We start from the raw sequence: 72,089 nt of genomic DNA on the forward strand, positions 1-72,089 counted from the left end.
AATCGTCAAACAAAAATATTGGTAGTTGCTATGTTTCCCAGTCACAGTCAATGCTGAAATCCTTCCACACTAAAGTGAGGAGAATAGTAATATTTCCTTTTTCCTGTGAATAAATGTCCAAACAGTAAATATCTATATCTGCTGTCCTGGACAAAAGAATCACAGGTGAAGACAACTAGCCTACTATATCACTTCATTTGAACATCACAGTCTGAAATGTTCATGCTAATTGTTGAATTAATTTAATCAAAAGACTTTCCCTTTTTCCTGTTGCGTGGCTTTGCCCATGAGGTGTCTATGAGATACATTGTGGCATCCTGCCTGCTGAGCAACTGATCCTTCTTGTTTGTCATTTGATTAATGATATAGCCAATGAGTTCAAATTTTCTGATTGTTATTCCACTGATATTTATGGATGGAGTAATTAATAACTGAATGAGCTTTATTTCAGTTTTCTATACAAAAGGTATTTTAAAGTTGTACTTGGAAGGTATGTATGTTGAGATGTTGATTGAACCGCAACACTGTATAAGCTGATACTCAAACTTTCTCTGGAACTTTGGATCAGTGATCAGGGTGATATCAGTGATTTACCCTTTCATTATTAAAAGATGTATTAACTGGTTCTGTTTTGTCATATTGAATCATGAGGTATGGTATCCGTGGGAATTTGGCTGCGTGGATTTGGAATTGTCTTGCACACAGAAGGCAGAGGATGATGGCAGTCAAAGGTCATCCTCCCTTTATCCTATACACCCATTTCCTTCTCCCCAACTGGAAAAATAAGTTTTTCCTTTCTTTTTCGTTCTGACAAATGTACTTTGATCTGAAATATTACCTCTGTTCGTCTTTCTACAGATACTGCCAGACTGCTGTTCCCAACGTTTTTTATTTTAGTTTGACTGCATCAGCAGTTTTTGTTTAAGTTCAAGTTGAAGTTTAATTTTCATTCAACTGTACAAGAATACAGTCAAGTGAAGCAGCGTTCCTCTGGGTCAAAGTACAAAACACAGTTTCAACAGCAGAAGCACATAGCACATATAGTTATGTCAGCAGGAAACATAGAAACATAGAAAATAGGTGCAGGAGTAGGCCATTCGGCCCTTTGAGCCTGCACCGCCATTCTGTATGATCATGGCTGATCATCCAACTCAGAACCCTGTACCTGCTTTCTCTCCATACCCCCTGATCCCTTTAGCCACAAGGGCCATATTTAACTCCCTCTTAAATATAGCCAATGAACCGGCCTCAACTGTTTCCTGTGGCAGAGAATTCCACAGATTCACCACTCTCTGTGTGAAGAAGTTTTTCCTCATCTCGGTCCTAAAAGGCTTCCCCTTTATCCTTAAACTGTGACCCCTTGTTCTGGACTCCCCCAACATTGGAAACAATCTTCCTGCATCTCGCCTGTCCAATCCCTTTAGAATTTTATACGTTTCAATGATCCCCCCTCAATCTTCTAAATTCCAGCAAGTATAAGCCTAGTCAATCCAATCTTTCTTCATATGAAAGTCCTGCCATCCCAGGAATCAATCTGGTGAACCTTCTTTGTACTCCCTCTATGGCAAGAATGTCTTTCCTCAGATTAGGGGACCAAAACTGCACACAATACTCCAGCTGTGGTCTCACCAAGGCCTTGTACAACTGCAGTAGAACCTCCCTGCTCCTGTACTCGAATCCTCTTGCTATGAATGCCAACATACCATTTGCCTTTTTCACCGCCTGCTGTACCTGCATGCCCACCTTCAATGACTGGTGTACAATGACACCCAGGTCTCGTTGCACCTCCCCTTTTCCTAATCGGCCACCATTCAGATAATAATCTGTTTTCCTGTTCTTGCAACCAAAGTGGATAACCTCACATTTATTCACATTAAATTGCATCTACCATGAATTTGCCCACTCACCTAACCTATCCAAGTAACCTGCATCCTCTTAGCATCCTCTTCACAGCTAACACCCCCACCCAGCTTCATGTCATCTGTAAACTTGGAGATGCTGCATTTAATTCCCTCATCTAAATCATTAAGATATATTGTAAACAACTGGGGTCTCAGCACTGAGCCTTGCGGTACCCCACTAGTCACCGCCTGCCAATCTGAAAAGGTCCCGTTTATTCCCACTCTTTGCTTCCTGTTTGCCAACCAATTCTCCATCCACATCAATACCATACCCCCAATACCGTGTGCTTTAAGTTTGCACACTAATCTCCTGTGTGGGACCTTGTCAAAAGTTTTTTGAAAATCCAAATATACCACATCCACTGGTTCTCCCCTATCCACTCTACTAGTTACATCCTCAAAAAATTCTGTAAGATTGATCAGACATGATTTTCCTTTCACAAATCCATGCTGACTTTGTCCGATGATTTCACCTCTTTCCAAATGTGCTCTTATCACATCGTTGATAACTGACTCTAGCATCTTCCCCACCACCGATGTCAGACTAACCAGTCTCTCTCTCCGGTTTCCCGGTTTCTCTCTCCCTCCTTTTTTAAAAAGTGGGGTCACATTAGCCACCCTCCAATCCTCAGGAACTAATCCAGAATCTAAGGAGTTTTGAAAAATTATCACTAATGCATCCACTATTTCTTGGGCTACTTCCTTAAGCACTCTGGGATGCAGACCATCTGGCCCTGGGGATTTATCTGCCTTTAATCCCTTCAATTTACCTAACACCACTTCCCTACTAACATGTATTTCCCTCAGTTCCTCCATCTCACTAGACCCTCGGTCCCTTACTATTTCCGGAAGATTATTTATGTCCTCCTAAGTGAAGACAGAACCAAAGTAGTTATTCAATTGGTCTGCCATGTCCTTGTTCCCCATGGTCAATTCACCTGTTTCTGACTGTAAGGGACCTACATTTGTCTTAACCAATCTTTTTCTTTTCACATATCTATAAAAGCTTTTACAGTCAGTTTTTATGTTCCCTGCCAGTTTTCTCTCATAATCTTTTTTTCCCTTTCCTAATTAAGCCCTTTGTCCTCCTCTGCTGGTCTCTGAATTTCTTCCGGTCCTCAGGTGTGCCACTTTTTCTGGCTAATTAGTATGTTTCTTCCTTGGAATTGATACTATCCCTAATTTCCCTTGTCAGCCACAGGTGTACGACCTTCCCTGGTTTACTCTTTTGCCAAACTGGGATGAACACTTGTTGTAGTTCATCCATGCGATCTTTAAATGCTTGCCATTGCATATCCACCGTCAACCCTTTAAGTATCATTTCAGATTCAGATTCAGATTCAGTTTATTGTCATTTAGAAACCACAAATGCAATGCAGTTAAAAAATGAGACAACGTTCCTCCAGAATGATATTACAAAATGATATGACAAAATAGACTACACTAGAAAATCCGCATAACGTTTGGCAATCCCCAATCCAGAGTCCGGAGAGGCTGCTACGTATTAATATCGCGCTACCGTCTTAGCGCGTTCCCCGGAAAGGAGCTCCAAATCCACCAGACAAACAAAACCAAAAACTAAAGCTACAAGATCTGCACAAAACCACATAATTACAACATATAGTTACAACAGTGCGAACAATAGCATAATTGATTAAAAAAAACAGACTATGGGCACAGTAAAAATAATCCAAAGATGTTAAAAGACCATAAGTTCAAAAGAAATCACCACACAGTTTCCACAAGTCCCCAGGGTCCCGACAGACTCGCCATCCCACACCGGCGGCAGAAGGGAATACCCCCGGCTATGGACTTCCACGGCACCACCTGACTCAGCCTCGCAGACGCAGCACACAACGAAAGCGACCTGACCGCAGCAGACTCCGAATACGTCGAGCCTCCGAGCCGACGACCATTCCCTCCGGCACAGCTTCTCCAAGCACTATCCTCTGCCGGGCATATTAAGACGGCCCCGCCAACGGCCATCGGCAACGCGACCCCGAGGAACGGGGGCCTGTTCATCCCAGCAGAGTCCTGGACCTCACAGCAGCAGCAGCAACAAAGAAGGTCTTCCTGGAGATTTCCTGATGTTCCTCCGTGCTCTCACGTCCGTTTTCAATCAATTATGATTGCGCACGGCACCCCACTTCACAAATAACAGATAATCAGCTCCGGAGTGGCCACTGCAAACTGCGTCGCGCTGCCATCTTGGAATTTGCCAGTCTATCTTAGCTAATTCACATCTCATACCTTCAAAGTTACCCTTCTTTAAGTTCAGAACCTTTGTTTCTGAAGTAACTATGTCACTCACCATCTTAATGAAGAATTCCACCATATTATGGTCACTCTTACCCAAGGGGCCTCGCACGACAAGATTGCTAACTAACCCTTCCTCATTGCTCAATACCCAGGCTAGAATGGCCTGCTCTCTAGTTGGTTCCTCGACATGTTGGTTCAGAAAACCATCCCGCATACATTCCAAGAAATCCTCTTCCTCAGCACCCTTACCAATTTGGTTCACCCAATCTATATGTAGATTGAAATCATCCATTATAATTGCTGTTCCTTTATTGCACGCATTTCTAATTTCCTGTTTAATGCCATCCCCAACCTCACTACTACTGTTAGGTGGCCTGTACATAACTCCCACCAGCGTTTTCTGCCCCTTAGTGTTATGCAGCTCTACCCATATCGATTCCATATCCTCCAGGCTAATTTCCTTCCTTTCTATTGCGTTAATCTCCTCTCTAACCAGCAATGCTACCCCACCTCCTTTTCTTTCCTGTCTATCCGTGCTGAGTATTGAATATCCCTGGATGTTGAGCCCCCATCCTTGGTCACCCTGGAGCCATGTCTCTGTGATCCCAACTATATCATATTCATTAATAACTATCTGCACATTCAATTCATCCACCTTGTTATGAATGCTCCTCACATTGACACACAAAGCCTTCAGGTTTGTTTTTACAACACTCTTAGCCCTTATACAATTATGTTGAAAAATGGCTCTTTTTGATTTTTGCCCTGGATTTGCCTGCCTGCCACTTTTACTTTTCACCTTACTACTTTTTGTTTCTACCCTCATTTTACACCCCTCTGTCTCTCTGCACTTGTTCCCATCCCCCTGCCACATTAGTTTAAATCCTCCTGAACAGCAGTAGCAAATGCTCCCCCTAGGACATTGGTTCCAGTCCAGCCCAGGTGCAGACCCTCCTGTTTGTATCGGTCCCACCTCCCCTAGAACTGGTTCCAATGCCCCAGAAATATGAATCCCTCTCCCTTGCACCATTTTTCAAGCCACATATTCATCTGAAATATCCTCCTATTTCTACTCTGACTAGCACGTGGCACTGGTAGTAATCCAGAGATTATTACCTTTGCGGCCCTACTTTTTAGTTTATCTCCTAACTCCCTAAATTCTCCTTGTAGGACCTCGTCCCGTTTTTGACCTATATCGTTGGTACCTATGTGCATCATGACCACTGGCTGTTCACCCTCCCATTCCAGAATGTCCTGCAGCCGCTCAGAGACATCCTTGACCCTTGCACCAGGGAGGCAACGTACCATCCTGGAGTCTCGTTTGCGGCCGCAGAAACGCCTATCTATTCCCCTTACAATCGAATCCCCTATCACTATAGCTCTCCCATTCCTTTTCCTTCCCTCCTGTGCCGCAGAACCATCCATGGTGCCATGAACTTGGCTGCTGTTGCCTTCCCCTGATGAGACATCTCCCCCAACAGTATCCAAAACAGTATATCTGTTCCAAAGTACAAAGCCTTCCTACATGCACTCATTTTCCTACATAGTCATTTTCCTACATACAGGAAAACATACAGTCACAAAAAGAGTACAGCCCAGGTCTCAGAGTGGCATGGTCTGTTGATTGATGGTGCATGGGATGTTGTTCTAGTCCAGCTTCTCTTCCACTGAGCAAACACTGGAGGGCTACATTGAACAAACTCTGAAAGACAGCACCATTGGCAGGAACCAGCCCCAAGCCAGTATGGATTCCAGCTTGCCAACAGGATCTCCCAGTGGCCACACATTTTAATTCCACATCCCATTCCCATTCTGATATGCCTATCCATGGCCTCCTCTGCTGACAAGATGAAGCCAAACTCAGGTTGGAGGAACAACACCTTATATACCGGCTGGGTAGCCTCCAACCTGATGGCATGAACACTGACTTCTCTAACTTCCGTTAATGCTCCTCCTCCCCTTCTTACCCCATCCCTGATAGATTTAGTTTTTTTTCCCCCTCCCTTTTTTTTTCTCTCTCTGCCCATCACTCTGCCTGTTCTCCATCTCCCTCTGGTGATCCCCTCCCCCTTTCTTTCTCCCTAGGCCTCCCGTCCCATGATCCTTTCCTTTCTCTGGCTCTGTATCCCTTTTGCCAATCACCTGTCTGGCTCTCAGCTTCACCCCACCCCCTCTGGTCTTCTCCTATCATTTCGCATTTTCCCCTCCCCCTCCTACTTTCAATTCTCTTACTATCTTTCCTTTCAGTTAGTCCTGACGAAGGGTCTCGGCCCGAAATGTCGCCAATGCTTCTCCCTATAGATGCTACCTGGCCTGCTGCGTTCCACCAGCATTTTGTGTGTGTTGCCAACAGTCTTCTCCTCTTTCCCACGCCACCTCAGTGTCTCCTCTCATGGGAGCTGCAGCAAGTGGCACTACAGTATGAGGGCCTGGTCCACATAACAACCAGGGTAAAGCAGCTCTCCTGCCATCGGTCTTAATAAACCAAATTTGCAGTATTCAACATTACCAATGTCCAACAGGGTTTGCGATCACAATAAAAACATCCATGACAATCACTTGCACCGAGTGTTGGACTGTGCATGGCCTCAGCACATTGACTGTACACAAGAAGTCCAGACGACAACACAATACGCAGCCCCATTGCTATCAAGCAACTCACCTGCTTTACTTGATATTCTTCATATCTAGCATTGTCTTGTGATCGTAAAAAAACATAAAGGATGAAGAATTACAGCTTTGGCTGAACCCGGAAAGACTATTCGAAGATTCAAATGTTCACTTATTATCAAAGCATGCATCCATATACAACTCTGAAATTCATCTTTTCTACGCTGAAAAGAAGCCAAATTTCAGAGATCGCACTATACAGACCACCATCTTACCAGACATTTTCAGTTAAAAATATGATCAATTGAAACAAATAACTTTTATTAGGGAAATGTTTCTTATTTGTTTTGCCAGCAAGAATAAAGACAAGAAAATTGCTGTAATTGTGAGTCTCACTAAAAATAAGGTTTAACATCAGAATGGATAAAATTAAATTAAGTATACGTAAATAATCTTACATTTACTGCAGAATTTCTTTTGCCAGCTGTGAAAAAATTGCATCAAGATAAAATGCAAACACTTGATTTGTTCATCACGAACATAATTTTCAAACATCTTGCTGATATTCATTCAAAAGAGACAAAGCTCGAAGGAAGTTTGCATTAATTGTTTTATTTCATGAATCTTACTCAGTTTTCAGCAGTAATATTTTAACTAGGTTAAAGCATCTACTGTTGTGTAATGAGCTGAAATGACTTGGTATCTAACAAACTGAGAGTACAAAATAGAGCATCAGACAGGAGTGTTTTGCAATATGCCTAACTCTGATTCTTGTTCACTTCCTTTTCTCCCCAGTGAACCTCTGTCCGGGAGAAGAGCAAAAGGTGATTTTCATCACAGTCCATCATCACCCTGGGCAATATCTGCATCATTTGTATGTCAAGGTAAGTTCTCTTTTACACCTCTCAATTTGATTGCTGATTAATGGTTACCTTTGTTATAAATGGATTATTATGAACATATAAAAATAAGTTATAAAGAGTATTAATTACTATTTCATGTCATTTATATTATGGCATAACTGTATTTGAAGTTCTACTTGAAGCTACAACATACAGCTATCAAGCTTGATTTTTTCCCTTTTTTATGAGAGATAGAGAGATGGAGAGAGAAAGAGAGAGATAGAGAGAGAGAAAATCATCTGTTTAAAGGCACATATGCCCAATGCCACCTGCCCTCTTCCAACATCTAGAGAGTGCTTCTTACCACAGATTTCTCAGAGCAGATTGTATGCTCCCACCTTGGAGAGATAGGTTGAACTGCAGTATTAACTGCAGGAGATATGACCTTTGTTCAAGAGGATATGCTAGACCCTCCTGATGTTAGCAGGTTTCCAGGGAGTTCGATTCAAAGCACATTTATTTTCAGAGTGCATGTACAGAATACAGCTCTGAGATTCATCATTCCACAGGCAGCCATAAAACAAAGAAACCCATTCAAAAAAAAATCAAACATCCAACGTGCAAAAAAAATCACAATTTCATGGGTACTCAGTAGGTTTTCAGAATTGCATCTGATGATCTTCAGGAGTGGGCAGATGGCACTTGAGACTGGGTGGGAGCCAATTTCACAGAGCAGGCTGATTCCTCTGGAAGAATTAGCACACCACCTGATGGTTACTGGGCCAGGCAAATCTCGGGCACCAGAATGGAGGAAGACAGAAATCCATGAGGCATTATTATATTGCACCTTAGCATATTTTCACTCGTTGGTACAGATGTCTTTAACTTCAGGATCTGCACCTACAGCCATTCAGCATACAACCATTCTCTCTCATCCATTCATAGGACATGAAATAAACCAGCTGAAAAACTGACAACAATACACATAGCAAGAGGGCGTCATGATGATGCAGCAGTAAATCTGTACCTTCCTCGGCAATTGGAGCCTCGGGAAGACCGCTGAAAGGGCTGAAGGTAGATAAGTCACCTGCTCCAAATTCTGTACCTCCCAAGCTTTTGAAGGGTGGCTGAAGAGATTGTGATCTTTCAAGAATCACTAGATTCTGGAATGGATCCGGAGGCATGTGATAAAATAGGTCATAGTCAGCATGGTTGCCTCAAGGGAAAATCTCGCCTGACAAATCTGTTGGAAAGCTTTGATAAAATAAACAGGATAGACAAAGGAGAATCAGTTGATGTTGTGTACATGGCTCTTCAGAAGGCATTTGACAAGGTGCCACACATAAGGCTGCTTAACAAGCTAAGAGACCATGGTATTACAGGAAAGATACTAGCATGGATAAAGCAGTGGCTGATTGGCAGGAGACAAAGACTGGGAACACAGGGAGCCTCTTCTAGTTGGCTGCCGGTGAGTAATAGTGTTCCACAGGGGTCTGTGTTGGGACTGATTCATTTTATGTTCTATGTCAGTGATTTGGATGATGGAATTGATAGCTTTGTTCCAAAGTTTACAAACAATACGAAGATAGGTGGAGGGGCAGGTAGTTTTGAGGAATTAGAGAGGCTATAGAAGGACCTAGACAGATTAGGAGCATGGGCAAAGAAATTGAATACAATGTTGGAAAGAGTATGATCATGCACTTTGGTAGAAGAAATGAAAGGGCAGATTATTTTCTGAATGGAGAGAAAATTCAAAAAAATCTGAGGCGCAAAGGGACTTGGGCATTCTTGTGCAGGTTTTCCTGAAGGTTAATTTGCAGGTTGACTCAGTGGTGAGGAGGGCACATGGGCACTTGCAATGTTTGCGTTCATTTCAAGAGGACTAGAATATAAAAACAAGGATATAATGATGAGGCTTTATAAAGCACTGGTGAGGCCTCACTTGGAGTATCGTGAGCAGTTTTGGGACTCCTATCTTAGAAAGGAAGTGCTGACACTGAAGAGGGTTCAAAGGAAGCTCATGAAAATGTCTCCAGGATTGGACAGCATGTCATAGGAAGAGAGTTTGATGGTTCTGGGACTGTATTCACTAGAATTCAGAAGCAAGAGGGGTGACCTAATTGAAACCTATTGAATGGTGAATGGCCTCAATAGAGTATATGTGGTAGAATGTTTTCTGATGAAGGGTCTCAGCCCAAAACGTTGACTGCTCATTTCAACAGGTGCTGCCCAACCTGCTGAGTTCATCCAGCTTTTGTATGTGTTGATTTGACCACAGCGTCTGCAGTGTACTTTGTGTTTACTAGAATGTTTTCTATGATGGGAGAGTCTAGGACCAAAAAACACAGCCTCAGAATAGAGGGGTGTCCTTTTAGAATGAAGATGAAGAGGAATTTATTTAGCTAGAAAGTGGTGAATCTGTGGAATTCTTTGCCACAGGCAGCTGTGGAGGCTAGGTATTTAGGTATATTTAAGGCAGAGATTGATAAATACTTGATCGGTCAGGGCATAAAGGGATACGGGGAAAAAAACAGGAGATTGGGGCTGAAAGATAAAATGGATCAGTCATGATGAAATGGCAAAGCAGACTCAGTGGGCAAAATGGCCTAACTCTGCTCTTATATCTTATGATCTTCTCTTCTCTATGTTGATTCATCACCACCTTTGATTCACCCAAAGATAGTAGTATTATCAACAAAGTGAAGTATGGGATTGGAGTTGTGTTTAGCTACACAATTATAAGTATAAAGCGAGTAGAGCAGGGAGCAAAGCACCTGCACTGATGGTGATTGTAGAGGAGATGTTTTTGCCAGTCTGAACCAACCGGGTCTGCAGGTAAGGAAGTCAGTGATCCAGTTGCACCAGGAGGTATTGAGTCCTAGGTCTTAGAGCTTATTGATTAGTTTTGAGGGGGTGATGATATTGAATGCCCAGGTGTACAATGAAGAGTAATCTGATGTTTGCATCTTCACTGTTCAGATGTTCTAGCATTCAGTGAAGAACCAATGATATGGCATCTGCTGTTGGCCTGTTGTGATGGTAGGCAAACTGGAGTGGATCCAAGTGGCTTCTCAGGCAGGAATTTGTATGTTTCATCACCAACCTCTCAAAGCACTTCATCACAGTAGATGTTAGTGCTACTAGAGGATAGTCATTGAGACAGGTTACCATGTTCTTCTTAGGCACTGGTATGATTGAAGTCTGCTTGAAGCAGATTGTTACCTCAGACTGCCAAAACAAGAGGTTAATGATTTCAGTGAATATTCCAGCTAGTAGATCAGCATAGGTCATTAGTACTTGGCTATGTATCCCATCTGGGCCAGGTACTTTCCGTGGGTTCACGCTCCTGAAGGATGCTGTCATGTTGGCCTTCCAGACTGAAGTAACAGGGTTGTCAAAGGCTGTAGGACTTCAGGAAGTTGCCTCCACTTTCCAAATGAAAAAGACCCCCCTCAGATTCCCCTTAAATACGACCTGTAGTTCTAGCCTCACCAAACCTGAGGGGGAGAAAGCCTGCATTTATTAATTCTATTTATGTTCCTCATAATTCTGTATACCTCTATAAGATCACCCTCAATGTCCTGCATTCCAGGGAATAAGGTCCTAACCTATCTAAGTTATCTCTGTATATCAGGTCCTCATGTCCTGGCAACATCCATTTACAGTTTCCCCTGTACTCTGTACTCATGGTAACCTGTCTCAATGACTATCCTCTAGTAGCACTAATAGGTAGGTGGCCGGAACTGCACAAAATACTTGAAATTCGCCTTTACCAATGTTTTAAACAACTTCAATATAATATCCCAACTCCTGTACTCAGTGCCCTGATTTATGAAGGCCGATGAATCAGATTCCGAATCACTGGCATAGGTTGTGAAATTGTTGTTTTGCGGCAGCAGTACAGTGCAATACATAATTTTTTAAAAGCTATACATTACAATAAGAAATATATATAAAAAGATTAAATTAAATATGTAGTACAAAAAGAGAACAAAGTAAAGAAACAATAGTGAGGTATTGTTCATTGTCCATTCAGAAGTATGATGGCAGAAGGGAAGAAGCTATTCCTAAAATGTTGAGTGTGTGCCTTGAGGCTCCTGTACCTCCCCTTTGATGATAGCATTGAGAAGAGGGCATGTCCTGGGTGATGGGGGTCCTTAATGATGGATGCCGCCTTTTTGAGAAATCGCCATTTGAAGATGTCCTCAATCCTGGGCAGACTAGTACCCATGACGTAGCTGGCTGAGTTTGAGCCTTTCTGCAGCTTTCTTTGATCCTATGAAGTGGCATGTCCATATCTGACAGTTAGAATGCTCTCCATGATACCTCTTCCAGGATGGTGTCCGAAAGTGGCAACTCTGCATACAGCTTCAAAGGGAATCATCAAATATTCCCATTTAGGACTACTACAGTTGAAATCCACGGTCCCAACCATAGGTACTTCAGTAAGGTTCATGTGCCAAAAGCTCTCTTTACAACATTATCTATCTGTGATGTCTCTTTCAAGGAATTACGTATTTATATTGTCAGGTCCCTTTGTTGTACTGCACACATTAATACCTTACCATTCACTGTATGTCTTCCTCTGGATTGTCCTCCCAAAGTGCAAAGCTTCCATTTCTACACATTAAATTTCTTCTGTCATTTCTTAGCCCACTTTCCAAGCTGGTCCAGATTCCTTTGCAAGCTTTCACAGCCTTCTGGTATGTCCCCAAACTTGGTGTCATTGGTAAATTTGCTGACTCAGTTTACCATATTATCATATAAATTATTAATATAGATGATAAACAACAATGGATCCAGCAGCAATACCTGCTACACACCTCTAGTCACTGGCCTCAAGACAGAGAGACAACCGTCTAATACCACTCTTTGGCTTCTCCTGCTATGACAAAGTTGAATCTATTTGACTACTACATCCGGAATGCCAAGCAACTCAACTTTCTGGAACAGCCTCCCATATGGGACTTTGACAAAATCCATGTAGACAGTGTCTACCACCTTCCCTTCATCAACCTTTTTGGTAACTTCTTCAAAAAACCTTGAAAAAGATATGGTGGATGTGTCCTGCCATGCTTAAAGCCATGTTGACTATCCCTAATCAGGGCCTGTCTATCCAAATATATCTGGTCCCTTGGAATACCTTCCAATAATTTACCCACAATTAGGTTCACTGACATATAATTTCTCATCTTATTCTTAGAACCTTTCTTAAACAACGGAACAACATTAGGTATCCGCTAGTCCTCCTGCACCTCAGCTGTGGTTAATGATATTGTAAATATCTTTGCCAGAAATCTCTGCAATTTCTGCACTAGCTTCCTCCAAGGTTTGAGAAAACTCCTTGTCAGGCCCTGGACATTTATCCATCCTAATTCACCTCAAGACAGCAAGTACCTCCTCCTCTATAATCTGGATGTGATCCATGCCCTCATTACTGTTGTTACAGAGGTCTATAGTTTCTGTGTCTGTCTCCTGATAAATACTGACGCAAAAATTCCATTTAAGATCTCCCCCATCTCTTTTGGCTCCATTCATAGATGTCCACTCAGATCTTTAAGAGGACCAATTTTGTCCCTTGCTATCCTTTTGTTCTTAATACAGACAGGGAATCCTTTGGGATTCTCTTTTACCTTGTCTGCCTCAGCAACCTTGCATCCTATTTTAGCCCTCCTGATCTCTCTCTTGCATTTCTTATACTCCTCAAGTACCTTATTTGATCATAACTGCCTGTACCCAATATGTGCCTCTTCCTTTTTCTTTAGCAGGGCTTCAATAATCCTTGATACTCAAGGTTCCTTAAACCTGTTAGCCTAGCCTTTTATTCAATAGTTCAACAGCGCCATTTAATGTAGAGATGTTCCTAATATACAACATGAAACTCTTGTCCTTTGCCGACATCCATGAAAACTGAAGAGTGCCCCAAAGACTGTGACAGTAAAACCGTTAGAACCCCACAGCACCCCCCCACTCCTCCCTCCCATGTATAAGCAGCAGCAAAGCATCGGCCCTTCCCCTCCCCCACTTACTTTGGCCACATCGGCACCCTCTGCCCTCTAAGCAAGCAATAGCAAAGCCTCCAAAAAAGACCATGATTCGCAGTTCAACAAAAACTAATCATTCGCACAACAATGTGACATACCATAGGCTTTCTCTCTCCATAATAGAGGGACAGACTGGTATCACTCAGTGGGAACATACAGATTCAATACTCTGAATATTTTACTTTTGAAGGCCTTCCACTTACCAAGCATCTCTTTGAAACAAAAACAACCTGTCCCCATCCGTGCCCTCTAGATTCCTTCTGATGCTATCTAAATTAGAATCTAAACCTGAACGACCAGACCTATCTTGCTCCATAATTATCTTGGAACTTCTGGAAATAAGATCTCTAGATCCAAAGTGTTCCTGTACACTCACTTCAGTCACCTGCCCCATTTCATTCTTCATTAGGAGCTCCAGTATTGTACCGTCTCTCGTCAACCCTAATGTAAGTAACTGCAACTTGCATCATATCTATCACAAGGTACATGAGCATCAAGTATCATTCTTGTATTATGGATATCTTTAGGTAACCTTCATACTTTCCATCAATGGATAAAGCAGTAGAAGGGCAATTTAGAGTGCCATGTCATCCATCCATATGGAGCTACCCAGTCTATTCTGTGGAGTCAAGCATTAATGATCATTCAGCACTGCTAGTGGCAGGCTGCTGCTGTCTGACTCCCTAATGGTATGATGAGTTAATATCATCCATAATAGTGGATTCATGCAGATAGTTCAAAGGCTTATAATGATGACTAACAAAGAGGCAGTCTTCTCAGAAATAATACATAGATACAGAGACACCATGATGAGCTTATACTCAAAAGGAGAGCCAATTGCCAGTGATTTGAAGTGCCTTTGAAAATATGAAGCCATCTCGAATAGGGTTGAGGAGGAGAAAAAAGGATCGGCCATGAATGAACGGTGGAGCAGATTTGATGGGTTAAATGGCCTAATTCTGTTCCTATGACTGATGGTCTTATGGTTGCCAAACATGTAAAGGGCATTCTGTGCTTTACACCTTGCTGTTTGAACTGCTGTATGTCTGTTTCAAACAGTCAATACTTAAGAAGCTCAGATAAGTAGAGGCAGATAACTAGTTGAAAATTTTAGTGTTTCCTACACAAAAATCTAATGGAAACAGTAACATCTCAGCGTGGTTGTCAAATTTGTTAGCTCTGTAAATGTTCTGTTTGATATGCCAAATGGGCTCCAATTTTAAAGGACCAGCTACAATTTCAAATGTCACCATTAGAGAGTATTTCATAAGCAAGTGCAATAATGACCATTATGTAGCAGAAGTAATCTATTGGTTTAGGAGGAAATTATTAAGTGGTCTTATGTCTTACTAAGCAGTACTGCTATTTTTTATTGTCATGATATCACATATCTATTGGTCAACTTGATCTCAGAAATGTGGTGAGACTTGTAAATTTGTAAAGGGTTTTCAGAAGGGCTTCCTGCATGAGCCATCAGCGGGATTAAATCCAGATGTAGTAGGGAAATTTTTGTAAGTCTTCAAAAGGATGACAGCTGAACTTATCAAATTAATTTTTTTTCATTGTAACAATTTGATAACTGATTTAGGAATTTCAGCTTGCTGTTTATGATGCAAATAGTTTGAATCAAATTTAATTCATTAAATAAACATGAACAATGTTTATTTGTTGCAACCTGTTTACATTGTAAAAATTGCAGACTACTCCTGTAATAATGTAATGTTTTAAGTGACCCTGTGGGTGTTTAAGAATGAATGTGCAGAGAGGACTAGATATTATGAGCGTAATGCGAATCTTTTCAGGATCAAATATCTCATCACAGCACAGACTTCCCTTGCTGGATGTTGATAGACAGTGTTTGACATTATCTGATGGTCAAATTTGGCAGCAGATAGCAGGCCTGTAAAAGACAGGCAATCTTGATGCTAAATACTGGAAAGCATTGGCAGAGACACTGAGATCTAATTTTTAGTGAAGCAGCTGCACCTGGCTAAGCAAGAATGATGAATAATGTGAGCTACCAGCTTTCGCTGAACTGTGTCGTGCAATGGTCCTCAGTTGCTTTAGCACCAGGTACAAATTGAGACGATGTAATTCCTTTCAGTTACTGAATGTATTCTGTATTGATGTTGGCTACATGAGAGTAATCTATCGCAACACAAATGCCCTTGATCCTTCTGTCTGCTCCTACGGGGACAATGAAGTTGATCAAGTTTTGTCTTGAAGAACTTCAGTGATCTCCCTGATGTAGTAGCAAGCAGCTATGTTGTAATGAGTGCAAACATGGAAGTTGTTATTGAGAATGACCTTGAAGTTAATCGTGACCAAACTACAGGTATGTAAATAAAACTCTATTTGAGAATTTATTAAGTTGCAGGTATGAATGAGAATTACTTTCCAGCCCCATAGGCTGCAAGGACGTTACTTTGCAAGGATGGAAACACCTTGTGAAGACTGACTAGATGAAGTGTTGAGAGCTGAGCATTTAAATGGATCATTGTCCACTTGTATGTTTCTGGGTAATGTTTCTGACATGACCATGCCATCTTTGAAGTGGAGGGTTGGAAATAAGGTGAATAGGGCAATTTTATTTGTATCAAAGTGTTTGATCATGTTGGGAAAGATCAGCCTTCAGTAAGAACGGTGTGCAGCTTAAGCTCTTTGTTTGTAGAGCAGTATACAGCAGTTTGGATAGTAGTATCACTGACTGTTTAAATATCATTTCCAAAGCCTTCAGAATTAGTAAAGATTGCACTGATTTTGACATCATTAGGGCAAATTTAATGCCAGAAAATGGTACTGGAAAATACAAATGCAAATGTTTTAAAATGTGTGTGTTATTTAGTGACTGGTAGTGAGACACTCACAGTGTCCTGAGGAAGGGTCTCAGCTCGAATATTCACTCTTTATTTCCTCCTTAGATGCTGCCTGACTTGCTGAGTTCCTCCCTTATTTTATGTATCTTGCTCAAGGTTTCTATATCTGCAGAATCTCTTGTGTTTATGTGTCTGAGTGATTTTCAATGCTGGACTGTTGATGCATTATGCACTTAATGAATAAGTAATTTGGGAATGTGCATGCATATACTGTAATACATCTGATTTAGACCATAAGACAAAGACGCAGATTTAGGCCATTTGGCCTATTGAGTCTGCTCCATCATTCCATCATGGCTTATTTATTATCCCTCTCAACCCCTCTTCTGCCTTCTCCCCATAACCTTTAATGCCTTGACTAATCAAGAACCTATCAATTTCCACTTGAAATATACCCAATGACTTGGCCTCCACAGCCATCTATGGGAATGAATTCCACAGATTTACTACCCACTGGCTAAATTAATTCCTCCTAATCTCTGTTCTAAATGGATGTCCCTCTATTCTGACATTGTGCCCATTGATCCTAGACTCCCCCTCTATAGGAAACATACTTTCCACATCCACTCTATCTAAGCCTTTCAATATTTAATATGTTTTAATGAGATTCCTCCTCATTCTTATAAACTCCATTAAGTACAGTACCAGATCTCCTTTCATTCCAAAAATCATTCTTGTGAACCTCCTCTTGACTCTCTCCAAAACCAGCACATCTATTCTGAGAGAAAGGGCCCAAAACTGCTCATAATATTCAAAGTGTGGTCTGACTAATGCATTATAAAGCCTCAGCATTACATCTTTGTTCTTATATTCTAGTCCTCTTGAAATGAATGCTGCTGAAGGGTCTCGGCCCGAAACTTTAACTACACTCCTTTCCGCAGATGCTGCCTGGACTGCTGAGTTCCTCCAGCATTTTGTGGGTGTTACTTGGATTTCCAGCATCTGCAGATTTTCTCTTGTTTGTGATTGAATTACCTTTTTAATTGCTTTCTGTTGGTTTTTAAAAGCTTCCCAATCCTCTAACTTCTCACTACTTTTTATTCTAATATATGCTCTCTCTTTGGCTTTTATGTTGGCTTTGACTTCTCTTGTTAGCCACGGTTGTGTCATCTTTTCTTCTTCCTGTTTGGGATGTATATATCTTGTGCCTTTTGAGTTGCTTCCAAAAATTCCAGTCATTGCTGCTCTGGTGTCATCCCTGCCGGTGTTCTTTTCCAATCAATTCTGGCCAACTCCTCCCTCATGCCTCTGTAATTTCCTTTACTCCTCTGTAATACTGATATATCTGACTTTAGGTTCTCCTTCTCAAATTTCAAGGTGAATTCTGTCATATTATGATCACTTGCCACTTAGGGTTCTTTTATCTTAAGCTCTCTAATCAATTCTGTTTCAGTACACAACACCCAGTCCAGAATAGCTCATCCCCTACTGGGCTCAACCACGAGTTGCTCTAAAACACCAATATGCAAGCACTCTAGAAACTTCCCCTCCTCGAATCCAGTACCAACCTGATTTTACCAATCTACCTGCATATTGAAAGCCCCCATGACTATTGTAACATTTCCCTTTAGGCATGCATTTTCTATATTACATTGTAATAAGTCTTCATCATTACCACTGCTTGGAAATCTGTATACAAATCACATCAAGGTCGTTTTACTGTTGTAGTTCCTTAGCTCTACCCACAATGATTCAACACCTTCTGACCCTTTGTCACCTCTTTCTAATGATTTGATATGTAATATTGTGGCATAAAAGATTATCAACGTTTGCACTGCAGTATTACTCAGTACCCTGATGAATGCAGCATGCCAAACACTTTCTTCACCGTGTTTTTAACCTGTGATGCTACTTTGAGTGAATGATGCACTTGCACTTCTACTACCACCTAGTCCATAATACTTTTTTTTAGGGCCCAACCATTCACTGTGCATATCCTAACTTGATTTGATCTCCCAAAATGCGATGCCTCACATTTGTCTGAATTGAAAGCCGTTTGCCAATCCTTAGCCCACAGCTAGCTATCCCTGTCTTCCAATTATCTTCTGAATGGCTTCTGATTTCATGTTCTTTGACAATGCTCTCAGTTCTGCCAGGTGTCCGTGACTGCAGCCATTCCTCCTGGAAGGCAGTAATCAGAAGCCTGCACTTTCCAAGCAATTGTGGACATCCAGAATGCACTTTTGTTTCCCCTGCTTTGGAGAGAAAGAAGCCCTTGCACAGCCTTTGACTTTGTAGTTGAATATTGAAGGCCATGTAGTGGGTGTGCACAATGGGGTCTGCTACATAAGATGTCTTATATAGCTGTTAGCAGCTTATTGATTTGGGTCAAAGGAAAATACGATTTATGTGGAGATCTTTATAAGTTTTACTTCATTTCATACTGCAAAAATCACTTGATTAAGCTTGAAATTCCTTATCAGACTGGGAAGTTGTGCATTGCAATGAGTAGCTATGCTCAGTATTAGTGGCTCAAAACACACAAAACGCTGGAGAACTCAGCAGATCAGGCAGCAACTAGGGAGAGAAATAAACTGTTAACTTTCAGGCTGAGTCCTGATGTATGTGTTGATCAAGGTTTTCAGCTTCTGCAGAATCTCTTGTGTCTCAGTATGTGTGGTTATTGTACTTTTCAGCATAAAGAAGAAACAAATTGCTATGAAACATAAGTATCAAAGCATTTGCATTCATCATGAGAAAAGATAAGATGGTCACATCTTCGAATGTGGCTCTGTAGTTTGTGAAGCCACGATGCAAGCCATGGAGGGGAGGTGAGCACAATTATTTCCCATAATGCTAAGGTGTGTATTTTCTACATTGACAAATGGTTATCAAACCTTCAGAACCATTGGTCCGTGCATCTTCTAACAGCTTCTCTTCCGCTGCTGAAAGACTTTCTAATCCTTCTCTTTAGAGAATTTTCTGGCACTGTGATGTAAGAGACAGTCATGTCTCTACTCTAACAGATCAATTAATAGATCCCCCTAACATCCAAAATTTTTGAGCACAAGGATCTGACATTTTGGAGGATAATATTTTCTGTGTCTTGCACTAAGATGCAAGCAGGTAAAAAAGTCTACAAAGATAGACCAGTCTTGGAATAAGCTGCTGTAATTAACCAGTCCTCCGAAGACTTAGATAATATGTAGTTTCATATTGACAGTATCAACATTTTGCCATAAATACTCAGCAACAGTATTACTTCTAGCAGAGAACTCGGAGTCAAGTTTTAATAGATCACTATTAGCTGTAGAGTTGACGTTGCCATACATCTTTGAGTCATTTGATTCCAAGGTTCTTTAGTTATCACAGCTGAATGAAATCTGCAGGATGTTTAATGGAAGGAGTTGTTTATAGGACATTTAACCTTGAGATTTGAATAATCCAACTGATGTTAATCTATCTAGTTTTTTTTTGCACAGCCATCACAGTGGATCCATAAATGATTGACTTAATTATTTAAGAAACATTTTCTTACTTTCTTTTTGCTATTTTATGCAATTGTGATATCTTGGAAGAAGTTATGTAATCTTCCTGAATGCTGTACACTGACCATGAGTAGGATTGTCTGATCAAAACCTGAACTCTGAGAGAGAGTAGCGGTCATTGAGATACATAAAGAGCTTCGTGTTCTGAGGGTAACCCAAATTGGACATGTACTGTCACGAGGGCCAGAATTTTAGGGAAGTCCACATTGTTGTTATACCTACACACTGTATCTGGTCTGCTTATCTTCAGCACACATTGAAAAATAAAGGAAGTCAATTCAAGTACCAAGGACAATCCCGAGGCCAGTACATTAAGTGGGACAGAGAAGTTCACCGCAGAAGGTTATGAATTAACATCTCTGTTATGAATTATCTTGGTAAACCTCTGTTTCTGTAAATTGCTCCTCAGAGAGTTTGAGAAGGTTTCAGGATCCTTGCAGATCTCGGAGAGAAGATATATATTTAGCAGACCCATCTATTCCTTGTTTCTTTGTTCCCATGCTTAGCTGTAAAAACTTCAATATGTAATTCAAGTTCTAATTCTTCTATCAAAACTTGTGGAAGACTAGATATGCACTGCTCAAGGTGTTTTAAGTACTGAGATGGTTTAGTAGAGGTCTTGCTTAGAATTAGTTTTGGAATGAATTAGTAAAGTCTTTAGTGTGTTTCAGCAGAGTATAGAAGTTGCAGCAAGAGTAAAGGCCAATTTATACTTCTGCGTCGAATCTACGCCGTAGGTACCGTGTACCCTATGCCATAGGGTGATGTGCACCTCCCCAAAAAAGTAACTCACGGGTCGCGGCAACGTAGACCGCAACAAATGTGATTGATCCGCTTGGTAGCATCGCATTTCCTCCTACGCATTTCTGATTGCTTCTTCTCCGCCATGTCTGTACACCGAAGCGAAATAGATGAACCAAATCATCAAACCTACCTGCCGACATGAGAAAATGTTTGAAATGCATTTCTTTGTCCATGTCTCTCATGAAGAAACTCAACACAGTGGCATAGAAACCCCGATGCCAACTAGCATTTTGGAGCACACCAACACATGCTTGCTACGGCGTAGAGCCTATACATAAGTATAAATCAGGCCAACGGCATAGGCTACGGTGTAGCCCATACACAGAAATATAAATCAGCCTTAAGTAGCCAATTGAATCACAATTGTAGAAATGCAATGATGAAGGGAGACAATACACAAGAATTGCCTCATTTGGTATAGACTTGGGCTTGCCTTATACCTGCAAACAGAACACAGATACATGGAAAAACACACACACCACATTTCCCGAGTGACATGAAACAACTTGAAAATAGTTGTTATCAGGTTTCACTGTGGAATAAAAACTGATTTTCATTTGCATAGGAAGTGGGCTCTCTGATTATGTTGACTGCTTTACCAAGGCAAAAAATGTGGACAGGAGCGGCAGCTGGTTTCTGTGATGTGCTGAGCTGTGTCTAAAAATCTCTACTGTTTCTTGTGGTCACAGGAAGAGCAGTTTTCATACCAGACTATGATGCATCCAGATTGGATTCTTTCTATGGTGCGTCAATAAAAATTGGTGAGATTCAAATGGGACATGTCAAATTTCTTTAGCCTCCTGAGAAAGTAAAGGCATTGCTGTGCTTTCTTGTCTTTGATGTCAATTGGTTGGACCAGGGCAGGCTATTATTGATGTTCACTCCTAGAAACTTGAAGTTCCCATCTCTCTCTACCTTAGCATTGTTGACGTAAATAGGAGATATGTGACTCTCCACAGCAAAAAAGCTAGCAGATTATTTCTGGTGAGGAGTGGACTACTATCAGAAAGAAAATATATATTTTTTTGTCTGGAAACTGTCTTCTCTGATTGAAATAAAATTTTCCCATTGAATATAGAATAAGTCATGTAGCTTTTTAGTCCAAACTGGGTTAGGTACAGTTGAACAAAACATTTCACTCTATGTTTTGATGTACCTGTGACAAATAAAGCTAATCTTTGCAATATCTTAGAAGAACATAAGAAATAGGAGCAGGAGTTGGCAATCTGGCCCATCGAGCCTGCCCCGCCATTCAATAAGATCATGGCTGATCTGTCCGTAAACTCAGCTGCATCTACCTGCCTTTTCCCCATAACCTTTAATTTCCCTACTATGTAAAAATCTATCTAACTGTATCTTAAATATATTTAGTGAAGAAGCCTCAACTGCTTCCCTGGGCAGAGAATTCCACAGATTCACAACTCTCAGGGAAAAACAGTTCCTCCTCATCTCCATCCTAAATCTTCTCCCCTGAACCTTGAGGCAATGTCCCCTAGTTCTAGTTTCAGATCTTTAGCATATGCATTGCCTCCTTCCTGAATCAATGACCAGCTCTTTTGTTTTCCTGACATTGAGAGAAATGTTGTCATGACACCATGTCATAGGCTCTATTTCCTTCCTGTACTCTAATTAATTAATTATTCTCCCATGCCTCACTGGTGCATCGGGAGGCAACCTTGCCATTTCTTTAGTGCTTGTCTATTTTACAAGGCCAAGTTGCCAGCTCAATGCTCAACCCAGCATAGATTGAAAGTGTGCAAGGAGCCGACCAGATTCGAACCGGGGACCACTCACCTCTCGTTCTGGTGCAGATGCCACAACACCCTTGGCTGGCTGGCTTATCCTGTACTCTGACTAATCATTATTTGAGATATGGACCACTACAGTGGTAGCAACTGCAAACTTGCAGATGGAGTTAGAGTAGAATCTCACCATGCAGTTAAAGTCAAAGTAAATGTATTATCAATGTACATATACGTCTCTCTTGAGATCCATTGATAAGTGCGTAGGGAGTGGAGTAGGTGGCTGAAGATGCAGCTGTGTGGTACACCAGCATTGAGAATAATCACAGTGGAGGTATTGCTGCCCATCCTTACTGACTGTCGTCTCTTTTCAGGAAGTCAAAAATCCAGTTGCAAAGGGGGCATTGAGTTCCAGGTTGATTGTGCAAATGTAGGTTCTGAATAAGGTGCTAATTTTTTTTTTTGCATAGGTAACTCTCAGATTAGTTTTATTAATGATCCATTTAAAACATTCAGTTTACATATGATACATAGCATGTTGATTTACACAAAATGTATGCTTTCCAAAACACAATATTTGAATGAAAAATTATAGTGATATTGAATACTCAGGAATATTTATATTTTTTCTTGCTTTACTCTTCCTGCACAGTTGAGGGGTGGGGTTGTAACTTAATGAATGTCTAAAAAAATTAAGCATTTAGAAATGAAGAAAATACGAAATATTCAGAGAAGTACTATGCATGAGATCAAACTATTGATTATTTGCAAATTTTCATCAACTACACCAAAAAATTTGAATGTTTTTGTCAAAGATGTTTCTTTTTCAGATAGTGAGATTGTTGAAAACACTTAATGTTTCTCCCTCTGTAGAAGGAAACGCAGAATAAACTGTTTAGGTTGATGCCCTTTCATCAGAATGAGGAAAAAAATCCAAAAGTTTAAGTTGAAGACTTGAGAGGAGAGAAGTGGAGTTAATAAAAGGGATGTCTGCGATAGGCTCGAGACCATGAGAGACTGAATGACACATGGGGTGATAACAGTGGAACCAACTGAGAGAGGGTTCTGAAGGCTTGTTAATCTCATCTGATTTATGTGGAGGAAATGTAAGTAGATGAGTACAGAGGAGAGAGAGGGGAAGAGAGAGAGGGAGAAACAACGATTCTGGAACTGTCATTTACCAAACACTTTTTTGAACAATAACATGATAAAGAAAGACAATAAATGCAATACCTACAAATTCTCTCCTAATAGGGCTAATAATGAGGAGTGACAGGTAAATGTGCAGATGAAAGGTTGTGACAGAATCTTTTCAGTGCTATAATTTCCCTTCAGAACTAATTAAGTACTCAGACAGCACAGCTTCCTGGATTGATTTAATTGAAATTGCCCTTTAGTCTCATAAGGCAAATTGAAGGAAATTGCAATTGCTTTGTGGCCTTTCCAAGGGCAGGTGTTTATCATATCACATTAGTAGTACAACAACAAGGTTAAAATGCTGCCTCCAGATCAAAAGATTTGAGTGTCAGACTTTACTTAGCATTAGAAGATTCAAGAAGCTTGATTTTGCCGGGGTATGAGCATCAATGTACCTATTTTACATTGGTTTTGTTTTAATCCAGTACATTTTATTCTCATGGTGAAAGCTAAGATACTGTGAAATTTCATTAATTTGGATTATATATTTTATAGAGTAGATTTATAACTATATGCCTGGAACCAAACAATATGACTAGAGTACATTTGGGAATTGAATTGTGCTTCAATTATTTACCATACTGATGCACTTGGTGTTAAACAAAGAGTTATGAAGAAATAAATAGACCAGTTCTTCATTGTGTGTAGTGAGCTCTACAGATTACAGCAGTAAATAGTAAGGAAAAGAATAGAGATCTAATTTGCTTGTCTTCCCCTGTCTTGAGTTGTATGAGAATTTCCCCAAATCTTTGAGACAAAGAATACTGCCTGTGAACCAAGAGTCTGGACAAGAAAAATGGAGAAAGTTAGGGCACAGACTCTAATAATCACTTAAAACATAATTAAAATGAAGTTAAGTCACTTCTTCATCTAAAAGATATGTGCATTCCCCTTCAAAAACCAGCAGATCTTCCTCTCCAGAGGTATTGCATGATCTGTTTGAGTATATTCCACTATTGCTATATTGCTTTTTGTTTTTGCTTTTTTTCTCTCTTGCTTATCTATTGCCTTCTCGTTATGGGATTGGTTCCTGGGATATGGACAACAGGCACAAGATTTAAGGGTGGGTTATATTTAAGAGGAAAAGCTGAGGGGACCTTTGACGAAAAGATGAGGAGTGGATAATGGGTAGTTAATCTCTTTAGAGGGGTCAAGGATTAAGTTGTAAAGTGTGTCATTGTAGCATAGAAGAAAAATTTCTTAGTGCAGCACATGATGAAAATCCAAATGCATTTACTTCTAGATGTGGTGGAGGCAAGTTCTATTGTGGACTTTGAGAGACTTGGACTAATGTATATTAAATAAAAATGTGTAATACTACAGAGAAGTGGCTGATGGAGTTGTAGCTGATAATTTGTTCCACCAAAGAGTCAGCATAGACAATATGGACCTTTGGGCTACTTCTCTGTTGTAAATATTCTACAGTTTTATTGACTCTTCCTCCCCCTCCAGAAAGATCAGTTACAAGAAGCCTTTACCACTCTCCCATCTGAGTCTGTTATCATTTAATTAGTCTCTCTTTGCCTCTACTCTATTGCAGACATTTTTGTTGTTCTCCTCACCAAACCACTTCTAAGATTTAAAACATGTTGGATTTCTCCTTTTTCATGGTTCTAATGCTAGATCATATTGTGGGACAGCATTGTCAGAGTGCTATCACAAGAAGGACTGCAGACTCACTCCCACCTTATATGCTTTTGGAAATAAGTTTTAAGTGCTAATCTTGCCAATGATAATTTATCTGGCAGCAGGGCCTTCCAAAAAGAATTGGATAAATGCTTGAGAAGACACTATTTGAGGAAGAATGAAGGAATAGCTGAGGTATTGGATGAATTGAGCCAGTGTATAAAAACCCATTTGAGCTAAATTGGCCAAATGATTTCCTTGGTGTCATCCTTGATGATTCTATTACTACTTTATCAGCAGAACTGTACAATGTAGGAACAGACTCTTCGCTCAGGCTCGCTCAGCTCATTCTCGTCTAGGGGGAGCAGCCTTCGGCCCCGCCAAACTGGGTAATCAGCTGGTGTGGATGCTGTGTGATGTCCCCGCCTCGCCCAAAAACAGACAGTACACCATATGCGATTAAATGAGTACAATTTATAAAGGTTACTATAACTAAGTGATTATTAACGATACAGTATATATGAAGGAAAAACAATAAAGGCGCCAAACTTATCAAAGTCCAAACCACTTCGTGCACAACCGTTGGAGCTCAAATACTGAAGTCTTCTGGCCACCATTCAATCCCCTCCGAACTCCTCGACTCGCAGCTTAGGACCACCCGAAGTGGTCAACCAAGCACATCTAGCTTTATCTCCTCTCCTCAGAGTACCTCCTGGCCTTGGACCCCCGCTTGGGGTCCATTCCTGGCCCAGCTTACAGCATCGCGTCCTCTCTCTCTCAACCCCTCGCGCCGATCTCCCCAAAAGTCCGCCAACAATAGCTTACAGACTCAGAAGAAAGAACAACATTAATCCCAATTGGTTTACAAAGGAATACAATTCTCGTTATCAGTAAATTTTAACCCAAACAAGCTTCCAGCACTCTCTCGCAACAAAGAAGCATTCCTGCTTTTAACAAAACAAAGAAGCCATTTTGATTACATACACAGTAACAAAGAAAAAAGAAGAAACCCCCTTTACAGTTTCAATAAGATCCCCCCCTCAGTCTTCTAAATTCCAGTGAGTATAAGCCTAGTCAATCCAGTCTTTCTTCATATGAAAGTCCTGCCATCCCAGGAATCAATCTGGTGAACCTTCTTTGTACTTCCTCTATGGCAAGAATGTCTTTCCTCAGATTAGGGGACCAAAACTGCTCACAATATTCTAGATGCGGTCTCACCAAGGCCTTGTACAACTGCAGTAGAACCTCCCTGCTCCTGTACTCAAATCCTTTTGCTATGAATGCCAACATACCATTTGCCCTTTTCACCGCCTGCTGTACCTACATGCCCACCTTCAATGACTGGTGTACAATGACACCCAGGTCTCATTGCACCTCCCCTTTTCCTAATCAGCCACCATTCAGATAATCTGTTTTCCTGTTCTTGCAACCAAAGTGGATAACCTCACATTTATCCACATTAAATTGCATCTGCTATGAATTTGCCCACTCAACTAACCTATCCAAGTCACCCTGCATCCTCTTAGCATCCTCCACACAGCTAACACCGCCGCCCAGCTTTGTGTCATCCACAATCTTGGAGATGCTGCAGTTAATTCCCTCGTCTAAATCATTAATATATATTGTAAACAACTGGGGTCCCAGCACTGAGCCTTGCGGTACCCCACTAGTCACTGCTGGCCGTTCTGAAAAGGTCCCGTTTATTCCCACTCTTTGCTTCCAGTCTGCCAATCAATTCTCTATCCACATCAATACCATACCCCCAATACCGTGTGCTTTAAGTTTGCACACTAATCTCCTGTATGGGACCTTGTCAAAAGCCTTTTGAAAATCTAAATATACCATATCCACTGGCTCTCCCCTATCCACTCTACTAGTTATCTCTTCAAAAAATTCTATAAGATTCGTCACACATGATTTTCCTTTCACAAATCCATGCTGACTTTGTCTGATGATTTCACCTCTTTCCAAATGTGTTGCTATCACATCTTTGATAACCGACTCTAGCATTTTCCCCACCACAGATGTCAGACTAACCGGTCTATAATTCCCCAGTTTCTCTCTCCCTCCTTTTTTAAAAAGTGGGGTTACATTAGCCACCCTCCAATCCTCAGGAACTAATCCAGAATCTAAGGAGTTTTGAAAAATTATCACTAATGCATCCACTATTTCTTGGGCTACTTCCTTAAGCACTCTGGGATGCAGACCATCTGGCCCTAGGGATTTATCTGCCTTTAATCCCTTCAATTTACCTAACACCACTTCCCTACTAACATGTATTTCCCTCAGTTCCTCTATCTCACTAGACCCTCGGTCCCTTACTATTTCTGGAAGATTATTTATGTCCTCCTAAGTGAAGACAGAACCAAAGTAGTTATTCAATTGGTCTGCCATGTCTTTGTTCCTTATGATCAATTCACTAGTTTCTGACTGTAAAGGACCTACATTTGTCTTGACCAATCTTTTTCTTTTCACATATCTATAAAAGCTTTTACAGTCAGTTTTAATGTTCCCTGCCAGCTTTCTCTCATAATCTTTTTTCCCTTTTCTAATTAAGCCCTTTGTCCTCCTCTGCTGGTCTCTTAATTTCTCCCAGTCCTCAGGTGTGCTGCTTTTTTTTGCTAATTTATATGTTTCTTCTTTGGACTTGAAACTATCCCTAATTTCCCTTGTCAGCCACAGGTGCACTAACTTCCCTGGTTTATTCTTTTGCCAAACTAGGATGAACAATTGTTGTAGTTCATCCATGCGATCTTTAAATGCTTGCCATTGCATATCCACCGTCAACCCTTTAAGTATCATTTGCCAGTCTATCTTGGCTAATTCACGTCTCATACCTTCAAAGTTACCCTTCTTTAAGTTCAGAACCTTGGTTTCTGAATTAACTATGTCACTCTTCATCTTAATGAAGAATTCCACCATATTATGGTCACTCTTACCCAAGGGACCTCGCACGACAAGATTGCTAACTAACCCTTCCTCATTGCTCAATACCCAATCTAGAATGGCCTGCTCTCTAGTTGGTTCCTCGACATGTTGGTTCAGAAAACCATCCCGCATACATTCTAAGAAATCCTCTTCCTCAGCACCCTTACCAATTTGGTTCACCCAATCTATATGTAGATTGAAGTCACTCATTATAACTACTGTTCCTTTATTGCACGCATTTCTAATTTCCTGTTTAATGCCATCCCCAACCTCACTACTACTGTTAGGTGGCCTGTACACAACTTCCACCAGCGTTTTCTGCCCCTTAGTGTTATGCAGCTCTACCCATATCCTCCAGGCTAATGTCCTTCCTTTCTATTGTGTTAATCTCCTCTCTAACCAGCAATGCTACCCCACCTCCTTTTCTTTCCTGTCTATCCCTCCTGAATATTGAATATCCCTGGATGTTGAGCTCCCACCCTTGGTCACCCTGGAGCCATGTCTCTGTGATCCCAACTATATCATATTCATTAATAACTATCTGCACATTCAATTCATCCACCTTGTTATGAATGCTCCTTGCATTGACACACAAAGCCTTCAGGCTCGTTTTTGCAACACTCTTAGCCCTTACACAATTATGTTGAAAAGTGGCTTTTTATGCTTTTTGCCCTGGATTTGCCTGCCTGCCACTTTTACTTTTCACCTTACTACTTTTTGCTTCTACCCTCATTTTACATCCCTCTGTCTCTCTGCACTTGTTCTCATTCCCCTGCCACATTAGTTTAAATCCTCCTGAACAGCAGTAGCAAACACTCCCCCTAGGACATTGGTTCCAGTCCAGCCCAGGTGCAGACCATTCTGTTTATATCGGTCCCACCTCCCCTAGAACTGGTTCCAATGCCCCAGAAATTTGAATCCCTCCCCCTTGCACCATTTTTCAAGCCACATATTCATCTGAAATATCCTCCTATTTCTACTCTGACTAGCACGTGGCACTGGTAGTAATCTAGAGATTATTACCTTTGTGGCCCTACTTTTTAGTTTATCTCCTAACTCCCTAAATTCTCCTTGTAGGACCTCGTCCCGTTTTCGACCTATATCGTTAGTACCTATGTGCACCATGACCACTGGCTGTTCACCCTCCCATTCCAGAATGTCCTGCAGCCGCTCAGAAACATCCTTGACCCTTGCACCAGGGAGGCAACATACCATCCTGGAGTCTCGTTTGCAGCCGCAGAAACGCCTATCTATTCCCCTTACAATCGAATCCCCTATCACTATAGCTCTCCCACTCCTTGTCCTTCCCTCCTGTGCCGCAGAGCCACCCATGGTGCAATGAACTCGGCTGCTGCTGCCTTTCCCTGATGAGACATCTCCCCCAACAGTATCCAAAACAGTATATCTGTTTAGGAGGGAGATGACCTCAGGGGACTCCTGCACTACCTGCCTACTGCTACGCTGTCTAGTGGCCACCCCTTCCCTTTCTGCCTGTGTAGCCTTTACCTGCGGTGTGGCCAACTCACTGAACGTGCCATTCACGACTTTCTCAGCATCGCGGATGCTCCAGTATGAATCCAATCGCAGCTCCAGATGCTCAATGCGGTCTGCCAGAAGCTACAGTTGGACACACTTCCTGCACACATAGTTGTCAGGGACACTGGAAGTATCCCTGATTTCCCACATGCTGCAGGATGAACAAACCACGGGGCTGATCTCAGCTGCCATGACCTACCCAATACTTGCCTCAACTTTTGAAACTTTCTCCTTTGAAAGGAACTTACAGGCCGCTCTGCTTGAGGTAACCCTCTATTTATTTGTTTGAGCTTTTCAAACTGTTTGGTCACCTGACCTCGATTGCCCAATCAGCTGCTTTCTGCTGAGTCTGAGCTATTCAAATCTTGATTGTCTAATGAAACAGCTTTCTGCTGAGCTATTCAAATCTTGATTGACTTGATTGCACAGTCCAGCTGCCAAAACTGCCAGAATCTCTCGAGTCAAAGCCTCAAATCTCCACTCCTTCACTGGCCCACTCACTCACTGGCCGCTTAGATAGATAGATAGATAGATACTTTATTCATCCCCATGGGGAAATTCAACATTTTTTTTCCAATGTCCCATACACTTGTTGTAGCAAAAACTCATTACATACAATACTTAACTCAGTAATAATATGATATGCATCTAAATCACTAACTCAAAAAGCATTAATAATAGCTTTAAAAAAAGTTCTTAAGTCCTGGCAGTTGAATTGTAAAGCCTAATGGCATTGGGGAGTATTGACCTCTTCATCCTGTCTGAGGAGCATTGCATCGACAGTAACCTGTCGCTGAAACTGCTTCTCTGTCTCTGGATGGTGCTATGTAGAGGATGTTCAGGGTTTTCCATAATTGACCGTAGCCTACTCAGCGCCCTTCGCTCAGCTACCGATGTTAAACTCTCCAGTACTTTGCCCACGACAGAGCCCGCCTTCCTTACCAGCTTATTAAGACGTGAGGCGTCCTTCTTCTTAATGTTTCCTCCCCAACACGCCACCACAAAGAAGAGGGCGCTCTCAACAACTGACCTATAGAACATCTTCAGCATCTCACTGCAGACATTGAATGACGCCAACCTTCTAAGGAAGTACAGTCAACTCTGTGCCTTCCTGCACAAGGCATCTGTGTTGGCAGTCCAGTCTAGCTTCTCGTCTAACTGTACTCCCAGATACTTGTAGGTCTTAACCTGCTCCACACATTCTCCATTAATGATCACTGGCTCCATATGAGGCCTAGATCTCCTAAAGTCCACCACCATCTCCTTGGTCTTGGTGACATTGAGACGCAGGTAGTTTGAGTTGCACCATATCACAAAGTCCTGTATCAGTTTCCTATACTCCTCCTCCTGTCCATTCCTGACACACCCCACTATGGCCGTGTCATCAGCGAACTTCTGCACATGGCAGGACTCCGAGTTATATTGGAAGTCTGATGTGTACAGGGTGAACAGGACCGGAGAGAGTACGGTTCCCTGTGGCGCTCCTGTGCTGCTGACCACCGTGTCAGACCTACAGTCTCCCAACCGCACATACTGAGGTCTATCTGTCAAGTAGTCCACTATCCAATCCACCATGTGAGAGTCTACTCCCATCTCCGTTAGTTTGTGCTTTAAGATCTTGGGCTGGATGGTGTTAAAGGCACTAGAGAAGTCAAGGAATGTAATCCTCACAGCACAACTGACCCCATCTAGGTGAGAGAGTGATTTGTGCAGCAAATACGTGATAGCATCCTCCACTCCCACCTTCTCCTTATACGCAAACTGAAGCGGATCCCGGGCGTGCCTGGTTTGTGGCCTCAGATTCTGTATTATCAGCCGCTCCATGGTCTTCATCACGTGCGACGTCAAGGCAACAGGTCTGAAGTAATTCAACTCCTTTGGTTTCCACCTTTCATAAAATGGTCGCTCCATTTCTTTTGCAGTTGATGTACAGAGATCTCTTTCTGCTGTTCCCAAATTCATGAAAAGGGTTTGTGAATCTGTGTCTAAAGCACTGCCAAGATTTAGAACTTTAGCAGAGATTTCTCCTGAGGCCTGTTTTCAATTGATAATCTCCATCACTCCCCTCAACCAATAATTTTATGAAGCATAGGATATATAAAAATTCTAATATGAATACTTCAGCAAATTTAATTCGAGGGGAGAAAAAGATGCCTGCAGGTTTAATTAGAAGACAGAAAATAGACATGAAAAAATTAATGTTTTTGTTTATGTTATTTTAAAATGTCTGCTTTCTCTGCTCCTGATTCCATAATTGCCAGCAGCCGCAAGTGACAATTAGCCATCTGTAATCTTTCTGAAGGATCATGGGTGCATCACAGCTTAGCCCACTGAATCTTTGCTGATGCTCTGCGACCTGAGCAGAGATGACAGTAGAGCAGCAATGGCAGGAGTTTCTGAGAGAAACTTGGAAGGCATAGAATCAGTTTATCTCAAAGAAAAAGCATTCTAATAGGAGGATGAGGCATCCTTGACTGTCAAGAGAAGTCAATGAGTATAAACACAAGGGCAGACAACAGAAGGTAACTGAGAAAGCAGTAAGGAGAGAAAAGATGAAATAAAGGTTAGCTAGTCAATATCTAAAGAGGCAATTAAAAGATTTTCAGATATAGAAGGAGTAAATAAAGGCAAGAGTGAATATTGTAATTCCAGAAAATGACACTGGAGAAGCAGTAGTAGTAATAGGGAGCAACTAAATGGCAGATGAACTGATTATGTATTTTATATCAGTCTTCCATATGGAAGACAGCAGCAACATGGCAGAATTTCTGGAGTATCAGGGGGCAGAGTTGAATGCAGTTGCTATTACTAAGGAGAAGGTAATTGTGAAGCTGAATGGTCCTAAAGGTGAACCAGTCATCCTGACTGGGTGAATTACAGCTCAGGATTCTGAAACAAAGTAACTCAAGAGATTGTGGATGCATTGGTAGAGTTCAAAGTAAACTTATTATCCAAGTACATATATGTCACCACATACACCCCTGAGATTCATTTTCATGTAGGTATACTCAATAAATCCATAATAGAATAATAACCATAATAGAATCAATGAAAAACCACATCAACTTGAGTGTTCAACCAGTGTACAAAAGAGAACAAACTACAAATACAAAAAGAAACTGTTTGGTTTAAGAGCCTGATGGTTGAGGGGTAGTAACTATTCCTGAACCTGGTGGTTTAAGTCCTGAGGCTCCTGTACCACTTTCCTGATAACAGCAGTGAGAAGGGAACATGAGCTGGGTGGTGGAGGTCCCTGATAGTGGATGCTGTTTTCCTGCGACAACAGTTTGTGTAGATGTGCTCGATAGTGGGGAGGGCTTTACTCATGATGGACTGAGCTACATCGACTACTTTTTGTAGGATTTTCTGTTCATTTCTAGGCAGTGATGCATCTAGTCAATATATTCTTCACCACTCATCTTTAGAAGTTTGCCAAAGTTTTAGCTGTCATGCCAAATCTTTGCTAACTCCTAAGGAAGTAGATGTGCTGCTGTGCTTTCTTTGTAATTGTACTTGTGTGCTGGGCCCAGGACAGGTCCTCCAAAGTGATAACACCGAGGAATGTAAAGTTGCTGACCCTCTCCTCATCCGATCCTCTGAGTTCTGGCTCCTAGTCCTCTGGTTTCCTCCTGAAGTTAATTTTGGCAGAGGCTAAAGAGCCTTGGTCTTGCAGACATTAAGTAAGAGGTTGTTGTTATGGCACCACTGCTGGATTTTCAGTCTCCCTCCTATATGCTGATCTGTCACCACATTTGATTCTGCCTACAACAGTGGTTTAGCAAACTTGAACATGGTATTGGAGCTGTGCTTAGCCACATTGTCGTAAGTGTAAAGTGAGTAGAGCAGGGGCTAAGCGCACAGCCTTGTGGTGCATCTGTGCTGATGGGGATTGTGGAGGAGGTGTTGCCAATCTGAACAGACTGTGGTCTACAAGTGAGGAAATCGAGGATCCAGTTGCACAAGGAGGTATTAAGTCCTCAGTATTGAAGCTTATTGATTAGTTTTGAGGGGATGGTAGTATTGAATGCCAAGCTGTAGTCAATGGAGAGCACTCATATATGCATATTTACTGTCCTTGTGTTCCAGGGTTGAGTGAAGAGCCAAAGAGATGGCATCTGCTGTGGACCTGTTGTGCAGATTGGCGTATTGGAGTGGATCCAAGTCACTTCTCAGGCAGGAGTTGTGTTTCATCACCAAAACATTTCATTGCTCTGGATGATGGTTATTGAGGCAGGTTACCATGTTCTTCTTAGGCACTGGTATAAGAAGTCACTTCGAGTCCACTGACTTGAAGCAATCCCTTTGCCTCTCCTCTGGCTCCAGCGCCCAGCTCTTTGTTGCCCTCATCTCTGGACCTTTACTCTTTAGCCTCTGGCTTTATGCTGGTAGAAGAACAGCCAAGTGATCAGATTTACCGAAATGCAGTCTGGGCTTGGAATTTCTTATCTTAATATGAATGTGGTCTTGTGTGTTGCTACACATTATATGCTGATGGAAAGTGCACAGGGATTTCTTCAGACAAGCCTGGTTGAAGTCTCTGACTGAATTGAAATACCTTGGGATGGCAGTGATCTTTCAAGAATCATCATAGCCAGGTATAGTTCCAGATGACTGGAGTGACTTCTGCAATTTTCCACTCTTTAAGAAGGGAATGAGGCAAAAGTCAGAAAATTATAAGCTGGTTAGCCTGACTTCAGTGATTGGTAAGATTTTGGAGACCATTATTAAGGATGAGGTTATAGTGTTCTTGGAAGCATATGATAAAATAGCTGGAAGGAATCTAACATGGCTTCCATAAAAGATATTTCCTGATAAACCTGTCAGAATTCCTTGAGGAAGTAACAAGCAGGATGAACAATGGAGGGTCAGTAATTTGATGTTTATTTGGATTTTCAGAAGGCCTTTGGCAAATGTTGCATATGAGCCTGCTAAACAAGATGGGAGCCCACAGTATTACAGGAAAGGTAGCATGTATAGATTGGCAGAAGGCAGTGGGAATAAAGAACCTTTGTTTGGCTTCTGGTGACTAGTTGTGTTCATTGGGGATTGGAGTTGGGTCCACTACTTTTCATGTTATATGTTAATGATCTGGATGATGGAATTGATGACTTTGTGGCCAAGTAGACGGTATAGGTGGGTACTCAAAGTGTATGTACATTATACAACCTTGAGATTCATCTCGTAACAGGCAGCCACAAAAGAAAGAAGCCCAAAAAAGAACTTTTTTTAAAAAAAAAAGACCATAAGACACCCAATGAACAGGGGGAAAAAAATCCTGTAACCAATAAAGACATTCAAATAGCATTCTGAACTAAAATCTACAAAGACAGTTCTATCTGTAGACCTGAGCAGCAAACTGAGCCAGCCTGACCTTCGCCTCAGGCCACGACACCCTGACCTTTCCAATCTGGCCTTGCACCTAAATCAGCGTTGAAACATTGAGTTTAGTTGCTTTGATATGCTCTGGGCTTTGGACCCCACCACCTCTTTTCAGCCTGTACCCAACCTTTCCAATTCTGCCCAGCACTTAGGACTGATTACCATGCTATTAGGCAGAAACCACACAGTTCTTGGGTCTGCACATGGCACCAGCTTTCTTTGGGGACTTTCTTCTTAACCTCTTTCTGGTTCCTTAAACTCTGCTTGAAGGACTTCATCTTTTTATTTCTGTCATTGGTACCAAAATGTACCACATCTTCTGACTTGCTGCTATCTTGCTTCAAAACGATAGTCGTTAGGTGACGTTGTTGACCTTGGAGGCAAAATGCCATCCTGTCTCTGTTGAATTTCTATCACATTTCCTCTTCCACTCTTTTGCATCTGAGCCTCTTGTGAATTCGTGCTCCTAGTCCTGAATGAGTGAGTTAAATGATTGAGGGGACTTCCTGACTACACTATTTTGCTGTTTCACACTCAGACACCCTAGACATGATACTTGCAATGTCTTCAGCTTCAAAAGTGCTTCAGTGGGGGAGGGCTTTCCCCATGATGGACTGAGCCAGCACTGCCCCAGCAATAAAACCAGGAGTTCAAACTGCTACAGCAGGAGACACTTCCTGCATACTTCCCTAAGAATGTACGTGACCTCACACTTTGTATATTGCTTTGGCACACTTCAACTTTTGCAGTAAACTGTGTCAGAAAATACTCACCAATCAAATACCTGACGTGCACCTACCTCACTTTTGAATTTTGGCTTTGTACTTTCAAACAGATCCCAGTATTGAACTTCCCCTACTGACCCTGCTGTTGTCCCTTTATCCCCTTACTCATCAAAGCCCATTCACTGAGGATTATACAGCACAGGATCATGGTGCCTACACCACACTATAATCTTGGCAAGTGTGTGGTTAAATACGAGTAGTTAAGTCACCTGACTTGAATTACATTCCCTTCCTCCCACTGCCCGAAAGATGTATTGTTTATCAGAATCAGGATTACCCCACTGGCCTATGTCATGAAGATTGTTATTTTAGCAGCAGGAGTACAATACAATTTGATAATATTGGGGAAAAATAGGTAAATCAAATACAGTAAGTATATATTTGCATATTAAACAGTTAATATGTTTAATAAAACAGTTAATATGTTAATAAAAGTGAAGTAGTGTTCATGGGTTCAATGTCCATTCAGAAATTGGATGGCAGAAGGGAAGAAGCTGTTCCTGAATTGTTGAGTGTGTACCTCCTTCCTACTGGTAACAATGAGAAGAGGGTATGTCCTAGGTGATGGGTGCCCTTAATGATGGATGCCGCCTTTCTGAGACACTACTTCTTGAAGATGTCTTGGATACTACAGAGGCTAGTACCCAAGATGGAGCTGATTAATTTTACAAACTTTCTGTAGCTTTTCTCAATCCTGTCCAGTAACCACCCACCAGACAGTGATGCAGCCTGACAGAATTCTCTCCATGGTACGTGTGTAGAAGTTTGAGTGTCCGAGGTGACAAACCAAATCTCCACAAACTCCCAATGAAATATAACTGCAATCTTGCCTTCTTTATAGCTGCATCATTTATGACCTCACTTGAAGACTACATCTAGAACTAGAAAACTAAAATCTAGACTAGAACAAGAAAGGGCAATGTTGCCTTAAAGTGAACCAGATTTATCTAATAAACTTGAAAATAAACTGTACCCATGTGTTCTCTGACAAATGTATACTCCAAGGAAAATGCACTCAATCTCCAAATACACTAATGGAGGGGACTGTAGACTTCACTGGTAAATTGAAGCAGTTTTTAAAATAAGCAATTAATCTCTAAAATGCTTTGCTAGAAAACTGCAGGCTAGGATGTTTAAAGTGAGTGTCCATGTAAATAATATTGCTACAGCATGAAGAGCACAATAAAAACCTGGCTGGGGTATACCTGTCCATTGACAGTCATGATTTAACCAAGATCTTTGAGTTTCTCCCAGAAATGCAGATGCACAAATATCCCCACTGAACAGAAAGCAGAAGGCTAACTATGTATCATTATTAATCAGATGTCCTTATAGTTTCATTAATTGACCAGTCACTGGCAGCAGTTTTATAACTTATCTCAGTGCCGTATAAATAAGACTATCATAATGTTACCTCTGGAAATAAATCTACTTGCTGCAAGCCGTAAATTAATTCCACAGTTGAGAAGATTAATTGCCGTACCAATTAAACTAATTTGATGAGAAGTGGTGTACACAAAGGCCATTTAAAAATGTGCCATGGGTCAGGAAGGTGAAAACAAACAAATCCTCTCATTAAGGAGAACTAGGTCTGGGTAGTACTTTTGTTATTTCTCAAAAAACCTTGACAGGAAGAGCTAAACACATTAGGTCTTCATGAGGAGATAATTATATGCTCAAGTGTTCCTCTGACAAGATGCAAAATGACTGTAATGATGCTTGCATGTCTGGACAAAGTCATAGACTTGTATAAACTCGCACTCTTTTTTTAAAAAAACAGCTGAAACAATTGTTTGCCTGAAATAATTGACCATCTGCTTTTAAGGTACACAGAGCCAAATGATGGTGCAATACTTAGATATTTTGTGTATACCTATTTAATTTTCATCTTCATATACATTTATTGATTCATTTAGAGTTTCCATTTACTGATGCATCGTGTTACTTAAATTAGTAGCCAGGCTATTTTATATTTTTTTTAAAAATATAAACCAGATTTTTTTTTAATGGGACGAGTTGTTTGAAAAACAGGACAAACAAGATGACAAGCAACACCTTCTATTCTGTCTTGGCAACCTCCAAACTGATGGCATGAATATCAATTCCTCCTTCTGGTAAACATTTTTTTCACCCTCTTCCTCCCATCCTCATTTCTCCACTCTGGTCTTCTACCTATTCTTACCTGCCTATCACATCATCCTGAGTCCCCTCCCTCCTTCCCTTTCTCCTATGGCCCATTCCTCTCCTATCAGATTCATTCTTCTTCAGTCTGTGACCTTTCCCACTCACCTGGCTTCACCTATCACCTTCTAGATAGTCTCCGCCTTTTTATTCTGGCATTTTCCCCTTCCTCTTCAGTCCTAAAGAAGGGTTTTGGTCTGAAATGTCGACTATTTAGGTATATCCAGAGATGTTGCCTGTCCTGCTGAGTTCCTCCAGCATTTTGTGTGTATAACAATCGTTGCGCATGTTTTTGGATCCAATTGCAGTGGGACAGATAGAAGATAACCTGGTGAAGGAGCAGATAGGATATCTGTCCAGACGTAATATTACATTGTAGATCAACAAGGTCAAACTGGACAACAAGAATGAAATACAAGTTGAGCTACAGTTAGGGCACTGCTTGTGGTTCTGGAGTTTACAAGGTCACACAAAGGATGAATCAAAAAAGGTTTAAAGGTGTTATTACAACTTCAGAATTTTAGCCATAACAGAGTGGATAGGTAGGATGGACTAGAAGGATATATTTCACTTTGCAAATAACTTAAGATAAACATATGACAGACATTTTAAAAATTCTTATCAGAAGTGTTAGAGGAAAGATGGTGAAATATGTTCTTGCCTAGTAGATGGCAAACAATTTGTGAAGGTCTGCCTGTAAGGCCGAACCTGGCATTTCCTTTAAAAATACTTGTGTATTGTAAATCTAATCTGACCAACATCTATTTTCTACATCTTGTAATGATTCATTACACTAATTAAAATACTTAATTAAAAGTAGAAATACAACACAGAGATGCAGTAGTTGATCAACAATGAAAGTACTGAATGGAAGAGCAGGCTCAGATGGCCAAATGGCCTACTCCTGCTGTCACATGGCAGGTTGTAGCTGTTGGAAATCTGGATCAACACACAAAATACTTAAAGTCCTGATGAAATGTCTCGGCCAAAACATTGACTGTTCACTTCCCTCCATAGATGCTGCTTGGCCTGCTAAGTTCCTGTGGCATTTTGTTGATCTACTCCTGCTCCTATCCTTCTCTGTTTTCTGTTATTAATTTTTTTGCTAGTTTATTTTGAGTTTATCAGTGTGTAACACTGAACCATGTGTCGATCTAGTGATTGCTCAACCTACATGTAACAATGTCCATACTTGTGCTTGCAACGCATCTGGAACATGGACCCAGAATACTGGATCTAAACAGTATTGTGATTTTTATGGGAAGTGCTGTTATGCTGTGGATGCCTCTTCAAGTTGGCCAACATTAGACATGTGTTCCTTCATCACTGGATTTTAACTGAACTCTGTACTCAAAGACACTGTGGCTGTAACTTTAGCAGAAAGATTGCAGAGTTCAACTATCACCTTTTTAAAGTATGGACAATAAACGCTGGGTTTAGTCCAAAAGATATAGAAGATGGGCCAAATGGCCTAATTCAAGTCTACTCTGCCATTTCATCATGGCTAATCCATTTTACCTCTCGGCCCCAATCTCCTGCTTTCTTTCTGTATCCCTTCAAGTCCTGACCGATCAAGAATCTGTCAACCTCTGCCTTAAGTATACCTAAAGACGTGGTCTTCACACCTGCCTGTGGCATAGAATTCAGATTCACCACCCTCTGGCTAAAGAAATTCTTCCTCATTTCTGTTCAAAAAGGAAGCCCCTCCATTCTGAGGCTCTGGTCTTAGACTCTCCCACAATAGGAAACATCCTCTCCACATTCACTCTTCCAAGGCCTCTCGCCCTTCGATAGGTTTCAATGTGGTCACCCCTGAGTTCTGAATTCCAGAGAATACAGGCTGAGAGCCATAAGACTCTCTTCATATAACAAGCCATTCAATCCTGGAATCATTTTTGTGAAACTCCTTTGAACTCTCTCCAATTTCAGCCCATCCTTTCTAAGATGAGGCACCCAAACTTGCCCACAATACTCTGACTGAGGCCTCACCAGTCCTTTGTAAAGTTTCAGCATTGTATCCTTGCATTTATATTCTGGTCCTTGTAGTGTTGAGGAAACAGAGAGCCTGCAGAGAAACTCAGGTAGTTTAGGGAATGGGCAAAGAAGTTGCAAATGTTGGAAAGTATATGGTCATGCACTTTGGTGGAAGAAATAAACGGGCAGACTATTATTTAGATGGGGAGAGAAATCAAAATGCAGAGATGCAAAGGGACTTGTGAGTCCTTGTGCAGGATACCCTAAAAGTTAACCTCCAGGTTGAGTCGGTGGTGAAGAAGGTGAAGGCAATGTTGGCATTTCTTTCTAGAGGTATAGAATTTAAGAGTAGGGATGTGATGTTGAGGCTCTATAAGGCACTCTTGAGACCACACTTGGAGTATTGTGTGCAGTTTTGGGCTCCTTATTTTAGAAAGGATATACTGACGTTGGAGAGGGTTCGGAGAAGATTCATGAGAATGATCCCAGGAATGAAAGGGTTACTGTATGAGGAATGTCTGGCAGTGCTTGGGATGTACTCCCTCGAGTTCAGGAGAATGGGGGGGGGAATAGAAACATTCCAAATGTCAAAAGGCCTGAACAGTTTAGATATGGCAAAATTATTTCGCTGGGTAGGGGAGTCGAGGACAAGAGGGCAGGACTTCAGGATTGAAGGATGTCCATTTAGAACAGAGATGCAGAGAAATTACTTTAGTCAGAGGGTGATAAATGTGTGGAATTTGTTGCTATGAACGGCTGTGGAGGCCAAGTCATTGGGTGCATTTAAGGCAGAGATAGATGGGTTCTTGATTAGCCAGGGCATCAAATGGTATGGGGAGAAAGCAGAGGAGTGGGGATGAATGGAATAATTGGATCAGCCCATGATTGAATGGCAGACCAGACTCAATGGGCCAAATGGCCTACTTCTGCTCCTATATCTTATGGTCTTAAATTAATGCTAAAATTGTATTTGCAGCCTTCACCACAGACCCAACCTGCAAATTAACCTTTAGGGAATCCTGCACAAGGACTCCCAAGTCCCATAGCACCCCAATTTGTTTGTACTTTCTATTTAGAAGATAGTCAACCCTTTCATTTCATCTACCAAAATGCATACCATAGATTTCCTGACACTGTATTCCATCTGCCATTTTTTTGCTCATTCTCCCACTCCAAGTCCTTCTGTAGCCCCTCTACTTCCTCAAAACTACCTGCACCTCCACCTATCTTCATATCATCTGCAAACTTTGCAACAAAGCCAACAATTACATCATCCAAATCATTGACATATAACATAAAAGGAATCTATCCCAATACAGACCCCTGTGGAACACCACTAGTCATTGGCAGCCAGTCAGAAAAGGTTCCCTTTATTCTCACTCTTTGTCTCCTGCCTATCAGCTACTGCTTTATCCATCCTAGAATCTTTCCTGTAATACCATGAGCTTGTAGCTTGTTAAGCAGTCTCATGTGCAGCACCTTGTCAAAGGCCTTCTGAAAATCCAAGTACACAACATGAACTGATTCTCCTTTGACTATCCTGCTTATTTCTTCAAAGAATTCCAATAGATTTTTCAGGCAGCATTTTCCCTAAAGGAAACCATGTTGACTGCAGTCTGTTTTATCATGTACCTTTAAGTACTCTGAAACCTCATCCTTTATAATCGACTCCAATGTCTTCCCAGTCATGGAGGTCAGGCTAACTGGCCCACAGTTTCCTTTCTTCCACCTCCCTCCCTTCTTGAGGAGTGGAGTGTCATTTGCAATATTCCAGTCTTCTGGAACCATTCCAGAATCTAGTGATTCTTGAAAGATCATTACTAATGCCTCCGTGATCCTTTAGCTACCACATTTTCAGAATTCTGGGGTGTATACCATCTGGTCCATGTGATTTATCTACCTTCAGATCTTTCAGTTTCCCAAGAATCTGCTCTCTAATTGTGTTTCATGCCCCTTGACACCTGAAACTTCCACCATACTGCTAATGTCTTCTACAGTGAAGACTGATGCAAAATACTTATTCAGTTTATTCGCCGTTTTCGTTGTCCCCCATTACAACCTCTCCAGTATTGTTTTCCAGCAGTCCGGTATCCACTCTTGCCTCTTTTTTTTACACTTTATGTATCTGAAGAAACTTTTGGTAGCCTCTTTAACATTATTGACTAGCTTATTTTTATATTGTCTTTACCTTTCTTAATGACTCTTTTAGTTACCTTCTGTTTTTTTAAAAGCTTCCAAATCCTCTAACTTCCCACTAATATTTGCTCTATTATATGCCCTCCCTTTGACTTTTATGTTGGCTTTGACCTCTCTTGTTAGACATGATTGTGTCATCTTTCCTTCAGAATACTTGTTCCTCTTTGGGATGTATGTATCCTGTGCCTTCTGAATTGCTTCTAGAAATTCCAGCCATTGCTACTCTGCCACCATCCCCGCCAGAGTTCTTTTTGAATCAATTCTGGCCAGCTCCTCTCATGTCTCTGTAATTCCCTTTACTCCACTGATATGCCAATACATCTGATTTTAACTTCTCAAATTTCAGGGTGAATTTGAGCATATTATGATCACTTGCCCCTAATGGTGTTTTTATGCTCTCTAATCAAATCCAGTTGATTACACAACACCCAATCCAGAATAGCTAATCCTCTTGTGCTCTCAACCATGAGTTGTTCTAAAAAGCCATCTAGTAAGCATTTTAGAAATTCCCCCTCTTGGAATCTAGCACCATACTGATTTACCCAATCTACTGAAGTCCCCCATGACTACTGGAACTTTGCTCTTTTGGCATGCATTTTCGATCTCCTGTCGTAATTTGTAGGCCACATCCTTACTATCGTTGGGGGTCTGTATACAACTCCTATTTACCCTTTTTACCCTTGCTGTTCCTTGGCTCAATCCACAATGATTCAACACTTTCCAACTCTATGTCACTTCTTTCTAATGATATGATTTCATTTTTTTTTTACCAACAGAGCAACCCCACCCCCTCTGCCTTCCTGCCTATCCTTTTGATACAATGTGAATCCTTGGCCATTAAGCTCCCAGTTATAATCTTTCAGCCATGAATTTGTGATGCCTGCAATATCAACCTGTCAATCTGCAACTGTTCTGTAAGTTCATCTACCTTATTCTGTATAATATGCACATTCAGACACAACACCTTCAGTCTTGTATCCACCCTCTACAATTTTGCACCATGCTCAACCTTTTGATTCCTAACTTTGTCTGCGGTCTTACCAACATCTGCCTCCACAACCTCTCTACTAACTGTTCTGGCACTCTGGTTCCCATCAGCCTACAACTCTTCTTTAAACCCCACTGTGCAACATTAAAACCTGCCCACTAGGACATTAGTCCCCCTCCAGTTCAGGTGCAAATCATCTCTTTTTGTACAGCTGCCATCTTCCCTGGAAGAGAGCCCAATAGTCCAAAAATCTTATGCCCTCCCTCCTGTACTAACTCCTTAGCCACATATTAAACTGTATAATCTTCCTGGTTCTAACCTCGTAGAGCAAATTTAATATGAAAATAAATTTCTTTGGCCGGCTGAATTTGAGAAGATGTGTTTCAATCTCCACCCTGCTAATGAGGTGAAGACTTTTGGTCCAAGAAAGGCCATGTACACTGTATTGACCAATGCTGTCTCCGCACCCCCCCCCCACCCCACCCCGCATTTTCCTTAGAGTTGACCTATAATGAAGATTGTGTCCATTGTAGACAGAATAACCACAATGGTATACTGAGCAGCTCTTCAGCTACTGCAAAGGGAAGTTGAAAGCAACGTTGGCAATGTTTTCTTTGTTCTAGACAGCAATGACATTCACTATTACCCTAAGACCGTTTCAATCTCTCTCACTGTAATATTGCACCTCACCTCCAATAAACTTCCTGCAGGAATGGAGCTAATCACCTGAACACTTTAAAGATTTTAACTTGTGGTGGCAATAGTCCAGAATCAAAAAAAGTAGCAGGGTTGCAATAATGCTTGTATTTGTGTGCTCTTAGAAGTTGGTTTCAAGTCCTCTATACACTTGCCACTATTCTACCACATTACCCTGCAACGATAAAGGCTAATGAGGAGACCCTGGGGAAAATATGGTCCATTTCACATTTCACAAAATCAATGTTAAACACCACTTTATCTCCTTTCTATGCTGTTCATTTATTGGTCTCTCCACTGGCTATTGATAATAATATTTGTGCTTTCCTTCCATTCCGAGGTAGACAAGGCACTTGCGAACACCTCAAGTATAGAAAATTAGCTCATTAAGGAAGTTCTGTCTACAAAGTATTTTCCATTAACAAGAAGTTGGCAATGAACACTGAATATTTAAATGGCACATTCTTCAATCTAATTTGTTTGTTATTTATAAGTGTACTTGCACCTTTCAATGGAAGACTGAGAAACCCATGGAATTCCACAATTAGTTCATATATTTAAATATTGTGCTTATTCAACAATCAAACTGTTTAGTTGGCAACTCATTTCTCCTGAAGGTTCACACGGAGTATATATCATCAAAATGCATAGATCAGCAGGTTAAGTTTCTTCTGTTGGGCTCATTCTTCACACATTGCTCCCATTAACCAAAACCCACGCAAAAAAAGCACAAAAGCTTCCACTTAATTATCCTATTTGTGAGTAGTCATTGCACGAGGCTACAACAGGAATAGGGCAGTGTGATCCAGACCAATTAAGTTCACCTATTCATGATACAATGAAAATGAAATTGTTGGCACGTCATAAAAGTCCACTTATAATGACCAGGGTCTCCTCATTACAAAAGATCCAAGTATGATAGTGACAGAGTGGATTTCTTCCACGTGCTCTTGATTTCCTCCCACACTGAAAAATGCACAGGCTTGTAGGCTAATTGGTCCTATGGGTGTAATTGGGTGGCACAGGCTCGCTGGGGTTGGAAGGGCTGGTTTTCGTGCTATATTTCTAAACAAGTTAATAAAAAAGACAGGTCAAAATTCCTGTCATGGAGTACTTTGGGAAATATTAGGGTCTGTTCCTTTATATATGGAGAGTTGCACACAAAAGATGCTGGAAGAACTTAGCAGGTCGGGCAGCATCTATGGAGAAGAATAACCAGTCGACTTATCGAGCTAAGACCCTTCAACAGTACTCAGCCCAAAATGTTACTCTGGATTTCCAGCATTTGTGAATATCTTGCTTTCATTTAAGCAATTGGCCATTTATTTCTTATCTCAAGTTATTTATTCACTGTAGCCCAAATGTTATTTTCTGACGGAGCTCTTTTATTTTGCATATTGAATGAATTAACACTAATTTTTAAAATTTCTGGATGATTTGCTTTTATGTTTATTTTACCTCAAGCATATCTCATCCCACTTCCACCATAATTAGATGCATCAATATAAAAGCAACATATTTCTTCTACCATGTTTATTTCAGCAAGTATTGTTAATAAAGTTATTGGAGCTGTACACTTGATTGCAATTTTACCATCAGGGACAATTAGTTTTATGTATAAACTTAAACCGGCTGTAAAATAAAGTAGCATCCTGTTGTTCTGTTTCAAAATTCTTACAGGGCTCTATGGCCACCTTTTTAATTGCAGATGTGTTTGAATGTGTGCTATGGCTGTCTTTTTCCTGATATTTGGAATGTCAAATATGATTTACAGAGTGCAGTGAGATTGGAGGAAATTGTGCTATACAAACATGAGTTATACAAATTCTTTTATAACATTTGTTACCATAAAGATGAGAAGAATAAAAATGCATGAAATCACTGTCTATGGGAGAAAGTGAGAGAGAGAGAGTAACTGAGATCTGATGCAATCAAGACCTTCCTTTAAAAGGATACAAGTAACAAATGGTTAAAAATGTGGAGGCATAACAGCGACAATAATTAGTTGAAATAAAATGCAAAATTGCATCACTAAATACAAAAACTAAGCAGCTGTCATAAAGAAGGAAATTTAATGCACATTCCCAGCTCCAGTATGCAAATGATGGTGAACAATTTCAATGTCATACATTAAGGTTCATGGCTTAGTAAAGTGTCAAAAGCACATCCTCAGGCAATCATTTACACTGCCAGTGATGATCAGAACTCTCTGAAAACTACTGCACTTTGTAAACATGTTGGTAAGAAGGTATTTTTGTGCATTGGCTGCTGATCTGCTCTCAAATTGTTGGTGCACATTGTTAATGCAAATCACCGCAACCAATAATAAAAAATTGTAAAAATTGTAAAAGTTTTCATTCTGGAAACATGAAACAAAAACAAAGGAACTGGAAATTTTCAGCTGGTTTGTCAGCAACCGGAAGTATAGAAACAGAATAAAAAATTTTAGTTTGAGATTCTTTGAGCATTTTCATAATAAGAATGAGGAAGTGGCGGATGCTGGTGCCGTGAGAGGAGGCGGAAATGCGGCAAGAGAGCCAGGGCACTAGCTAGGTTGAGAGTTAACCCAACCAGACCAGCAGTACCATAATTTTTCTTGGTCAGCATCTGCTCACTAGAAAATAAAATGGATTTGCTAAGACTGAGAAAGAACACAGAAAGAGATGAGAAACTGCTACATTCTGATTTTCACCAAAATGGGGTTAAACAACAACATGCCCGAATCAAAGTTTCAACTTGACAGGATGACTGGTCTGTGCAGACAGAAACTATTGGGGAAATCCAAATGAGGTGGGATCTGTGTGCTCATTAACAAAGGTTGGTGCACAAACTCATCTCTAGTTAGTAGTCACTGTTCTGGGGCATCTTATAACTAAATACTGATGACATTACCTGCTCAAGGGGTTTTCTGCTGTGTTCATCATCACAATCTACATTGCCTCCACTCCACTCATTGAGCAGAAACATCAAGGACACACTGCAAGATCTGTACAGTATCATCAACTCTCTACAAAGCAAACATTTGGATGAATCTCTTTATAATTGCAGGAGACTTAAATCATGTCGACCTGCAGGACTTTTGACCCAAATTCCACCAACATGTCACCATGGTAACCAGGGGAACAAACAAACTCGACCACGTTTATACGAACTGCAAGCTGATGTGGTACTTGCAAAGCCATCCCACACCTTCATCTTGGCCTCTCTGACGGCAACCCAGGGCAAGTACTTAGGATATGTGCAGCATAGCTGGCAGGTGTGTTTACAGACATTTTTAATCTCTCCCTCTCCTAGTGTAGAGTGCCCTCCTGCTTCAAAACATCCACCATTGTCCCTGTACCAAAGAAGACCACGGTAACATGCCTGAACGACTGGCATCCTGTCCCACTCACCTCAATATTAAGTTTTGAGAGACTGGTCAGGGATTACATCTGCAGCATGCTACCACCCACACTGGACCCTTTATAGTTCACCTACTGACACAACAAATTGACAGACGAGGCAATAGCCGCTGCTCTACATACCATCCTTACACATCTGGAGAAGAAGGAAGCTTATGTGAGAATGCTGTTCTTGGACTACAGTTCAGCGTTCAACACCATAATTCCATCCAAGCTCGACAGGAAACTCAGAGACTTCAGCCTTGACCCTACCTTGTGCAGCTGGATCCTGGACTTCCTGTCAGATCATTGGCAGGTGGTAAGAGTGGGCTCCCTCACTTCCAGGGAGAAAAGGCCAAGTTCACTCAACCTATTCACAGAAATCATGCTCCCTAATCTAGACAATATCCTTGTAAATCTCTTCTGCACCCTTTCTATAGTTTCCACATCCTTCCTATAGTGAGGTGACCAGAACTGACACAGTACTACAAGTGGGGTCTGACCAGGGTCCTATAAAGCTGTAACATTACCTCTTGGGTCTTAAACTCAATCCCATGGTTCATAAATGTCAATGCACCATTTGCCTTCTTAACCACACAGTCAACCTGTGCAGCAGCTTTGAGTGTCCTAAGGAATTGGACTCCAAGATCCCTCTGATCCTCTAGATTGCCAAGAGTCTTACCATTAATACTATATTCTGCCATCATATTTGACCTACCAAAATGAACACCTCACACTTATCTGAGTTGAACTCCATCTGCTATTTCTCAGCCTAGTTTTGCATCCTATTGATGTCCCACTGTAACCTCTGACAGTCCTCCACAACACTCCCAACCTTTGTGTCAACAGCAAATTTACTAACCCATCCCTTCACTTCTTCATCCAGGTCATTTATAAAAAACTACGAAGAGTAAGGGTTCCAGAACAGATCCCTGAGGCACACCACTGGCCACCAACCTCCATGCAGAATATGACCCATCTACAACCATTGTTTGCCTTCTGTGGGCAAGCCAATTCTGGATCCACAAAGCAAGGTCCCCTTGGATCACATGCCTCCTTACTTTCTCAATAAGCCGTGCATGGGGTACCTTATCAAATTCCTTGCTGAAATCCATATACACTACATCTACGGCTCTACCTTCATCAATGTGTTTAGTCACATCCTCAAAAAATTCAGTCAAGCTCGTAAGGCACAACCTGCCTTTGACAAAGCCATGCTGACTATTCCTAATCATATTATACCTCTCCAAATGTTCATAAATCCTGCCTCTCAGGATCTTTTCCATCAAGTTAGCAACCACTGAAGTAAGACTCATTGGTCTATAACTTCCTGGGCTATCTCTACTCCCTTTCTTGAATAAGGGAACAGCAACCCTCCAATCCTCTGGAACCTCTCCAGTCCCCATCAATGATGCAAGGATCATTGCCAGAGGCTCAGCAATCTCCTCCCTCGCCTTCAACAGTAGCCTGGGGTAGATCTCGTCTGGTCCCAGAGACTTACCCAACTTGATGCTTTACAAAAGCTCCAGCGCAACCTCTTTCTTAACGTCTATATGCTCAAGCTTTTCAGTCCACTGTAAGAAATCCCTCCAATCACCAAGATGTTTTCCATAGTGAATACTGAAGCAAAGCATTAAGTACATCCGCTACCTCCTCCGGTTCCGTACACACTTTTCTACTGTCACATCTTTGCCACACCACATCTTCTGATTCTTCACCCTGTCACTTCAAAATGATTTGGATGATGTGGCTGAAGGGAAAGAGCAGAAGGCTTTTAGATTTCTAGGCCTTTTTCTACTGAAGTTAGGGCTCATAAATCGGTAACTTCCAGATTAATTCAAGAAGGACAGGCAAAAAAGGTAAAAGAACTAAAGTGCAATTGTTACAAAGGCTGATGTTACTATAGGTTGTAAGAAGGTTCTTGGCTCAGAAAATCCAGGTGATAGAATTAGAGTCTCTTTCGGTGGACAAAGAAACAGTGCATTGGTGTGGATTGTTTACAGGCTGTGGGTAATGGTAGTGAGGTAGGACACAACAGAAGCAAAGAAATTTAAGATGCATTTAGTAGTAAGGGTAATACAGTAGTCCTGAGGGATTTTAATCTGGAAAAAGACTGGGCAAATAAAATTAACAGTGTAAAAGAAGAATTTCTAGAATGAATAGTATAACCTGAAAAGCTGAATAGCTACTTGTGATCATTTCTTTAAAAAATGCTTCTTATCATGAGTGCTGCTATGGTTGTGGCACACCAAAACTTCAACCAAACTGTCTGTCGTGAGAAGCAAAGGTGCGTGTGTACACACACACACACACACACACACACACACACACACACACTCTCACACACACACACACACACACACACACACACACACACACACACACACACACACACACACACACACACAAAATGCTGGGGGAATTCAGCAAGTCAGGCAGCATCTATGGAGGGCAATAAGAAATGACATTTTGGGCTGAGACCCTACATTACTTGATTTTATGGTCAGGATGAAGGGTCTCTGCCTTACCGTCGACTATTTATTCCCCTCCAGTCGTGCAGCCTGATTCCAATTTTAAAGCTGTTTTCACCTGGACATGAGACTTTTTCTAGACCACAGGAAGAATTTTGCTATATTTCTTGGAAGCCCACATGATTGCTTCATTCCAAAGGAGTTAAAATTGTAGTCCGTCTCAGTGCCACTGTATGAAAATAAAGTGATGTGCCATAGGCAGGAGACATTCTCTTAAGAACCAGTTTGAGACAATTACTTTGACTAGCAGTTATCATGAGCAACCCACACCAAAGTTCCATCACAAATCCTGGCATGTTCACTGTTCCATATGTACTATTTATTCTCAGTGGCAAAGAATAGAGCGAAATCTGATCACGTAATGTCCACTAACCTTGTTCCGGTAGAATCACTATACTAGCCAAAAGAAAATAAAACTTTTTGTAAGAATACAGAAAATATCATTCATGGATGCAATGACCAGCCCAGAGTTCTCATTCTTTCACAAAGCAATATTGTGTCCCTGATGCTCAAATAATTGTGAAATATGGCAGCAGAAAAATAATTACTCTCAAAAGATGTCCATGTTGCAAGTGCTTTGATGGAAAGGGTTATAATAAGAATCAGATTCAGGTTTAATATCATTGGCATATGTTGTGAAATGTCTTAGCTTTGCGGCAGCAGTACAATGCAATACATGATAACATAGAAAAAATGAATTACAGTTATTATATATATATGTACATCAAATAGTTAAATTAAATAAGTAGTGCAAAAACAGAAACAAAAATGTAGTGTCCATGGTTTCAATGTCCATTCAGAATTCAAATAGTAAGGGGAAAGAAGTTGTTCCTGAATTGCTGAGTGCATGCCTTCAGGCTTCTGTACCTCCTTCCTGATGGTATTAATGAGAAGAGGGCTTGTCCTGGATGGTGGGGGTCCTTAATGATGGATGCCACCTCCTTGAGGCACCGTTTCTTGAAGGTGTCTTGGATACCAAGGGGACTAGTGCCCATGATGGAGATGACTAATTTTACAACTCTCTGCAGCTTTCTATGATCCAGTGCAGTAACCCCCCCCCCACCTCCCACCTCCCACCATACCACATGGTGAAGCAACCAGTCAGAATGCTGTCCACGGTACATTTGTAGAAACTTTTGAGTGTTTTAGGTGTCACTCCAAATCTCCTCAAACTCCTAATGAAATATAGTCGTTGCCTTGCCTTCTTTATAGCTGCATCAGTATGTTGAGACCAGGTGAGGTCATCAGAGATATTAACACCTAGAAACTTGAAATTGCTCACTCTCTCCACTTCTGATCCCTCTATGAGAATTGCTTTCTTACCTTCATCTTACCCTTCCTGAAGTCCATAGTCAGATCTTTGTTCTTACTGATGTTGAGTGCAAGGTTGTTGCTTGACAACACTCAACTCGCTGGTATATTTCACTCCTGTATGCCTGCTCGTTGCCGTCTGAGATTTTGCCAATAATGGTTGTATCATCAGCAAAATTATAGATTCCATTTGAGCTATGCCTAGCCACACAGTCATGGGTGTAAAGAGAATAGAGCAGTGGGCTAAGCACACACGTTGATCGTCAGCGAGGAAGAGATGTTATTACCAATCCACACAGATTGGGGTCTTCTAGTTAGGAAGTCGAGGATCCATTTGCAGAGGAGGGTATGGAGGCCCAGGTTCTGCAGTATTTTGATCAAGACTGTGGGAATGATGGTGTTAAATGCTGAGCTATAGTCGATAGCCATCCTGACATGGGTATTTGTATTGTCCAGGTGATCTAAGGCAAAGAACAAAATCATATCCTTTTTATCATTGTCCCATGCCACGTGTTTATTAGTACCATTCAGTAGGAAAGGAACATGGCCTCAGTCAATTAAAATATCATCAAACATTCTCTCTCATTCCCAACCAGTATGCTAAAATACCTGCTCTGGAGCTACCTTCCTTGATAGATATCTGTGCTGTAAATTGCCATTACAGCTCATTGCTAATGAATGGATTGTGAGATTCCTTTGAAGTAATTGTAATGCCAGCTATAAGCCTAAAGGCAACTGATGATCCAGTTAAACACCCAGTCACAGTGTTGAATACATACATATTTAAATCAATCAGGTGGAACACTGTGCCTGCAATGAGTTTTGGCAAACAGATGCTTCCTGCGGTTTGCTTTTCTTGTGCTGGTGTTCCCTATGTTTACAACTTGGAGCTTTTGAGCCCTAACTCATGCAATTCACCAGCAAAAACCTTATCATTATCGATCCATGTGATCATCTCTGCACATGGCATGCCCATACATCCATGTTGCAATGATTTGAACATCACTTCATGGCTTGGTACAGCAACTGCTATGCCTGCGACCAGCAGAAACCACAGAGAACTGTGGATAGAGGTCAACACGTCACAGAAACCAGCTTCCTGTCCATTGATTCTGTCTACACTTCTCACTGCCTCAGTAATGCATCCATCATAATCAAAGATCCCATCCACCTCAAACATTCTCTCTCCTCCCGTCTCCCATTGGACAGAAGATACAAAAGCCTGGTAGCATGTACCAGCAGTTTAAGGACAGCTTCTATTCTGCCGTGATAAGACTACCGGATGTTTCCTTAACACGATATGATGGGCTTGTGACCTCACTCTACCTCATTGTGACCTTACTCCTTTCTACCTGCACTGGACTTTCCCTGTACTATAATAATTTATTCTGCACTCTGTTATAGTTTTATCTTGCAGTTGTAATTAATTGATCTATATGGATGGCATTCAAGTCATGTACCTTGGTGTGTGTGACAATAATAAATCAATTTACCAATTTGACTTTGGATTCCAGTCATCATTATGCAGGCATTGCAGGAACTTGAACTGGATGTGTTTCTAGCCAAGGTAACTGTTTGAAATTGAAAGTCCCATTAGAATGAACACTTTTCTCATCAAGTCACAGGTTGCCTCATTTCCGAGACCACTTACAATGATTTTCCCATAAATATGTCATCACTGAATAAATGACATTTGGCCTCATTGTATAACAACAGGTCAGGGCCAAAGTGATTTAAACATAGTTTTTCTATTTGGAAAATGTCATGCAATTATCTAATTGTGTGGTGAAGAATATCATAATGCACCCTTACTTACAGTAAGTGGACATTCTGGATACTAATTGCATATAACTTTTTTCAGCACTGTACTATATTAGTTGCTATATCTCAGTTATTTCAAAAGATCTGTTGTGCTTTCTAATTTTTCATTGAGCATAAAAATGTGAATGAAGGATTAATGTACTAATGAGGAGTACCATCGGGCAAAGTATGAGATTACCTTTCAGCATGGTACATACTAACTTCATAGGCTAGTTAAAGTGGATGCCTGGCAAGTTGACATCTAATCAAATTATTCAGATAATTAATAGTTAAGGATAATCTTGGCACAATACAGAGGGATGACAAGTAGAACTGATTTGGGAGAAGGTAAGAAACAAAAAATGGCAAAATAAAATATAAAACAAAACCCTGTGGGAGTATTCTGCACTCATAATAATAAGCAGGTGGTAAGATGGAGTACAAAGGAAGAAATAATGGAAATTTGTCATTAGTATGGTGATAATCATGGAGGATTTTAATCTATATATAGCCACGAAAAATTAGATTGCCAAAGGTAACCTGAATAAAGTCTGTTTTCAGTATTGATTCTTAAAATAGCACATTCTGGACCCACCAGAGAGCAGGCTAAACAAGACCAGATATTGTACACTGAGACAGGATTAATAATTGTGAAGGTACCCCTAAAAAAAGCCACGAAGATATTTTGAATTTTACTTTCACTTTGGGAGAATGGATTCAAAGTACTATTCTTGAATAAAGCAGCTCCATCTGCACTTTCCAGTTCAATGAAAACTTAACTGACTCTTTGGAATTTTGGATAATTATAACCAAAATATCACAAATCTCTCTTGGGTACTTTAAAATCTTAAGGAATGAATGCAAGTCAGGCAGGTAGGCAGGGTTGGTGGTGTGGCTCTGCCGGTAAAAGAAAATTGAATCGAAACCTTGGAAAGAGTTGACATAGGATTGGAAGTTGTAGAATCCTTGTGGGTAGAGTTAAGAAACTGCAAGGGTAAAAAGACTTTGATGGGAGATATAAACAGATCTCCAACTGGGAGCCAGGAGGTGGGCCACAAATTTCAATGGGAGATGGAGAAGGCTTGTCAAAAAGGCAATGTTAGGGTGGCCACTGGGGATTTCAATATGCTGGCCGATTGGGAAAATCAGGTTAATGCTGGATCCCAAGACAGGGAATTTGTAGAATGCCCATGAGATTGCTTTTTAGAGCAGCTCAATCACAAACAAGAGAAAATCTGCGATGCTGGAAATCCAAGCAGCACACACAAAATGCTGGAGGAACTCAGCAGGCCAGGCCGCATCTAAGGAAAAGAGTACAGCTAGAGTTTTGGGCTGAGACACTTCAGCAGGACTGGAACAAAAGATGAGGAGTCAGAGTAAGGAAGTCTCTAGAACAGCTTGCCGTTGATCCCACTAGGTGATCAACTATTCTAGATTTTTGTGTTGTGTAATGAACCAGATTTGATTAGAGAGCTTTAGATAAAGGAACCCTTAGGAGGCAGTGATCGTAATAATATAGAATTCACCTTGTAATTTGAAAGGGAGGCTAAAATCGACAGGTTACTGTCGATGCAATGCTCCTCAGACAGGATGAAGAGGTCAATACTCCCCAATGCCATTAGGCTTTACAATTCAACTGCCAGGACTTAAGAACTTTTTTTTTTTTAAAGCTATTATTAATGCTTTTTGAGTTAGTGATTTAGATGCATATCATATTATTACTGAGTTAAGTATTGTATGTAATGAGTTTTTGCTACAACAAGTGTATGGGACATTGGAAAAAATGTTGAATTTCCCCATGGGGATGAATAAAGTATCTATCTATCTATCTATCTATCTAAATCATATGTATCATTATTACAGTAGAGTAAAGGGTATTACAGAGGAATGAGAGAGAAGTTGGCCAACATTGGCTGGAATGAGACACTTAGCAGGGTTGATGGCAGAGCAGCAATGGCTGGAGTTTCTAGGGGCTATTTGGAAGGTGCAGGATTGATAGATGCCAAATAAGAAAAAAATATTCTAAAGGCAGGATGACATAATCATGTCTGACAAGGGAGTCAAAGCCAACATAAAAGCCAAAGAGAGAGCAAAAATTAGTGGGAAGTTAGAGGATTGGGAATAAAAAAAAACAACAGAAGGCAACTAAAAAGCCATGTGTGAAAAGATGAACTATGGAGGTAAGCCAGCCAACAATACTGAATAGCATACCAAAAGTTGTTTCAGATATATAAAGAGTAAGGGAGCGGTGACAGTATGTATTGGACTATTGGAAAATGATACCAGAGGGGTAGTAATGGGGGACAAGGAAATGGCAGATGAATTGAATAAGTATTTTGCATTAGTCTTCACAGTGGAAGACACTAGCAGTAGGAAGTCGAGAGTGTCGAAGGGCAGAAGTGAGTGCAGTTGCTATTACTGGGAAGATTAAAAGGTCTGAAAGTAGATGAGTCACCTCGACCAGATGAACTACACCACAGGGTTCTGAAAGAGTAGCTGAAGAGATTTTGGAAGCATTAGGAATGATCTTTCAAGAGTCAATTGATTCTGGAATGGTTCCGAGGGACTGGAAAATTGCAAATGTCGCTCTACTCTTCAAGAAGGGAGGAAGGCAGAAGAAAAAAAATTATAGGCCAAATAGTCTGACCTCAGTGGTTGAGAAGGTGTTGCAGTTGATTGTTAAGGATGTAGTTTCAGGGTAGTCAGAGGCATATGGTAAACAGGCCAAAGTCAGCATGGTTTCCTTCAGGGAAAACCTTGCCTGAAAAATCTGTTATAATTCTTTGAGGGAATAACAAGCAGGATAGACAAAGGAGAATCAGTGAAAATTGTGTTCTTGGATTTTCAGAGGGCCTTTGACAAGGTGCCACACACAAGGCTGGCTAATATTACAGGAAAAATACTAGCAAGCATAAAAGATAAGCTGTTTGGCAAAAAATGGGAATAAAGGGATCTGTTTCTGATTGGTTTCCGGTGACTAGTGGTGTCACTGTAAGCCGACCCAGTGTTCTGCAGGGGTTGGTGTTGGGACCCCTTCTTTTTACATTGTATGTCAATAATTTGGATGAAAGAATTGCTGACTTTGTGGCTAAGTTCGCGGACGATACAAGTGGAGGGATAGGTAGTGTTGATGAGGCAGGAGACTGCAGAGGGACTTGACAGATTTAGAAAATGGGCAAAGAAGTGCCAAATGGAATATACAGTTGAGAAGTGTATGGTCATGTGCTTTGGTAGAAGGAATAAAAGCATAGATTATTTTCTAAACAAGGAGAGAATTCAAAACTCCGAAGTGCAAAGGGACTTGGAAATCCTCATGCAAGATTCACGAAAGATTAATTTGCATGTTGTTTCAGTGGCGAGGAGGGCAAATGCAATGTTAGCATTCATTTTGAGAGGACTAGAATATAAAAGCAAGGATGTGTTGCTGAGATTTCATAAAGCAATGGTGGGGCCCCATTTGGAATCTTGTGAGCAGTTTTTGGCCTGTTATTAAAAAAGGATGTGTTGATAATGGAGAGAGTTCAAAGCAAGTTCACGAGTATGATTCTGGGAACGAAAGGCTTATCATATGAGGAGCAATTGATGCTCTGGGCCTGTACATGGTGGAATTTAGAAGAATGAGTGGTTATCTCATTGAAGCCTTTTGAATGCTGAAAGTATAGGTAGAGTGGATGTGGAGACTAGGATCAGAGGGCACAGCTTCAGAATAGAAGGATATCCATTTAGAACAGAGATGAGGAGTAATTTCTTTAGCCAGAGGTTTGTGAATTGGTGGAATTTGTTGTAACAGGCGGCAGTGGAGGCTGGGTTTTTGAGTGTATTTAAGGCAAAGGTAGATAGGTTATTGATTAGTCAGGATATAAAATGGTTACAAGGAGAAGGGAGGAGAATGGAGTTGAGAGGGAAATGGATCATCCATGATGAAATGGTGGCGCAGACTCAATGGGCTTGATGGCCTAATTCTTCTCTTATGCCTTATGGTCTTATGGTTTCTCTTATAAAGATGAATCCACATACAGAATACTTTCTGCAGTATTGGTCTATTAATTCAAGATAAGCTATAATTGCTTTGGACATAGAAACGAGAAGATTTTTTAGTACCTGAAAGGGGTAGATTGTCAGATAAGCAAAGATTGGATAGGCTCAGTTTGTATCTACTAGAGTTTAAAAGACTTAATCAGGATGGCTTGAAATATACATCATCCCGGGGGGCCTTGGCATGGTTTTGGAAAAGGTATTGCCACTTGTTGGAAGAAGTACTGTTCGGGTTCGTTATTTAACAAAATAAGGTGATGCCCTTTTAAAGAGGAGTGAGGAAAAATTCATTCTTGCAGATGATCTTGAGTTCATAAGATCGTAAGGCATTGTCTTTGGAGCTTCATTCCTCAAAGGCACTGGAAGAATACTATTTGAATATTTAGAGATTATTAAAAAGGAAGCGACTGAAAGATTACCTCAGGTAGACAAGCATGCAAAATTGAGGTGACAGTCTAATGAGGTATTATTTAATGCCAGACTCATTGGGCAGAGTAGTCTACTCCCATGTGCTCCTCATACATGAATATATATGTTTGTATCATCATGGAGACAAATTATTCAAAGTGATTTTCCATTTAAATAAAAAGATTTATTTGTGAATCCTTTCAGTTGGATTTGGCTGACCTCTCTTTCTGATGGAGTCCCCCTATTCCTCCTGCAGCTGCTGTAATCGTGGTTTTTTTTTACTAAGGTAGATCAAATGGATATGTACCTGCAGTGACTTAGGCTGCCGGATTGCTGTGCTGGCAGACAGCTACCTGCTCTCAACAAAATCCTGTTTGCTTATGAAGAAAAAGAATATCCTCATGTGTGACAACTCTGCATGCCTAGAGTACAGCAGTGGGCATGGAAGGGTGCTTTCAGAAAAGCAAGTTTCTTAGGAGTAAACTTGGCTTGAAGGCAAATGGTGGTGTATTTTTTTATGAGTTCATCAGAGATATTTTTGGCTTATTGTATCTATGAAGGGTGAGCAGGTCTCTGTCTACACATGTAGCAGATGAATGACTGTTTGAGGAGGAGATAGGTATCAGAACATGTGAGGTTTTCATCCTTTTATCAGAAATGGAACTACACTCTTTGCCAACAATCTCTTGACTTTCTGGATTATGGTCCTTGATGCACAAGTATGTCTATCTGAATGTAGATTTTATTCACTAAGTTCTCTATATTGACGTTTGTAAAATGGGTACATGCAACCTCCTTCTTTCTGTCTTTTTCTGCCTTGCACAGCAGCATCTAAGTCCATTTCTGCAGTGGCTTGTCAACAGAGGGGATCCCTTTAATGGGTGGAGCCCTGCCATGTTTGATGCATGCTATGATCTGTCACCTCTTTGAAATTTAAGCAGGAAGTATTGAAATCTACTGATTTAAAACTACATTCCTGATGCACTGAGATGAATAGCACTGTGCATTAATATTCAATGCCCCAAATGACTGATCGAATGAATTTCCTGGCATATGTTCTTGATTGTGTATTTACTTCTGCAGAATCGTTGAAGCTTATCTTAACAATATGTTTCTTATTGATGATATAGCTTCAGAATTAAATTTCCATTGATTTGTCAGGGGAAAGACTAGTACTCTGCATCTGAATAGTTTTAATCATCTCATATCAATCACGATTCTCTTAAACAAACATAATTGACCTAAGTCATCACAGTATTTTGTTGAAACAAAAGTTTGTCTTAATGTATTACCACTATTTTACATGATATAATGGTTCAGGTGTAGTGAAAAAAATCACATTAAACTTAGGTGATCCTCTAAGATTTGTAGAATAGTTGGCTGAATCACCTTCTGAATTAGTCCTCTATGTTGTACAGCAGGCAAAGCAGGACCTGTCCAAAAAAAGGAAAGAAGTTCTAGTATCTGGATAAATCATATTTTTAATTACCGGTAATGAAATATTTGAATGTTTCTGAAACATTTAGAAAAAATAATCTATAGAATAGTATATCAGAGGCAACAGATCCCTTAACTCACCAAATTGTTATGTTATAAATTAAACACCTAATTAAACTACTCCCTTTTGGGGACACAAAGTCCGTATCCCTCCATTCATTGCACATCCATGTGCCTATCTAAGAGCCTCTGAAATGCCCCTGTCATAGTTGCCCCCACTTGCTTCCCTGGCAGCACATTCTAGACACCAGCCACTGTGTAAAAAAAACAAATTTCCTTTGAACTTTTCCCCTCACCTTAAATACATGTCATCTAATGTTAGACTTTTTGACCCTAGGAAGAGTATTGCAGCCGTCTACTCTAACCATGCCTTGGAATTTTATAATCTTTTATCAGGTTTTCTCTTAGCCTCTACCACCCCAGAGAAAGCAACTAAAATTTGTTCAACCTCTCATTAATCCCCCCCTAATCCAGGCAACATTCTGGCAAACCTCTTCTACACCCTCTTCAAAGCATCCCCTTCTTTCCTGTAATGGGCTGATCAAAAATGAATGCAATACTCCACATGCAGCCTAATCTGAATTTTTATAAAGCTTCAACATAACTTCCTGACTTGTGAACTCAGTGCCTCAACTGATAAGGCAAATTTGCCATATGCCTTTACCCTCCTATCAATCTGTGCAGCCACTTTCAGAGAGCAATGTACTCCAAGATCATTTTCTGCATTAAAAATGTTGAGGGTTCTACCATTAACTGTGTACTATCCCTTTACAATGAGCTCCCAAAGTGCAAAATCTTACACTAGGCTGGATTAAATTCCACCTGCCATTTCTCTGCCCATTTCTTAATCCTAGTATTGCCTTTGGCATTCTTCTACATGATCCACAATGCCATTTGCAATATTTTGAACCCCCAAACAAGTTTTCAACTAAGTTATTTATATATATCATCACAAACAATAGAGGCCCCAGTAAAGATCCCTGCGAAATATACTAGTCACGGAATTACAGCCAGAGTAAGACCTATTGATTTGTCATCTATGTGCAAGCCAGTTCTAACTGCAACTGGCCAAGTCATGTGATACCATGTTGGATAATGAGGGCTATATTGTACTTCCTTGACTTCTTTTTGTGTCCCTGCGCTCATGCAGCAAAGCCACTTTACTGCATGGTCCTCCGGAATGCCCTGAAGCCACCAGGGAGTGTTTTGTGTTTCAGGATCAGGTTTAATATCATTGACATATGTTGTGAAATTTGTTGTTTTGCAGCAGCAGTACTTGCATACATAATAATAAAAAACAATTATTTAAAGTAAGAAATCTATATTAAAAAGATTAAATTAAATAAGTAGCGCAAAAAGAGAGCAACAACAAAAGAAAAAGATTAGTGAGGTAGTGTACATTGTCCATTCAGAAGTTTATTGGCCGAGGGGAAGAATCTGCTCCTCCAGTGTTGACTTTAGGCTCCTGATGGTGGCAATGAGAAGAGGGCTTGTCCTGAGTGAAGGAGTTCCTTAATCATGGACACTGCCTTTTTTGAGGCATCAGCTTTATAAGGTGACCTCACTGCTGCGGAGGAGTTACGAGGTTAGTTATGAGGAGCAAAAGTGCCATAATGAAGCTAACTGAGCTTGTAAATTTCTCCAGCTCTTTCTGATCCTGTGCAGTGGTCCCTCCATACTAGATGATAAGGCAAGCATTTTGAATGTACATGTTTCAACTGTACATCTGTTGAAACTTGCAAATGTCTTTAGTGATATACCAAGTCTCCTCAAACTCCTAATGAAATATAGTCACTATTGTGCTTTCTTTGTAACGGCATCAATATGTTGGATAGATCTTCAGAGATGTTGACTCCCAGGAACTTGAAACTGCTCACCCTTTCCACTGCTGAGGACTGGTGTGTGTTCCTTTAACTTCCTCTTCCTGAAGTCCACAATCAATTTCCTGGTGTTACTGGCATTGAGTGTAATGTTGTTGTTGCAACACTATTCAACCAGCTGATCTACCTCACTCCTATATGTCTCCTCATCACCATTTGAAATTCTGCCAACAGCAAAATTATGGATGTCATTTGAGCTGTGCCTAGCCACAAAATTTGGGAGAAGAGAGAGTTGAGCATTGAGCTAGGCACACATCCTTCAGGTGCACAAGAGTTGATTGTCAGCAAGGAGGAGATGTTATTTCCAATCCACACAGACTGTAGTCTCCCAGGGAGGAAATCAAGGATCCAGTTGCAGAGGCAGATACAGAAGCCCAGGTCTTGGAACTTGTTGATTAGAACTGAGTGTATGATTCTGTTGAATGCTGAGCTGAAGTCAATCAACAGCCACCTGGTATTACTATTGCCCAGAAGGTCCAAGGTCAAGTGAAGAGCCAGTGAGAATGCATTTACTGTGGACCTATTGTGGTGATAGGCAAATTGCAGCAGGTCCAGTTCCTTGTTTAGGCAGGAGTTTGATTCCAGCCCTAGCCGACCTCTTAAAACACTGCATCACAGTAGATGTCTGGGTGATAGTCATTGAGGCAGCTCTTCCTGCTCTTCTTGGGCACTGGTATGATTATTGACCTTTTTAAGCAGGTGTGGGAATCTCCAACTGCAGCAATGAAAGATTGAAGTTGTCCTTGAACACTTCCCCCAGTTGGTTGGCACAGGTTTTCTGAGCCCTACCAGGTACAACATCAGGGCCTAACACCTTGTGAGGGTTCACCCTCATAAAAGATATTCTGACATCGCCCTCCAAGACAGAGATCACAGGGTCACTGGATGCTGCATGGATTTGCACAGATGTAGTCTTATTCTCCCTTTCAAAGCATATATAAAAGGCATTGAACTCATCTGGGAGTGAAGCATCATAGTCATTCATGATGTTAGCGTTTGCCTTGTAGGAATTAATAGCTTGCAAACCCTGCCAGAGGTAACGTGCATCTGATTCTATCTCTGCCTTCCATCAGAACTGTTTTTTCACTTTTATAATAGCCTTTCATAGGTTGTACCTGGACTTTCTATATAGTTCTGTATCACTGGTCTTGAATGCCATAGATCTAGTCCTCAGCAGACTACAAATCCATGATTCATCCATGGCTTTTGGTTTGGGTTTGCCCAGTATGTTCTTGAAGACACACATTCATCTTCACAGGTATTGATGAAGTTGGTGAAAACTGTGGCAAATTCATTCAGATTCAAAGATGAATCACTGAATATTGTCCAGTCCACCAACTCAAAACAGTCTTGTAAGTGCTCCCCCACTTCCTTTGACCACACCTTCTTGGTCCTCACCACTAGTGCTGTGGTCTTTATGCTGGTGGTAGATGTACAGCCAGGTGATTGGTCTTTGGAAAGTGTGGGAATAGGATGGTACAGTAAACCTTCTTGATGGTGGTAAACAGTGATCAAGTGTGTTGGCTCCTCTGATTCCGCGGGGGATATTTTGGTGGCAGTTGTTCAGAGACTTCTTCAAGGTGGCCTAGTTCAAATCAAGTTTTCAGTTAATCTACTTTTCCTTCAGTTTTAGATGCCAATGTTTGCTCCACAAAAGAGATACACCACAATACTTGCCAGAAATGGCTAAAATCTTACCATCAGGAGACCTTAGCCTTAGCCAAAGTGTTTACAACAGATGAACAAGGAGGAAAAGATTCCGAGGAAGAAGATCTCCATTACCTGAAGATCCTCAAGGACCCCAGTCCACTGGCTTTATTCCTAAACAGGAAGATCATAGCTGGGACTCAGGTGCTTGATTTGAGTATTCACTGATCCAGGTCATGTAACTAAAACTTACTGTAGACCACCATTAGGCAAACCTACAGTTGCTTTTGTTAGCCATGTCCATTTTGAACTAAGGTGACCATGACAGGCCAACTTTTCTGGTAAAGATTCAACATTCCTCAAAAAGCACAGGTACATCAAAATTATAACTGTGAAATTGGATGACTGAGAAGTGACTTGGCAAATGTACAAATAAACTGTTACACTGAGTAGAGAATCTCGAATAATGGGTTGTAATTCTAAAGTTAAAGCTATTTAGAAAATATCTTAGGAGTGTTACGAACCCCGTAACTGGGTCACTTACCAGCAAAGATAGCGATGTCCGCTGAAATCTGATGGTACTATTTTTAAACGTTTTTATTTATAAAGGGGCACAAAAGTAAGATTAATACAAACATTCAGATAATATACGTCGTCAATACTCAATCTAAAGCGCGGGTATAGTAATAATCAACAATAAGAAGTAGCTCTATCGTTTGTCTAGGGGTAAAACTATTGTCCAATGGAAATATCAAAGTCTCGGAAGTTCATACAGGCTTTTAGCCTTTCGGGGACCGCTAGGGTCTCACGTGTTGGAGAGAGAAAATAAACTTGCCAGCCTTTTGGACTCAACTCGTTGAATCGGGAACGTGGGTTCCCCGTTGTCATTTCGAAGTCTTTTTCGGGGTTATCAGCCACTCGTTCCCCAAGCTAGGGGAACCGAATCACACATGGCTCCCGAACAGCTTCCCGTCCTCACGAGAGCGACGAGCGATGGTCTCTCCTTCTGGTGCGTCGCTGGGGTACTGCCTCCTGCAGTCTCCTTTTTATCATGACTGACAGATTTGTAGATGTCAATCAAGGTAGGGTGATACAATCCCCACCCCACATTGCCCGAGGGTGTCCATGTCCCTGATAGCTGGCACGTACTATAGAGTTTCAATTCACACAGGTGTCTCTAAGGACAATGGTCAAATCCATTGCATTGTCTCTCATTTCCTGGGTCCAAGACCCGAATTAATAGCGATCTTGTGATTCTCCGGAAGGAGGGGGCTGGTCCCGCACCCTTCGGCCCCTCAGAGCTGTGGTACATTCATAACAGGAGTCTAATTAATCACACAAATTTGGAACTTTCTTCATCAATGTTGTTGAAATTAAGTCAGATTGCTAAAATTTCTGACAAATGAAGATATTAAGAAATTTGAAACTAAATGGAGTTATGACAATAAATATACAAGTTAGGCTTAAATTTATTGTATGGTCCAGTTTGAAAGACTGAATTCCAGTTCCAATACTTGGTCCGTAGTAATGCAAATTAGTATCCAGGTTAACTTTTTGATAAAAATATGTAAGATTAAAATCAAGATGCTGAATGACAATAAGTTAAAATAAATCACTAACAAGAGAAAATCTGTTGATGCTGGAAACCATGCAACACACAAAATGCTGAAGGAACTCATAGGCCAGGCAGCATCTATTGAAAAGACTACGGTCAACATTTTGGACTGAAAGCCTTCATCATGCTGCCAGGCCTGCCAAGTTCCTCCAGCATTTTGTGTGTTGGTTCAAAAGAAATCACTGTTGGATATGGTCTATAACCTGCTTAAAATCAATTGTAATGTTGGGCAGAATACAATTTAGAAAAGCAGAGAAGCATATAATGAGGTAATGCATTAATCATAGGGAATTAATTTTCACACAATCTGGCAAACCAGATCTAGAGCAGTAGATCATTCAGTTATTTTACCATATTAAAACAATGACCTTGTATTAAAATAATTTCTGGGCAAGAGTCATCATAATACAATTCTACAAATCTATAATAAGGTCAAGTATTATTCTGACATTGAGAGTGCTTTATTTATCTTTTTTATTTGGAGACACAGTGTGGAATAGGCCCTTCTGGCCATTCAACCCACACTGCCCCACAATGCCCTAACGATCCTGATTTAACCGTAACCTCATCACAGTACAATTTACAACAACCAGTTTATCTATCCGGTATCTCTTTGAGCTGTAGGAGGAAACTGGAGGACCCGGAGAAATGCCACACCTTACACGGGGAAGGCGTACAGAGACTCCTTACAGAGGATGCCAGGATTGAACTCCAACACCCGAGCTGTATTAGCCTGGCATTAACTGCTATGCCACCATGGTGCCCAGAGTTCACTCTGAAACTACGTTCTAAATATAAATACAGAAACTTTATAGGTATACCTGGGTGATCTGGCTGAAGTGTAAAGGGAAATAAAGATTAAAAATATGTGATAAATGATTAAAGAAGTAAATCATGATTAAGAAACAAGTATCCCATATAAAGTGATCCAACCATAACTAATAAGAGAATTTAAATTAAATCAAAAGGCACATACTGCAGATGTTAGGAATCTAAAATAAATCTGAACAGGCCAGGCAGAGAGAGAACCAATGCCAAATGTTCATGGCATTTCAAAAATTCTTAAAGATCATATTAAATTAAACACAGACACTTATAAAAGTGACACCAAAGATTGCAGATGCTGGAACCTAGAGCAACACACAAAAAATACTGAGAAATCCGGCAGGTCAGACAACACCTATGTAGAGAAATGGACAATTGACATTGCACGTTGAGATTCCTCTTCTGAATTATGAAGGGTTGCCAAACTGAAAAGATTTTCTGTCCATTTCTACTCATTGATGCTGCCTTCCTCCAGCCATTTGTGTGTTGCATTGGATTATAATGTTATGAAAAATAATAACAAGCCTGAGAATTGGGAAGATCTTAGAATTTATCAAAGGATCTCCAAGAAACTGGGGAAAAAAAGCAAAAACAAAATATGAAAATAACAAAGTCACTTAAAACAGAATGAAGAATGCTCTATAGGTTAGATAAACCTATAAATGCAGAGCAACACACCCAAGATGCTGGAGGAACTTGTGGGTCAGGCAGCATCTATGGAAATGGATAAACAGTTGATGTTTCAGGCTGAGAACCTTCTTTGGAACGGAAAAGGAAAGGGGAAGACTCCAGAATAAAAGGGTGGGAGGAATGGAAGGAGGCTAGCTGGAAGATGATAGGTGAAACCTACTGGGTTGGAAAGATAAAGGGTTGGAGAAGAAGAATGAGATATGAGAGGAGAGTAGACCATAAGCAAAAGGGAAGGAGAAGGGAACCCGGGGGTGGGGGGAGGTGAATGACAGGTGAGAAGAGGTAAGAGACCAGAGTGGGGAATAGAAGGAGAGGGTAAGGGGAGGATTTTTTTTACTAGAAGGAGAAATCGTATTCAAGCCATTAGGTTGGAAGCTACCAAGACAGAATATAAGGTGTTGCTCTTCCACTCTGAGGGTGGCCTCATCCTGAGACAAGAGAAGGTCATGGCCCAACATGTTGAAACAGGAATAGGAAATGTAGTTAAAATTAAAGCAGATCCTTTCCTTGCAGAGACATAAAAATGTGTAATGGAGAAAATATAATGTACAAAAAGCAAATGATAGAGATGCTTATCTAGCAATTTGACTGCTGTGAAGTAAGTTTTAGAAAGCTGTACGAGGGAATGTACCCAATAATCTGATATCAGTAATAGAAAAAAATGTAGAAATCATGATCAGAGCTCAGTTACAGGTACATATTTATAAAGCCATAATTTGATTGGACAGAATCAAATCACCAGGCATTTATGGAAAGACGATATTGTTTGAAAAATCTACATTTTTTTTGTGATTATGACTAGGAGTTCAGAAAAAGGGGGAACCAGTAATACATCATTTACTGAAATTAGGCCTCAGGAGACCAGAAGCACTATACAGAGTTGTATAGCATAAAATTATACACTTTGGCCTACCACATCAGTGTGACCATCATGCCTATGTATATTAGTCATATTTGCCTCCATTAATTTCATATCCTCTGTGCCTCACTCGCTTAAGTACCTGTCCAGGTGCCTCTTAAAAGTTGGAACTGTTTCTGAATCAACCACCTCATATGGTAACTCATTCCAGATAGCAATTACTCTTAGTGTGAAAATGTTACTCCTCAGATCCCCTTTTAACCCTCTGTGGACTGTGGACTTCTTCAGATTCATGGTTTTTATAATCTGTGTTTTATATTGCCATTTTGTTGTGTGAAATGAGGGTGTTTGGGAGTTGATGTTCTGTGTGAAGAACTTACCTCTGATGTCTTCCCTTTACCTTCTTCCAAGCACCTTAAAACTATGCCCCCTTGTGTTAGCCATTTCAGACCTGGGAAAAAGCCTCTAGATATCCACATGATCAATGCCTCTCATCATCTTGTACACCTCTATCAGGTCACTCCAAGGAGAAAAGGCTAAGTTCACTCAACCTTTTCTCACAAGGCATGCTCCCCAACCCAGACAACATCCTTGTAAATCTCTGCACTCTCATTAAAGTACCCACATCCTTCCTGCGGTAAGGTGACCAGTGGTGAACACAGTTCTTGTACCCAGGTCTCTGTTCAATAATGTTACCCAGAGAATCTGCCATCCACTGTATGTACTGTCATAGTTTAAATTCCCTCAATCTATTATTTGTCTGAGTTAAATTCAATCTGCTCTTTCTGATCTATCTGCTCTGTATTCTATATTGAGATGGTATGCTAAACAACACTAACTCCATCTAAAATACACCTCAACTGGCTAACATTATACAGTGGAATGATGTGGAATATGTTGCCAAGATGTGTGGCAACACACTGAGGCCATTTTACTATTTTAATCACCAGCCTATTTATGCTCCCAAGAACTTGCCTTTCATGTGAAATCCAGACTGTGATGTAAAAAAAAATATTGTGTGTAAACCTCAAAGCAGTCAGTCCACCTGGTGAATACGGGGCTCTGGGAATCTTGCGGATCTTAATGGCAGACTTATTAAATAACATTCCAAGAATTTTGACCAAACTGACTAGCTCCACTATTTTGCTTGCAGGCAGGAGCAATAATTTGGAACATCAGGCAATTCACAGGGACTTGTGTGAATAGTTAGCATTAATTAAGGAATAAAGGTCTGGAAATAACCAGGAGCCAATGGGATTGAGTATGGAACAGAGTTTGGGGGTCGATGGATAATTCCACATTAATTGGGGAGTTCTCAGCAGTTAAATATCACCTAATGCCTTTTGCTGCCATTAGAAAGGAAGATATATATATAGTTTGCATCAAAAACCTAGTCTGAATTCAACTCCACAGCCTCCAGCTTTCCCCTGTAAGTCTGTAGTGATTTAGATTCTGGATTTGGTAATCTATAAACTGACATTGATTTCTGAATATATTGTCTCCAGTGCCCTGTTCAAACAGATGTATATGATTAACTGGTGTATCATGCAACTGTGCTTCACTACCAACACAAAGTTCTTTTACTCTTCATTGTGTGCATATAATCCCTGTATTTCACAGAATTCCACTGGCATTCTGAAATCTCACAACCAAATCATTCAAAATCAGTGATAAATAACAAAGGAGAGTGAAGTGTGATGGTATTGGGTTTGCTGACCACAAAGTTCAAAATTCAAACAAAAACCTTAAGTCCTATCCACTTCAAGTAGCCATGAATGTCCTCACTAAAGGTAGAATATACTGTAACTACTCAATCTTCAAAGACTAGTTCACTTCCCTGTTGATTCTCCACAGCGAGCTTAGCTGCCAAAGCCCTCTCGAGCAGTGGATCTCCTCTATCTACCAAGAAGAAGTTACATTCAGCTAACAAGGTAGTTTAAAACACAGCTCAGTGATATATGTTTAAAGCCAATAACATTCTTAAAACATATTAAAGGTCACAGAAGATTTCTATCTTAAACATTTCCAAATTACAAACCACTTTAAACCATAAAGCATTCTAAAACGCAAAAGACAAAGGATTTCCAAAACACAAGTACCATTCCTACAAACTAAAAAGACATACAGTATCAATGATGTAGATGAACAAATAATCTGGCTCTGAAACTGAAGGCAGAGGAATGGATTCTAGTTCATTCATGTTTCTTTCATGCTTTTTGATATTCTTTACCCCTTTTCCCAATAAGCCTGAACGGTTCTACATTTTTACAGTTTCTCTTTCCACTTGGGTGATTTCACATACATCTGATATTTCTTCAGATACTCTTTTAACACAAACAGTCTAAAAGCTTTTTGGAGACATAGATCTCAATTTCCTACCATTAATGCTGTAAAGTTAACTTCCTTCAGCACATAAACCTTCCAACATTAATAGATCAATTATTCAATATGCTAAATAATATTATCCATCTGGTTGCAGGCTTCATTGAACTAAGCAACTTAGTCAGCTTGTCCGGTTTGAACAAGCCAAATGAAACAACCCAATGTCTTACACTGCACTCTTGAGCAAAAACAGGATGCTATGAACTAGCATCTGCTCTCTACAGAGAGACTGCTATATAGATTAGTGTCCTTGGGAGTGAACATCCCTCACATCCCCTCTTTCTAAGCAAAGGCTTCTAACCCAGCTTATTTCTACAAATATCAGCTTTGAGATCAAGACTCCTGCCAAGACCCTCTTGGGAACACATGATCACTCCTGAAACTGTTCCAGTAAGTTCTTATTGATAGAAAAGCTCCCTCAAATCTGATGCTCGGAGAACCCATTGAGTACTTTCCAATGTCGGGGTTTCTGTGTAATTTTCTCTTTAGAATATTCACTTGATGCAATCCCAAGTGCTCCTATCACCACTGGGATTACTCTGGCTTTAACCTTCCACATCCTTTTGATCTGCTCTTTCAAGCCCTGGTATTACCCCGACTTTTCATATTCTTTCTTCCTGATGTTACTCAAGGTGAGGCGACAAATATACATGAATTTCTATGTTCCAAGTGAACCAAATGATCATATCAATGTTAGTGATCAGGGTGAGGAACAGGAGAGGAGCAAGGATAGCATGATCAGGGCAGTCCCCGATCTTCACTCTACCAGCGATAAGGACCAGAGCAATAGGTAAAAAGGCGAGTACGAGGCAGAGGGGAGCAGAACAGTTATAGAAAAGGTAACTCATATAGTAGTGTAGGTTAGGTATAGGAGTTAATGGAGTCTTAGGAGTGGAGCTGTCATACAAAAAGAAGTAACCAACATTTCATCCTTGCAGGCTTCAATATATCAACAAAAGGAGCACAATAAAAACAATAGTTCCAATGGCTATGAGAATTGTCCATTGAAAAACCACAAAAATATCTGCAACTCAGCTTATAGTAGTGCCAATTCACCCAGAAACTGTATATACTGTGTAGAAGCTAAATGTGCAACAGCTAGAAAGGTCTTAGCTATTGTTTTAGCTAGAGCATTAAGCCAGTCGGGGGCTTAGTATGAGTCTGCAAAGGAAACTTGTGAATGGAACCTCCTCGTTTGTTTGATTGTGTTTGTTCAGTTACTGTCATAATGCATAGAGAAATATTCTTTTAATCTGTCTGAGGTCCTTCTAACCAATGTTGATGAACATTCTTTGTTGCATCCATCATAAATAGTACTTTAAGACTGGATTTGTGTTTCTGACTTGAGCTGCACAATCATCAAATTACTCCAAAGCCATTCCCTTTATAAACCTTAAGTTGTGTGATCCTCTGATAACAGTATGCCTGAGTGACTTCTGTCATCAGAAATTTCTACCTTCAATGAATCAAAGCACCATATCAATGCTATATGTGAGTGAGCACTGATAAGACATGGCTGTACAGGCAGTTCTACTCTTAAGTTTTTTTATATCATGAAAATTGTTTAGGGTCGAATCACATTTTTTTTCTCTCTGCCTGTTGATGATAACACCATGTGAGTGAATGCACAACAATAATTGAAGGCTTGTCTGTGCATGTAACATCGTCTAATTAGGAAGTAATGTTATCTATGTAATCCCAAAATGTAACATTATCAATTGGTCTTCAATAGTTTTTCAACTTGTCATTAAAGTCTCTCTGAAATACAATTGAATTTGTAAGGACACCAATAATTCTGAACCAATTTTCATTGTAACGTATTAGTCACACCACAGCACGAACTATTTATGGTGTTTGATTAAGAGCAAATTGAAGATCTTGGCAAACACAGTAGTCTATGGGACTGAAATCCCTAATAAACCTGTTGGACTTAACAGTTTCAGTTGACTGGGGAAAACATTTTTATTGGACTTAGCTTCTGCTTCAGTGCATCTTTCCATCTTATCTTCCCATGAAAACACCAGGATCAAGGGCTTCACTGAACCATTTAGAACATAACCCAGAAAGGCAAAACATTGTCATTTAACAATGGAGTGGAATAATGGCCATAAATGGAGAAATGGAAATGTCTAAGGTATTTTCAGTAAGTTTGTCATTACTTGTTGGCCATAAAAGAAAAGTGCATTATCTGTCTAACAGAGAAGTCTTCAGTAAAACAATAACCTTTCACAGTGATCTAGTCTAATGATTTCAATGTCATGTCTGTACTTTCCTTCAAGTGTAGAGGGAACCATGTCAAGAAATTTCTCTATTAGTTTACCTTCAATATCTGTGCTGGAATCTTGCAGTTTTGTTAGGATGTCATTAATCATTTGCGCAGATGGTTCTTTTCCTTCCCACGTATCTATGTTCATTTCATCTGCAATGCGGTCAGAGTGAATGTTTAAGTGGATGGGGCAATCACTTTGCCTGAGGCAAAGATTAAAGGTTCCAGTGTATTAGTTTACAGATGACCAAAAGGTAAGGACCATTTAGTGATATTTAAATTAGAATCATCATTGCTCGCATATCCGCTTAATCTAGTATTCTCTGAGTCATTAAGTTTTAGGGGTATCTGAGCCAGATAAAGCAATTTCTGTAGTAGATGCAACTTTGTGAAAAAGAAAATGGGAAGTAAGGCAGCATTGAATAACATTATTATAAGCAAAATATTAAAATTAAAATACAAATATTAAAAGCAAAATACATTTCTTCTGGGAGTTTGAGTCTGTCTTACTCTGAAAACAATGTATTCTGGATGTATTATCCCTGGTCAATGCACCTATGAGTTCTTCCTTGAGTATTTACTTATTTACTTGTTTATATTATTATTATTTTTTTATTTCTTTTCTCTTTCTGCTAGATTATGTATTGCATTGAACTGCTGCTGCTAAGTTAACAAATTTCACATCAAATGCGGTGATATTAAACCTGATTCTGATTCTGAGTGAACAGGAACTTCTTGTTGCTTTTCAGATGTAAACATATGTTTTATATTTTCAATATATCTCACCCCCTCCTCCCCAGATCCCGCCGGGGTTTAGGTGTTCAGTGGTAAACCCATGTACCAGTGTAATAAAAGGGTTCTACTCACTCTAGGGGGAGAAATTCTGCTGGGCCAGGTTTCATGCTCCCCCT

The sequence above is a fragment of the Hemitrygon akajei genome, chromosome 12 (genome assembly GCF_048418815.1).
Source record: "Hemitrygon akajei chromosome 12, sHemAka1.3, whole genome shotgun sequence".
NCBI lineage: Eukaryota > Metazoa > Chordata > Chondrichthyes > Myliobatiformes > Dasyatidae > Hemitrygon > Hemitrygon akajei.